The sequence below is a fragment of the Synchiropus splendidus genome, chromosome 1 (assembly GCF_027744825.2).
Source record: "Synchiropus splendidus isolate RoL2022-P1 chromosome 1, RoL_Sspl_1.0, whole genome shotgun sequence".
Classification (NCBI taxonomy): domain Eukaryota; kingdom Metazoa; phylum Chordata; class Actinopteri; order Syngnathiformes; family Callionymidae; genus Synchiropus; species Synchiropus splendidus.
In genome coordinates, this window is record NC_071334.1 from 6,201,208 (window position 1) to 6,273,296 (window position 72,089).

The 72,089-nt window shown below is 44.9% G+C and overlaps 2 protein-coding genes across 2 annotated transcripts; one reads left to right on the plus strand and one right to left on the minus strand.

Moving 5' to 3' along the window:
* The first annotated feature begins 25,378 nt into the window (after positions 1-25,378).
* On the plus strand, positions 25,379-30,152 carry lto1 (LTO1 maturation factor of ABCE1). The gene is made up of 5 exons (XM_053884490.1): positions 25,379-25,511; positions 27,367-27,472; positions 28,839-28,909; positions 28,996-29,113; positions 29,257-30,152. The coding sequence occupies exons 1-5, from the start codon at positions 25,459-25,461 to the stop codon at positions 29,326-29,328; spliced, it is 420 nt and encodes a 139-aa protein (XP_053740465.1). The 5' UTR covers positions 25,379-25,458; the 3' UTR covers positions 29,329-30,152.
* A 5,472-nt stretch (positions 30,153-35,624) lies between these two features.
* On the minus strand, positions 35,625-40,894 carry ccnd1 (cyclin D1). Its single transcript, XM_053872678.1, has 5 exons — positions 40,508-40,894; positions 39,285-39,500; positions 38,598-38,757; positions 38,037-38,185; positions 35,625-37,957 (listed from the first exon to the last, which is right to left on the minus strand). Exons 1-5 carry the CDS (start codon positions 40,703-40,705, stop codon positions 37,802-37,804), a joined length of 879 nt encoding a protein of 292 aa, XP_053728653.1. The 5' UTR covers positions 40,706-40,894; the 3' UTR covers positions 35,625-37,801.
* Between the last annotated feature and the right edge of the window lie 31,195 nt (positions 40,895-72,089).

Genomic DNA, 72,089 nt, shown 5'->3' on the forward strand with positions numbered 1-72,089 from the left:
ATTAGCCAGGTCCTTTTCTGAGCCCTTCTTTTAGTGAAGGAAAAAGGAGGTACCAGTAATCCAGAGCAAATCAAAATGACCTTTGAACCCTTTCTGCTGTACTTTTTCTCATGGGCAGATTTCTTTGGTGAGGCAGTGATCAGAGGGCTGGACCCGGTTGCTGCCTCTCGTCTCCTGACAAATCGCTGCTGAGCCTCTTTTGTGTGTCAGTCTTTGATCTCACCTGCTTGTCAGATGCTCAGAAAGACTCTTGTACAGTTCCAGCGCACAGCAAACAAATTGGCAACTATTTTATTCCGACCCGGCTCCTTCCCTCTCACTCTCTCGCTCTCACCCTTCTGGCGAGACCCGTTTCACTTCATAGGAAAGTCACTGTTTGTTTGGCTGCCACGACCGACTGAAAAGCAAAACAGGGGCCGTCTCTGACAACAAGTCCTGCTAGAAGGTCGGCGTGATACTACTACTACCTATACTGCACTGAGCAGCTTCGCCGAGGTTCCTGAAGGGCCTCTCCATTCCATAGCTTTGAAGAGCAATGGTCACCCTGAACCCAAACAGACTGTGAAACCCTGTTTGTGGCACCGAGAAGAGTCTAATAACTTGCAACAGGGTGAAAGTGTAAAAGCATTCAATATACGTTGTTTTTGTTCCCTATTGTTCTTTTGCCAACTGGCATCTCCAAATGATGAAGATCAAAAACTATCAATAAAGTGAAATTCTGAAGTACCAGTGATGGGCTGATGAAGCCTCATGAAACAGTGTGGTGATGCTGTTGGCATAAACGCTATGTGAAAAAGACTGAGCGCCACACAAGGTCCTTTCTTCCTGTGGCAATAAAAACCTACAAATCATCTCTGAAAAAATTACAATGAAGGATTCTTCTTGAACAGCATTTTCTTGCACATTGTTCACATGGTTTCTAAGCTCTTTAGTATAGCTTTCTACACATTATAATATTATTTCTTTTTAATTTATTGTGATATGTTGCGTACAGAGCATGTCACGAACACAATTTCCCTTGGGTTTAATAAAGTTTTTCTGATTCTGATTCTGATGTGGGGTTTATGGAGAGTGCCACCTGGTGGCCACTGAATATGAAGACACTGTTTCATGAGGTCTCTTCAGTTTTTTTTAATTTAATTTAATTTTTTTTTTTATGATGGTAACTGGGTGATGTGACATCATCACCACCAACTGGAAGAGGTGAGCTGTCTTTTTTATTTCCTGAAGCACCCCTGCACATTTAGCCCATTGACACTTGCCACATCAACAACAACTCACCAGCAAAGTGCGGACCATTTTCCAGAAAGCAAGCAAAACATCATTCCTTCTTCAACTTCCTTCTTCGGATAGTTCTTTGTGATCATGCATGTGATCAACTGTATTTTGTATTTTGGTACACTTGAGGTGGAACAGCGATGATGACGCGTCTGAGATGCAAAGGTCATGGATGGTTGTGTGTTGGAAGGGTTGATGAAGCTTCATGAAGCAGCGTCCTGATTTGCAATGACCTTTAGACGGCACACAACCCTTGTCTTTCAACAACTATTCTAACATCACCACACATTGTTTCCATGCTGAGAGCGCCACCTATGAAGCCCTGAAAATGGGAACACGCTTTTATTCCTCTTGAGGGAGAAAAAACAGTTTCGCTCTTAAGGCATGGTGAGCGATCCACCTGAGACAGATATTTTAGTTACATTGTTGTTGTTGTTGATTTTTTTCGTTGCAAGTGTGGGGTTGAGGAGTGTAAAACATTTACAAATTTTAGACATGAATTTACAAACTATTGGAACAACTTTTCATATCAAACAAGTTTATGAACTTTCTGAGATGGTGTTTTTTCCAGGTTTGTGTTTTCAGAGTTTGTAAATTTGTTTTAACATCTTGCATTTAGTGGACTCCCAATGGCGACCTCCCCGCGATTGGCACAAGTGAAACATTCCAGCAAACACTTTGGAAACATGTCAGTAACCTGGTCCGCCTTTATAAATGCGTTTCATACTTATTTGCTCTGTTCTGGCACATCACATGACATGACTCGATCACACAAAACTACAAGTCAAATTTACCATAGCATTCAGAGCATCTACATATTCAAAAGTATCAACTTTGAGTCGGAACTACGTGTAACACCTCATTAAATGGCGGTGTCATTAAAACAGTGTGCTGTAGTAGTACCAGTATCCAGGTAGAAATTTGGTAGTACCTTATTCGGGCATTGGCCAATCGACCGAGCTGGCAGCAGATCAGCTTCCACAGCATGACGCCTGGTGAGTACAAGTATAAGACTGACCCAAGATAAGTCTCGAACTCTCAGTTGGGTCGTCTGAAGAGACGTTTTTGAATGGCACCAAGTATTGAAGCGTCACTTAAACCAACAGCCAGAATCTGGATGCAAATGGGTCATCAAACATTTTAAAATTCAGGTGGCACTCAGGGACCTCAGACAGGGAAGCTGAATCTATCCTAATGTCAGACACTGAGAAGAGGAAGGCCGTGAGTCTTATATCGTGTAGCACTGCACTACAAATCCCACCCGCTGGGATCGTGTGTGGGCGGAGGAAGAGGATGCTTCCCCTCTGTCAGAGGGATCATACGGTCCTGCTGGACTTCTGTGCGTTTGGTGACCTTCACTAAGCGCCGTGACACGTGTTGCAGACCAGCACTTGCCCTGTCAGAGATCTGGGACATGAGGTCCCCTCAGCAAATGCTTTCTAGATCATCAACTTCCTAAAGGCAAGTTGCCTGTCGCTCCCCTCACCTGAAGAGGCGACCATCTCGCACCTGATTCCAACATTGTAAACCAAGGCACCTCATGCAGGGGGAAGGCCTATAGGGACCCTCCTGAGGCATCAGACCTCCGCGTCACTGGCAGGCTTGGCCAAGCATTAGGCGAAAAGAAAGCAGTTTTCAATGAGAGGGCCATCAGGTCTGCTGCCTCTGGGGGCCTCCTATGGGGCCCTCGTTAGCGAATGTAAAAACAATGGGCAAGTCCCCTGGGGTGAGCTACATGGCTGGTCCCCTCTGGGAAATGGCCGACTCCAGTATCCCCAGCCGCTTTGAAACACAACACATGGTATAAGGAGCAGTGTTCCCGATGAATAGAGACGCCTTTCCAAGTCCAGGGAGGTGACCAGTTACGCACTTGACCCCTTCGCATATCTAAGTCAGCAGGTTTGCCTACAGGTGTCACTGCCTCATCTGGTTCGCAGGAAATTCGGTGCTGGAACTGGAAATTGCGCATTTTTTTACCAACTGACTGGTAAGCACATGGTAAAACACTGGTAAACTTACTGGTAAAACATGCACAATTCCCGGAACAACATGGTTACATAGCAGGAAGTCATGAGTTTGAAACCCAGTGCTGGTACCTTCCTCTTTGTTCTACCTCTTGTTCTATCTGCCAAGTGTTCTGGTTCCCTCCAAAATGTGTGCCCATCCTCAACTGCAGCGACAGCTTGCGTGCTCCAGCGCCATGCGACCGTCTTGTACGGTGCCTTCACTCCTTTGGCCCTTCGTTTCTTTGGTGTTTGGTCAACTGGTGGAACCATTTCTCTGGTGAGGGATCATTGCATGTTCATGTCTTGGGCTTGACTTGTATCCGTGCACCAGAGGTTCTTCGGGCCTCAGACACATTCAGGAACTGCTTGAGATGTGACTGTCTAAAGTGCAATCCCTTTGACCTGAGTTCATGAGGCACATCTCAGAGATCATGCTGCCATAAGACTTACTGGGCTCTCAGTCAAACTCTGGGCAAAGCTGGAGGACTGCCAGCAGCAGAGAGCCGCAGGAGCAGTGCCATCTCCAGCACCGACTGAAATATGGAGCAATACATCCATGAGAATAGCAGGTACCTTTTCTCTGCCTGCCTCGGTCTCTCCGGTTGCGGTGAGTGTCACTGTTTGTCTCTCATTTACTGGCTCTCTCTCTCTCTCTCTGTAACCAGATAGTCTTGTCCTGTGCTCCTGCAGCTCCTTTGATTGTTCGCTGCAGGTTTCAGATGGAGTATAGCTGCTGCACCTTCCAACAGGCCCGTGATTGTGGAGGGATGAAACTTTAGAGGCCATCAATGGCGGCGACAAGTCACACACACACACACACAAGTGACACACGGGACGCACATGTGAAACGTTTGGATGTAAAGTAAATGAAAAATAACAGCCGTCTTGATTCATTTAGATAGAGTCAAGAAGATCATAGAAATTATCAATAAATCTCGACACTTGACAGTTGAACCCCTTCACCACCACAGAGTTTTTGTCGATGTGTCGATGAAAAATAGACGTGTGAATGTAATTGGATCTTTCGACTTCATCACATGGTAAGAAGTATATACTGACACGAAGGAGTAAACTGAGATGGTAAAATAGAACCTTTACATGTTTACAACTAGGAACTCCAGGCTTCAGATGCTTCATTCTTGAAACACATCCGACTATTCCTGGCCCTTTTCTATGACTGTTCAATATTACTGCAGCCCGGTCGTCTGTGCAGTCACTCTCAGTTCCGGCGGTTCTGAAAGTGTTGCGTCCTTCTTTAATAGATTTGACTCCAGTTTCACCTTGAAGAAAATGTCACCTCACCAACAGTCCATGTCACTTCCGCGGAGTACACACAGATATAAAATCCAGGATTTGTGTACAGTTATTACAGTTATTTATATTCAGTTATTTCAAAATATTTGGATTTGTGGCCAATATTTCAACATTTGGCAACACAAACCGTTTGTTGTAAATAAACAGACACATAAATGCAGCACAAAATACACCACAAAGCTTAGGGATACACCAAATGGAGCAGTACCACTGGAAACCATGGGGGGCAGTGTTGATGTAACTACCTGATATGTAGCTCCAATGAGACACGAAGAAGACATAACAATGGTGGAAACTCTCCGTCCTCCAGTGGCGATATATTTAACAGCTTCACCCACCACCTCTCTGTCCTCTCTGTCTCTGCGATTGAACATTGCGAACACTAGCGGGTGGATCATCATGATCTAGCAAACATCTCTCTGTGTCTTCCGTATTTACTACTTTAGCTTTCATCTGTTGAATCAGTTCAACTGGTTGGACCCTCAAACTGGTGGAGCTTCCCTCAGTTCACCCGCGGAAGAACTGTTTAAAATACAGAGAAAAGTTGTCGGAAAAGCTCTGTGTCAGACAAAGTGCTGTCCCACCATTCATTCACTCTGCAGCTCTTTTCTCAAATGTCAAAGGTCAAGTCTTTTAATGGAGGCAAATCAGCAGGAAGATAAACACCAGCCTGAAATTCTTAACATCCTGACAAGGCCTGAATACTTGAAATAATCTCTAGTGACATCAATCCAGCAGCAATTGTCCCAGCCTTTATAAACAGGTCTGTGTTTCCGAGGCGAGTGGTGTGTCCCAGACTGAGGTTCCACTGGTTACTAATACACTGGTGTGGAGCGGAGAGTCTTGGGAACCCAACTGTGGGAGGAGCCAGATGTCAGGAAGGAGTATCAGCAAATGGATCCAGTTTTTGGATATAAGTTTATTTCAATTTTTTGTGGAAATAAAATAAATAAATACGTTTTTTTCTTGAATTTTTTTAGTCAGAAGTGAAGCCCTACTTGTAGGTGTGGCTCTCCCTGTAGAAGGGATGACGGTGTGTGTGTGTGTGTGTGTGTGTGTGTGTGCGCCGTGGGTTCACGTAATGGTGGTGATTTGTTTCTAGACAGAAGCCGCACTCTTGATAATGATGTCTGCATGTACAGTGCAACATGGTGGGCCGTCTAATCAGGAGCAGACCCGCGTCTGAGTGACTCGTGTGCAGTGGTGTCTTTATGTGTGTGGGAAAGCAAAAGTGTGTGCGTCTGAGGCGGCGCATACTGAGCTGCATACCTCAGCACGGAGGTGTGACTCTTCCATTTGTATGGTTTCCCAGTAAAGCTCAAGCCCTTCCTGAATCGTGGGTCCAACCGACAGGAAACTGACCTCTGCTCATGGTGTTGCTTTTAATGTGGATTATTTGTTTATTCATGATCGTGTCCTTGGACGCAACTCTCCATTGCCATATGCGTTAAATATATACTAAAGAAAATATATCCATCTCTCAGTTTGTTTGTTTTTACATTCAATATTATTCTAATGTATTGTGTCACTGTTTTTCTGAATTGAAGTTGTTTGATTAAAACACATACACTTCACTTATTTAACGTTTATTTTTAAATGCCTTAAAATATTTTGTCTATATTTTTTTTATTTACCATAAGAATAAAAATAATAGAAATAATAAGCAGAAATCAGAATGAGAAATAAAATAAGAAATAAAAGCAGTTTGAGTCCAAATAAGTTAAAAAAAATCCTATTAATTAAGGATAGTAATGTTATTTATACTTATTTTTTTTAACTAGTTTTATTTTTCACTTATGTATTTATTTAATCCACACATTTATCGTTTAAATTGACTTCAATAATTACCTCAGTTGCTGAAATAATATACAGACTATGCAGGAAATGTCAAAGGTTTACGACAACAACAAACTCCCAAACCAACATGGCGACTGTGGAAGAGTATTGATCATGTAGCTCTTGCACTAAAGAGAAAACAGAGGCAGCGTTGTAGGAGGTGGTGGTTGGTGAGGCTGTTAAATATATCGCCACTGGTGGACGGAGAATTTCCACCGTTGTTATGTCTTCTTCGTGTCTCATTAGAGCTACGTATCAGGGAGTAACAGCAACACTGCCCCCCATGGTTCCCAGTGGTACTGCTCTGTTTGGTCCGTATCTGTGAGCTTTGTGGAAACGTGCAGAAATACACAGGACATGAAGGCAGAGCACGGACAGACAGATCCGTCCATATCAGGATCCCGACATAACGCTGAGCATGTGAAACAAGTAGTAGCGCATAGTACCGAAATGACAGTATTTTAGATTTCTATGATAAAGGTTGATCTGCATAGCGTTGCCAGCAGTGAATGATGGATAAATAAACAAACGTTCTCAAGACAGGCCACACTGTCGCCTCAGCAGTGAGCCAATCCCACGTTTTCATCACTGGTGAACCAAACTGTTGAGAGCGTGTGAGTCAAAGTTAGTTTGAGACATCTGAGTGAAACAAAGCCGAGTCATGCACGACTGATGGATGACCACGACCAATTGGAGTCTCTCACAGTCTCACACTAGTGTTTCCCCCTGAACTGAATCTGAAATTCAACAGTATAAAAGCCTCAGGTGGAGATGAGCGTGTGCATCCTTGAGGGTCATTTCACGTACTTAACACCCGTAGAGACTGGTTCAGTTCTTTGGCAATGTGGTGAGGGAGAACAAGCTGGTGTTTCTTCATGAACTTCTGCGTCCTGTGAGACCTGCTCCGAATAGTGAGTGACGCAGCAGAGTGGGAACCCGTGTGGGATCTCTCCCCCGCCCTCCGCCTGCCTCCATCTTTCTCTCTGAATTTTAAAGGGCAGCTTTCTCCTCCTGGAGAAATGTCAATCAGCCCAACCTGTGAACACACAGCGGAACCATTCTTCAAACGAGTCGGAGGGAAATGGCAAGTCAGTGAAAACCGCTGCTGTCTCATCAATAAAGAGCTGGGAGCATTGTTGTTTTACAGTTAGCAGGGGGCCGCAGACAGGCCCTCGGGGACCGGTGCGTGTGAGAGTGTGTGTGTGTGGGTTCAGGCAGGATGTCAGTGGGGGACCTCTCCATCAAGCCTGAAGACAGTCATTTGCCACCTCATTACGAACACTCGGTCCAGACCTGTGAGAGAGACCCGACACAGCGAGGCCACCAGCTCTCACAGGTTGAGATACTGACGGCTCAACAACATTAGACACGTTACTGCCTCGCACCTTCACACGGAAGCCTTTGCTCGGAAGCTTTTTATGAGCTACGACAAAGGAAAAGAAACTGCTACGTCACAGTTTGGTCACTGCTGAGAGACCGCACAGGTCAGCGCTACTGGGAGTGGACGGGCTGAGGCATGAACCTCCACTTGTGTGGGTCTCAATGAGAACGGCCAGTTTTAAGATTGTCCACATTCACATTTTCTGGACTATATAAGCTGCACCCAAGAAATTTAAGAAGGAAAATAGATTTTTCATACATAGGCCGGACCGGTCCATAAGTCAGGCTTAAAAATGCGCGAGGATCACTTCCAAACTAGTTTGGAAAACGGGCTCCAGCATGGAGACTGACTCATGAAACAAACTGGCCAATGTTCTGAATGAGGCCAGAGAACGCTGCATCTGACACACATAAACAACAGCGGATTCGGCCGCAGTCGATTCCGTTTTAATATATATAGTGTTGAAACTCGAGAAAGGCTGATCTGGTGAAATGTATGATGATTCTTTGGGAAATATGCTTAGCGTTCCGAATGTCACGCTCAGACCTGTGAGTGACCGATGGTTCCTGCACCTTCATGAGCACGGAAAACTCTCTTTGCTCCGTCAAGTGCTGGTGTTTTAAATATTGCATTTCATTTGTGGCACTGATGCCTTTTAACGTGCACGTGCTGCAGGACGCAAACTTCACATGACAGGCTGAAAGACACCTCCACAGTAGACATGCTGTTGCCAAGCAAGCGGTGAGTTGCAGGGAGGGAAGGACGCATCACAAACCGCAGGTGGGGCTTCATCAGATGTGATCAGAAATGACAGGCAGTGAACGGCATTGAATGAAGAATTACAGGAGGCAGACAGTGGGTCAAATACAGTCAGTTAATTTCACAAAAACTCAACAAAAGGCTTCACTGAACAGGCAGAATGAAAGGAACAAAGTCTGTAAGCAGAGAAGACAAACACAATGAACAATAAAACACAAATAAACTATCGAGGTCGTCAAAACAAACGCACAAGCTATGAAGAAACAATAACAAGGAGAAAACCAGGAAGAGTTTTACAGAGTTACATGCAACAGTTAGTTGGTTCAGTGCTGCTCATGTGCGGAAACAGCACTCAGAAAGTGAATGAGTTGGGTTAAACCTGCGTGTAACCTCTGAGGCTCAGACCTCAGCCAGAGATGAGCGCGTCCTCTCTGTCTTTAAATGAAGAGTGGCCTGTTTTATGATGGCTTGGTTGTGATACACTGTACGCTGGTCCTAACACTCTGACTGTGTGTGAGTCAGAGAGAGGGAGCGAGGGGACAAAAGGTAGAAACCTTGCATTCAGTTACAGGTGATGGCACCTCAATGGGTCCTGAGAGGAAAGAGCCGCTTCTGCCTGCCACATGAAAGGCAGGGATGAGATATCGGCAGATACCTTCATCGTGCGTCCGGCCAGCGAGCCATGTCAGGAATCTCCCTCCCTTCCCTCACGTGGGCCTCGCTCCTTCTCCCTCCCTCTCAAGTCTTTGTGTCAGTCTCTCTGTCCCAGTGAAGCGGGAGACCGGGATTTGATGTGTTCACTCTCCCATGCCACAGGGTGTCTTGAAGTCTTGTAGGACAAGAGTGATGACACCACAGGGCCACTCTGTGTGTGTGTGTGTGTGTGTTTAAGAGAGGAGGGGGTCTACCATGTCCAACCTATTCATCATTTGTCAATGCCATCTGCTGATCAATTAGGGGGGAACAAGAGAGTCACTGACTCGATGCTCCTGGATGACTCGGCCACACACAAACACACTCATGCATGAACACATACAGATGCTCAGCCTCTCGAAAACACTGGGTTTTGAAGGTGACCAAAGTACTTTGGAAAATGTACACAAAATTTCCAAAAGTGCAAAATAAAACAAAAACATTTTTTTCTAAAACAAGCAACTGAGAATAACGTCAGTCACACCTGTTCTCTTCATGTCCTCCTCTAACCGGATTCTCAATGCTTCATCTTCTTCCATCACAGAGCAGCCATGGCAGCCCCCCCACACCCTACCGCCTGCACTCTCTTCTTCGCTTCTCTGTATATCTGAGTGACTTAGTTTCCTCTATAATCCCTCATCCTCACTGGTCCTCCTGCCTTCTGCTCCGATTCACACACATGAATTCTGACTGGGTTCTACTGACCTTCATTCCCCTTCTCTCCAGCTCATACCTCTGAGTACCACTTACCATTTTGATAGTTCTTGTAAACGAGGTATCACAGGCCTCAACCTGGGGGTAAAGTAACCAATGGATACGTGAAATGTGGGGTGAGTCCTCCGGGAATTTCCACCTTGCTCCCCGGAGAGTCGCCCATCCCTGAGCTTGTACATTGAGGGGTAGCACTCTGATGGGGTCACACTTGCACTCCTACCTGGTATCAAAGCGTTGCATGATGGTCAACTGCTGCAGAGTAAGCCCTGGTTTCCACTGTCAGCACTCTGTAACTACACATGGCGTAGGTGAGAGGATGGTTCCATGAGGAGCAACCAGAAAGATGATGTTGTCTGTGGAGTTGTGTTACAAGTGAGATGGTCTTGGTGGCTTCGCTGTCATGATGCCGCTTCACTGTGAAAGGTACCGTAATTTTTGGATAATAGAGAGCAGCAGAATATTAGCTCCACCCACTGAATGTAAGAAGGTAAACAGGTCTTGTTCCTACATGAGCCGCAGTGGTCTATAAGGTGCGGGGGCAGTGGTGCTGTCTTGCGCCGTAGAAAGGCTTAAAAATGCATGAGGATCACTTCTAAAGTAGTTTGGAAAACGGGCTCCAGCATGGAGACTGACTCATGAAACAAACTCGACAAAGCGCTCAAAATGTGTCCCAAGTTCCGACACCACAGCCGGTCTCAGCTGCTGCTTCTCGTCTCCGCTCCTCCAGGAGATCGGCTCTGTGGGCAGAGCTGCGGACACGCGGGTGAAAACAGCGCATTTTGAGCACTTTAAGAGCAATAATACTCCTGTGATGTCATGGGTTTGATGTGAGGAGGCTCAATATTTTGGCAACATGACACTCTTTAGCCTGGAAAAATCCAGATATTAGCCGCGTCGCTGTATAAGCTGCAGGGTTCTGACCACGAGAAAAAAGTAGCAGCTTATAGTCTGGAAATTACGGTAAATAAAATCAGACCAGCTCCACCATGTTTTTCACCCACACATTTCCTGCCCGAACAACCCTCTGTACTCTGAATCGACGAGGACATGAAGAGGAGTGGCTATACTTCGGGGACCCTCCACAGCGTGGCACGGCGAGACACAGCTCTCCTGCTGGAAACTGGCTTATTGACAGCAACTGAATCTTTACAGATTTTGTGGCACCGCGCTGCTGCTTTCAGCCACACACTGAAGGAGTGTCAAGTTCTCTGTCCTGTTCCTGGATTATCAATTGGATATGGCCAACTCACATCAAGGATGAGGAAGATCAAGAGAAACAGTCTCCATATCTATTTACAGGCAATAAGTGTATATTTAATTTGGTTCAGAGAAATTAAACCTTATTTAGTGACATTATTGAAGACATTCATGTGATGAGGGGGAGCTGTGCAGGTGAGTAGGGGATCCACCTGCCGGAGGATGGCCAACCCTAAACCTCACTCTAAGTCTGGCTCAGCATTATGACACTTGAAAACAGCCTCCCTTTATTTTGACTGTGCAGGAGGAGGAGCACAAAATGATAACAGCCTCGAGAAGCATCAATTGAATATGATGAGAAAGAAATTAATTCACTTAATAAAAAGTAAATGTTATGATAAGAGCATACAAATGTGTCTCCATGTTATTTATTTTAATGGTTATCAGTATGTGAATTATTATTTCAGTTTAAAGACTAGACTGTGACACCGTCACTGAAGTAAATACACTTGAATCTCTGTATATCTCTATGGATTTGAGAGAGACCTTTGTCTCTCTCTCTGCTGTGGCCCTTGATATCAACCCTGATAATACCACCACCTCAGCGACCTGTCTTTGGCAGCAGTGTGTTTAAGTGTGTATGTCCACAGCATAGAAGCGTCACCATCAAAGCTGCGTCAGCCCCAAACATATCCCACGCCCTCCTGTGGTTTGGAATCAAGCCCGACCCTCCAATTTCCTTGTAGTGGGATCACAAGCAGGTGGAGGAGCTTTGAACTGTGCTGCAGGTGGAACATCTTTGAACTGTGGCACCTACTGAACGAGACATTTGTTTATATACGTCCCGAAAAGTCAGTTAAGAGCGCTGTGATTTTAACTAATGGTGGTCGCAAATGGTCGTGAAAGACTCCCCCCGGAGTCATAAATTTACTTCTCCCTGGTCGGTGCTCACAGACAGCTGGAGTGGACCGATGACCCAGTTTATCCTCATGACTGGCGCAGGACACAGAACCACCTGATGCTCAAGCTTGTGCAGCCAATTCCACTAACATCTGCGTCAACAGCTCCAGCTTGGCAGTGTGAAAACAGTCACCATGCTTTACATGCAGCTAGACTCAGGCCTTGTGTCTGACTCCCTTACTCCAGCAGACAGAGAGTGGGAGAGTGATGTTAAGGGGGTCGCACTCATACTTGGGTCCTGATGATGGTGAACCTATGATAGCCGATAATCGGCTCTGAAAACGGTCGGGCCGACATTCGTATCTTCAGTCAGTCGACAATCTTCAATGTTTACGACCTAAGATCTTTATGTGTGGAACTGTGATGTGGGACAAAAAACATAAACCCCCATCATCTGACTCACTTCCATGTCTCAAGTTCTGTTTTCGACTTGCGATGTTGTCTCCAGGCTACAGGCAGAGAGTTGCCCGACTGAGCTCGATTAAGGTGTAGAGTGCGATCGTGTCATGTTCTTCCAGTTCACATGCAGTGGAGAGAAAATCCAACTATGAGTGGTGAACCTCCGTGACAAGAGGTGGCGCTGTGAGCTCTTCAGTCAATTCCTATGACAGTAGAGGAAGAGCAATCAAAGCTGACAGGTAGCAAGGAGTTGTTTTTTATATTGACAGCGATCGTGCTAACTAGTTTAACTTGGCACAATTATCAATGGCTGATTTCTTTGCTTACTTCATATGTGTGGTCTCTGACTGACAAAATCATTGCTGAAGATTTAAAAAATCCTGGTGTGTGTGCCCTCCTTTGATGTCGTATCTGCATTGAAAGAAAGTGGACATTGTTATACCAAGTGTTTGGCTACTCTTGGTGAAAGCCCTCGATAGTGACCACTTCCTCTTCACTCTGAATTAACCTGACGGGATTTTATTTTTGCTACTATCCAACTTTGGGGTCCAAAATTGTTTTGAAAATCCCCTTAATGTGCAGGATATGTCCCTCAAAACCTGCAACATCATGACTTCCAACCAAAAAGAAATGTGAGGTGGTGTTATGGTTTTTATTTTTGACAAAATGAGCAGCTTGTTTTTTGTCCAGTCAAAATGGTGGTGAAATGGTTCTTAGTGGTGGAGGGAAAGAGAGGTATTTAGTTTTATTTGACTGTAAAATGATGCAGACAACAAGGTTGGCGATGACCCTGGGAAGCTGGGATTGTCCCTTAAAGGATCCAACAAGGACCTTCTCTGTTGAAGAAGATTTTGTGGCCGACATGAAGTGGTACAAGCATCTCTCCTAGTGTTGAGCCAGAGGATTAGGTCTTGTTCGTGTGCAGCGAAAGAAGAAATACTTCACACGAGGGTCGTGTGCCAGATCAAAGGCGACAGATAACCGTGGTGCAGAAGTGACAGGAATTAATCAATGGATTATAGCGTGCGCACGAGCAATCTGAGGCCAATCAAAGTTCAGCGCAGCACTAGTCAAAACTAAGCAAAGAGAGGCCAGTGTCAAAAGCGAGACATTAGAGGGCTTGTCTGTCTCTCCCTCAGATGAAAGGGCACGAGCCGAGAAGTCTTTTCTTCTGCCGATGAAAACAAGAATCAGCTGGCTAAAAGGTAAAGAGCAGCGGGCTGCATTCAAAGGACACACCTGTTGTTTGGCCTGTCTCAGTCTATCCGTCCATCCCGTCTGACTGTCTGTCTGTCTGCCTGTCTATCAGTCTCACCGCACGCAGACGCAACAAGCGTCAAGTTCAAACAGGCCACCACACCCACAAACACACCATGAAACACACACGCACGCACGCACGCACACTTCTGAATGGACGGATGGAGAGACAGCAGCAAGCGGATGCATTTGTGATGCAGTCTGTTGGACATCCCTTTTCTCTAGAACTGAGCCAAATATCAGGCTGAACCTTCAGGACTCCTTCACCTGATGCGACCGCGTGTTGTGAGATGAAGCTTCTGATGGAACACGCGTGCATGTGTGAGGCATATACTGTTGTAACCATTGATACATACACCAAACACAAATGTGCCACCCAGATGAGGAGGAAGGTCATGTTGCTTCCAGACTTCTAATAGAGCTGGAGTTTCCACAGCATCGGCCTGATGATAGGCTATTACACGCACCCACACGCACACACTCACTCACAGGTTAGTCACATCATCTTAGTGGGGGCCGCTCTTTCCCATAACCCTTTCTCCAGCCGCTCGACCTAAACCTAACCAAAACACATGGCTAACCTGAACCAGGACTCTGAACCAAAGTCACACTCCATTCTCAAGGCAGAGTCACTTTGAAGTCTTCAGCCTCAAATTGAGGCTTGTGGGGTCCTGCAGAAGGGCCCACAAACTGGACTTCACTAGGATAGATATGCTTAAACACACACACAAATAGACACACATTTGTTTTTTGTTTTTTTTGGAGGACCTCTCATTGCCATAGCCCTTTCCCCAGCCTCTCACCCTCGACGTATCCAAAACACTTGGCCCACCTTTACCAAGACTCTGGGCCCAACTTAAGTTAAATTTTAATGACCCAGTTATTTTGAGGTTTTCACCCTCAAATTGATGCTTAACCTTTTGGACCGGCTATATGAACCCACAAAGTCATATGGTCCTCACAAGGATAGTGTTTTATATATATATATATATATATATATATATATATATATATATATATATATATATATATATATATATCATAAGGTTTTTTTTTGTTTTTTTGTTTTTTTTGGGTCGTTTATACCAAGAACATATTCACTTGTTACTAAAATAACTTCATTTGTGTTGTTAGAATATATGTATAAGTTCTTATATTGCAGTCAAACGTGACTTATTTCCGCCCCACAGTTTCACCACCACACGATTGTGCTACATGAAGTGTCTATTACAAAGACACTGTATCTGACAGGTGACGTCAAAGAAAGCAGATGACATCACTCGAAGAGTCACCACCCCATAACATGTAATAATCCATCTGGCTGAGTGAGTGGCGAACAGTGAGTTGAAATTAAGGCCTGATTCTTCTCCTCCAGCAGTTTTGCGAGGCAGGGAGGTGACCCAGTGCTCAGATGGATTGGGAGGGAGGGGCTAAGTGGTAGATCTGAGGAGGTCGAGAAGTAAGCGAGTCATTGCTATAAAAAGGACAATCTGGAGACATTTTTAACTTAACAAAAAGAGTTGTTTTGATTTTGTTCCATACGACAGAAAAATGGCCGACCTGGACTTCCAGCTTGTCAGGTTTCTGCAGCTACTACACGGCAACACATGGTTTCTGAATGTCAGTTTATGACAATTTAGTTAAGTTTGCATTTGTATCACCAGTGTACAAGAAAAACCTACTGAGGATTGTTGTTCAAATAACACTGTATCTTCTTCTTCGTTGGGCTTCTCCCTTCAGTGGTGGTCACAGTGGATCATCTTCCTCCATCTCCCCCTGTCCTCTGCTTCCTCTTCTCTCAAACCTACAGACCTCATGTCCTCCTTCACCACCTCCATCAATCTCCTCTTTGGCCTTCCTCTCCACCTTCTGCCTGGCAGTTCCAACCTCAACATCTTCATCTACCAATGTCCTGGCTCTCTCTCTCTCCTCTGTACATGTCCAAACCATCTCCATCTAGCCTCTCTGACTTGGTCTCCTAAACACCTGAGCACATGTGCTGTCCCTCTGATCCTATCATCATCCTGCTCACTCCCAGAGAGAAGCTCAGCATCTTCATCTCTGCTACCTCCAGCTCTGCCTCCTGTCTTTTCCTCAGTGCCACTGTTTCCAAACCATCCAACATTGCTGGCCTCACAGGCCTTTTGGACACTTTCCCTTTCATCCTTGCCGACACCCTTTTGTCACACATCACACCTGACACTTTTCTCCAATGATTCCATCCTGCCTGCACCCGCTTCTTCACCTCTTTCTCACACTCTCCATGGTCCTTGACAGTTGAGCCTCAGTACTTGAAATCCCCCACCTTCTTCTTCTACCTCTGCATCCTGTAACTTCACCTGTCCACTTGGCTCCCTCTCATTCACACACATGGATTCCGTCTTACTGCAGCTAACCTTCATTCCTCTCCTTTCTAAGGCAAACCTCCACCTCTCTAGCTGATCTTCCACTGGCTCCCTGCTCTCACCACAGATCACAATGTCATCTGCAAACATCATCATCCAGTTCAAATAACAATATATACATGGAAAAAAAACTCAAATTAACTTTATGTGTGATGGCCTTAGTATTCAGTACTGAAATGCAAGTACCCGTACACTACTCATTTTGGAAAAACAACTGGTGTCAGTGCATCCCTAATGAGAAGTAAATCTCAGTCCAAGCTTCAGGTGTGTAGACGGCAGACTTTAGTTGCACACGCAGTGGATGTGTTCCTGTCATTTAGTCATGATGATGTGTTTTCCGGATTCTTCTGTGAAAAAAAACACATAGAACCTCCATCATCCAATGCACTTCCATGTTGTAAGCTTCCCACGTGATGTTTCCTCGTAGTTTATCATGTGTGATCTCGCAAGAGGATGAGCTTCTCGATCAGTGGTGAGGCAGAACCTTTATGTGGACCCAGTTGCAACCCATCCTCTCTCCCATGGCGTCATATATTGACGTTGGGAAGATGGACTTTTGAGTCCTATACTGACGACGAAGGCAGCCTTCAGCGTCGCATGTTGACGCACCTAGAACGCTGCATGGGAAGGAAAACGCTCTTTTAGTCCACAGAAACCTCAATGTGTCTCAAGCATTGTTCTGATTTCTGCATGTTTCTTGCCTGTTTTTTTCTGTTTCTAATTTTGTTGTTTCTGACCATCGTGTTTGTGTTTCTATTTTCAGATTCACCTTTGTTTATCTCCGGGCTTGATGGCGCTTTTTGTTTGGACTCATTCCGCTTTTTTTTAAAACATTTTTTATTGAACTATTGTCAAAATGAAGAACTTGCTCCTCTATCCCATCGTCTCCTTGTGAGTCTTACATCAAGCCTTTGGCTTCCGCTCCACTGGGCTCCATCACAGTCATGATGCCTCCAGCTCATTGGCTCTCCTGTCACCCTCTTCATCATAAGTGGACCAACACAAAGAATTGACAAACATAAAGTCATTTTTGTGACTCAGTCAAGCTGTAAAATGGTTGACTTGATCATCTATTTTGGCGAAGGGTACTGACCAACAATGCACACATTACCTGTGGACCAATTGGTCACACGCTAGCTTTGGTTGGTGATGTCATCCTGGGCCACTTGACATTGGTCGCCTGCTCATTTCACGCAAACTAGATCCTGCAGATTTTATTGGACATTTCTGTTCCATCTTCCATTACACATGCCTCAGTCACCCTTCCTGAGAAGACAGTATTCACCGACACACACACACATGAGCACACACCTAAATACAGCGGCTCTCAACAGGTGGCTCCAAAAGTGGGTCACCAAGCCACTTTCAATGAGTTGTGGGCCTTTTTCCTGTCAAAAAAACAGAATTTTCTTTTAGTTTTTCAGAACTTTGAGGCAATGTTCAGTCAGCATTTTCCCCTTTAGCATTTATTTTATTAGACAGCGCAGAATTTATTCCTTGATTTGGGTCACAGCTTGTAATTGCAGGTGTATTTATGGTGTGTCCCAGAGCCTGACACACACTTGCCTTTGACCTGCTTCTCCATGTTTGATTTGACTGTAGTTCTGATTTCCTCTGGCCCTTACTTCGCCAGCAGCACAATGAATGAATGACAGTATGAATGAAAGAATGAATGACATGCCAATGCGGGGCGGGGGTGAGCTGTGCGCCATTTACACCTCAAACTGGCGTTTCTCCATTTTCAGATGTGTCATTGAAGTGTCGGCCTCCTTTGATACTTTAAGTAGGTATCACAACAAAAGGAGCAACAAATGGCTGCAGTCGCACTGGCGGATTGTTGCTCTTCCCGAACAGCCAGTGAGCAGCACAGGGGAACAGGAGGAGGAGCGCCCCACCCTCTCTGGGGCAGGTAGGGTTACTTGAGAGAGGATTCTCTTCCCCCAGACTCAGTTTTGCCCCTGCTGGCCACCGAGGGAACTGCACTCTCCGTATCACAAGGTGCTATTAAATCAAAATTGGTGCTGTTTTGGAAAACATTTTCATTATTATTTTTTATTTTTTTTATTAATGCTAAAGTGCAAAAACACTTGCTTGTTTGTCTTTTCCATTCAAGAATTTACTTTTCACTTTTATGAAATTATTCTGATTTAAAAAATGTTCAGATTTGCTTTTAATTTCTGACATATTTAATTCCATATGTCAACAAATTAATTTTACACGGCTATTATAAGTTAAAATGAGTTGAGTCATGGAGGTGTCGAGGGCTCGTGCTGAGGCAGAAAGCTGAACTGAGTATCTGAGGTACTTCATTTCTTCCTCAGCTGTTTCTGGTCACTGTTATTTTGGGTGGTGTCAACAGGGTTGTGTGATGTAGAGCTGGCACTCACTCACCACGGCCCTCGCAGTGTAAACAAAGCGGTGGCCCCTCACATTGATGTTCACCTTTTCATGATCCATGGTGGTCTCTCGCACCTGTAGTTCCGAAACATGTTCCAGTGCAGGCCAGTTGGACGGATTCAACCCAGGATTATAAACACACGCAATATCAAAAATTACGAATCAAATATTGGGTAAAGAAATAATTAAAAATGCAAAGTGAACTAAGGGAGCTGATGCCGGTGCTGATCTAGTTATTTAGACTCCATTTTTGCTTCTGAATTGACAACCTCTTAAACATATTTTCAAATATTGACAATGTATCACACGCAACAAGTGATGTGGTGTGGCTGCTTTGTTAAAAAATAATGTCCTGTGGATCAACGTCATGTCACAATTCTCAGGCACCACAGCACAAACATGGCAAAACAGGAAGTAAAAATTGCGACAAAGCATAAACACTCAGACCGAGAGTCAAAAGAGTCGCCACGATGTAGGAAAATCCACCATCTGGCCCTGCATCAACCTCCAGCTTCTCCTTAAGAGGTGGAGGTTCGATACTATCTATATCTGCACTGATACTATCAAGGAAAACAAAATTTAAAAGCATGGCGACACCCCATGACATCAATGTAATGACGGCCCAGCAACCGATCGCTTCACTGTGTAGCTGAATAAAGGACACAAGTCAAGAAAAGACATGCAGACAGTACAATATCTTGATTTTTAATATTTTTAAATTGGAGATTCATTTTGTAATTTCCAAAACACAAAGAAAAGCACGACCACAGAGCCAGGAACACGTTTATGAAAACTGAATCAGACTTGTAGAAGCAGAAGTTAAACTCCAAAAACAAAAACAGAATCAAAAGAAAAGCAATGAAATGTCCACATGAAGCAGTTCCATTGTGCTGCTGGATCTTTCAAGATTGTGTTTAGGTCCAGATCTTAGTTTACAGCAGCAGAGCTGCCAAAGAAAGGGAACTTGGTGGGTCCTGTCTTAACTGCATGGACTAGAGGGTCCTGTCCAAAGCCTTCACTAACCCAGCTGAGCGAGGTGACGGAGGACATCATCTTACCAGGGCCGGACCCAGCAGCAGGGATGTTTTGGAGCCCACATCGGCCTCACGCAACATTGTTACGAACTCTTCTGTGAGAGCTCATGGCGTGAGGGGAAACCCAAAAGCAGGAAGTAGTGAGAGGCAGCCTCGAAAATTATGCAAAGAAGGTCTAGAATGGCAACACAAATGGGATGCAAGTCCAACAGGAATACCCAAGGAAGCATCCAACGGAGGGAGTACAGGTCCAGGGAGTTGTCAAAAAAGTCTGGTGAGACACGGGCACGAGTGACGACAAACTACAAAAGAAGATAACATAAATTATGATGGATTTTCTAAAATTCTCAGGTGCAGGAAGTCGCTGACAAAATCAAGAGCATGGCGACAGCCTCCGTGACAAGACTGAAAAACAAGTGGACCTGCGATCAAAAATCAAAGCATAAACTCTCATATTGTTCCTGCCTCATCTAAAGACAGATGTTGGCGGATGTAGAGTCCCATTCACACATCAATATCTGAAATCCATGTGGTGACTTGAGATGCATTCTACTGCCATGTGCATTCACACTTTCTCAACTGAATGTCTAAAAGGTTAAAGCCCTGTGCACAGGAAGACGGACTCTCCTCTCTCAAGTCTTTCACCCCTGAAGTCATCACTTCATCGGTGGGCATTCGGGGACAGATGGTGATTTCATTTGAATCAGTTGTGAATGACCATTGGCCCACTAGCTCATAAAAATGATTCATTTTTGGGGCGAAAATGTGTCACTCGAGATCAAAATAAAAAGAGAATTTAGCAAAGTTAAAGTGCGAATAACTCGCTTGCCAGGGCCAATGGAACGTGCAGAGCTCATGATCCCTGCCGTCCCTGTCCTCAGGTGTGACTTGTGATGACAGCTCAGCCTGGATCTCAGTCCAAACTAAAGTTTCTATTCTGCTCATTCCGTGGCGCAGCCGCCGACAGGACTGGTGTGGGCACCAAGGTGTTTGCACCGGTTTCTCGTGGATGTTGAGTCGTTGCAAAACACTTTTTGAAACCAGCAGCAAGAAAGATCAGACAGGAGAAGATGCGTCTTCATGTGTACAAGGCCTAAACCAACGTGAAAAGGGGGCCATTGTGTCACACCAGCGGTGAGAACCGTCTGCCCCCCAGAGAGCATTCTCATGGGAAAACTAACACCTCACTACTTCTCTCCCATCTTCTCCCCCTCTTCCCTCTACTCCCATAAAGACAAGAGACCTCTCAGGCCATAAGGGTGGCGAGGCAGCTCCGTTTGATCCCCACGCCATGTTATCTTCACTCTGCTCCATTCAGCCGCTGTGGACGGGGTTCAGTGGAGTGAACCGCTTGTCTGCCCACGGGGACAAAAGTCCGCCTGCTAATTGCTGCCACATCAGATGAAGAGTGGCATCCTAAATGCGAGCCAGATTGATGGAGAGGGTGAGCGGGCGGGGGGCAGTGTAGGGGGGGGTGTCCAGCTATTCTTCGTCGCTGTCCACTTGTTTACTCTGAGAAGACGGCGCCGCATCCTCTGACCAAGCGGCAACAGATTTTTGAATCCTCTGTGAAGAGAGGCCTGATGCCAGGCGTGCAATTCCAGAGCCTTATAGTTCCGGAGCGGCTCGCTCCTGGAAGCCTCTGCGCGAGAGTAGATTCTTCTCTGGAAAAACAACATGACTGAGTCACCATTTTCCTCTGCTGTGCGAGGACCGTCTCCCTGACATGTTGAGGGTGATTTGTCCTTTGTTTTATTTCTCATCTTAGATGTCGGAGAAGAGACATTCCAGGATTAGTTCTGCCCGTGCGACTGCCTGCTATGTTGTGGGGAAGCAGACGGGAGCTGACCGCCTGTGTGACTGGCTGCGCCCTCATTGTCCTCCAGCAACCTGGAAGATCAGTGGACCAGGACCCGATAACAAAGGCCTCAGAGCCACATCAGTGTGTGTGTGTGTGTGTGTCAGTCACGGCCCAGTGATGTAAGCGTATTGGGGCCTTGCCCAGGTCCCTGCCACATACAAGGACGGCGAGAGAACAAGCCGTCACATCGGTTTTCCAACTTCTGCATCACTTCAGAGCGAGGGTCACAGTGCACCCGTCGCTCCGAGCGGTCAAGTGGCTTCAGCATCCCTTGATTTGTTTCTTCACACTCCTCGCCGCAGCGCCCCGTCACCCTCCCGCAGCCTCCCATTCGCAGGTCATGCATTCCTGTTTTCCAATTGTGTAGCCTTTTTGACTCACCGAGTCTTTGTTGGGGCCACAGATGGTTGTCCAGGGCTTTCAAAGAGTTTATTGATGTGCAGACACCAAATGATGTGGGATCTTGTTGTCAGGGGTCACAACACGCCGCTGTGTGTTCCGGTGTGGCCGCGGCAAGGATCACGTCTTGATCCGCGGTCACGGCAAATCTTTAAAAGCAACAAGACAAACAGATCTCCGGGACGTGGGGCTCATCAATCAGGCCTTCCTTAGCAGTGTTTCGGCCAAGCATGGAGGCCTGTCACTCACAGGTAAGTAAGCTCTTAGTGGCAGGAAGTCCAGGTCAGAGCCTGTGGACCTGCATGGCACTTCACTCTGACAAAGGTGACTCACACATGAAGACTCCAGATGGGAACAGATTTTCACACTTTCTACTCTTAAATGTTTCTTTTACCCGTGAATAAGTTGTAATACAAGGACATGACAAAACTGCCGGATAAATGCTAGCTAATGTTAGCCGCGGACGTTAGCTGCTAGTGGACGTTTTGCCAGCTATATCTACAATATACTTTAACTAGCGGATACTGTTTGTTAGCATCTCAATGATAACACACCAAAGACCCACGGGAAACATATAGAATGACTACAAACCCTGTTACGTGAATATGAAAAATCTTATCGTAGAAAATGTAAAAATATTATGTCGACTTCCTCATCCATCTGTCAGTGATGATGCGTTTCCTTCGTGGCTCAGTTGAACCACCAGCCCTTAGAAATGAAACCCAACAGAGTTCATCTCTTCAAGGGAAGGTTCCAGTCTCGGTTTCCTCTTCCACTCAGGGCCGGCTCTTGGCATAGGTGTCACATGCGGCAGGCAGAGGGATCAGAGGCTGTAGCTACTCACATGACAGACCTACAGGTGATTTTTAATATTATTCATTTCTTATTCGTATTGAGGGATAACTTTATGTCATGAACCAATATTCATCTTTAAATGGGTCTCCCACCTTCTCCTCAGGACCTGGCCATCTGAGACACTCATTTTTAAACTTGTCCTTTCAAGTCAGCCCCCAGTGTTCGCCCCAGTATTGCCCTCTCATCCACCCTTTACTCAGGTCTCCTGCTTCCTCTCATGCATTCTGTCCAGCTGCAACTGACCATCATTCCTCCATCTTAACTCTCACGACAGCCATGGTTCTCACAGATGAAGTCCTACTCTCACCTTCAAGCTCTTGTCACTCCTGCTGCACCCAGTTCTCGTGCATGTTCTGCACCACCCTCACAGACCTCTCGGATCCTCCTGACTTCCTCACACAGCACCAACCTTCTCTCTTTCAGAAACTTTCCACAGATCCACCAAGCAACTCCTTCTGACCTTCTCTGTACTTGCTCTTTCTGCATATGAACCCATCCTGCTGCTCACTGATGCTGACCTCTCCTTTCAGAGTGGGCACAGCTGCTGAGTCACACATCTTCACCGTGGGACTTGATCTTTCTATCGTTGGTAGATCGCTCTTTAATTTGAAACTTCTTCTCACCTCATCCTCGCAGTCTTCACTGCTCTCCTAATCTCTTCCACTCTTCGTTCTCTTCCGAGCCGCCGTCACTTCCTGGTGTTTCCACCTTCCTCTCTTACTCTACGACACATCCCTGACCTCGATCTCTGACCGAACCTGTTAGTGCTGCGAATGTTCCTGAACTCAGCTTTGTTGTCTTTGTTGCCCTCCCTGGCCTTTGCTACTGCTGTCTTTTGCTAGGTAAACATGACAGAGGAGGCTGGGACTTTGATGTGCGGAGCGGATGACGTCACGTGCCACCGTCGGGTCAGCAGCTGGGGGAAGTGGACAGAAAGCACGGGTGTGGAAGTGAAGTCCATCAGCACATGATAAGCTCACGTTCCCGCAGGGAGCCTCGGGCGTTAGCTAGCGCTGCTCGTCTCCTTCGCATCTGACCGCTTCCATCAGCGTCCTTTGTCACTGACTCAGGAGTTGGATCCAATGAGGGTCACTCTCTCATTACTGCCGATCTCAACTGACCCATGACCTCTGGTCTTCCCTCCGTTTTAAGTGTTTTAGTCAGTCTGCAAATCATCTCAAATGAGGCTGATGTGTGAGCTGATGAGGCCGAGGAGGAGGAGGAGGAGCGGCGTGGTGTCTTCTTGGAAGAAACTGAGATCATTCATTCTGTTCAAGGATTCTGAGAGGAAAGAAGAAAGTGAAATAACATTTGCGTTTTAAGCTGAAGGTTGTCGGATGGGGGATGCAGCGGTGGTGGTGGTGGATTGGGGGGGTCATAATAAAAGTAGAGCCGAGGATTAAGGGACAACAATGAGTTAAATGTTGCCCCTCTAGACGGCATGGAGGCCAAAAGTATCGCCCCATAATTTGTTGAGAATAGTAAGTGTGTGTGTGCCAGTGTGTGATGCTGAAGGGTCTCTCCAGTGGGAATGGAGGGCCCTCACTGTCAGACTGGAATCTGAAGAGACCTCCCAGAAAACCGTCTCACTGTTGGTCACACTGGGTCTCACACAGAGACAGGTTGGTATCGCTAGCCTTGTGGGGACCTCACATTGCCACAACACGTCCCCCAGGCTCTCACTCTAAACCAAGCCACACCAAAACACATGGCGAACCTCAAGCAGGACTCAGTTATAATAACGCAGATATGTTGACGCCCTCGTCCTCAAATTGGAGCTCAACCTTTTGGGTCCAGCAAAAACACTCAACACATTTGAGTGTTCTCCCCTAAATTGGACCTCACGATGATAGATATAATCGATCGCTCATTCTTGGTTGAATCGAAAATATGACCTAAATTGACCTGAGGGCGGTGATGCCATCTAGTGGCTGAAACCACCGGCAGGGACTCGGTTCAACAGGACGGTTTGCGACCCTGGAGCGCAGCCATCTGCTCGTCTCTGCCGACTGAAAGTTCACTTCAGCCATTTTTGTCTGCACACTGCCATCTAGTGGGCAAAATGGAAACACTCCAACTACCTCGTGTGTTGAGCGTGGCTTCTGGGAGATGAAAAGGATCAGAAAATGTGGATATTTGGAGAATCAAAGCGGAGATTATTTCCTATATAACATGCATGAAGAAAACAAAAACAGAGCTAAACTGCTCGGAGTATATCCACTTAAGATTAGAGCCTGCTGCTAGACCCAGATGTATATCCGTCTTTAGGACGTTTTTTCTCATGCAACTGAGAGAAAACCAGTAAATAATAGGCGCATTACGTCAGATTTCCTCACATGACAATCATGGCGGATGCAGCAGTAACGTCCGACCTGCAGCATTTATCTCAAGTCTACAACCGGCTCGGAAAATGTTTCTGATGCATTATCTTTCTCTCTGACGCTCCGACCCCCTTCTTTCATATTGTACCACGCGTGCATGCATAATAATCAATAATCCATGATGATAATAATAATGGTAATGATGAATCTGACCGGGCCACGATGTTATGCCAGACACATCAGTACAGCCAGGCCGATAGATGGCGCCACTGTCTGAATAATCGAGGAAGTTCGTCTCACGTCCGGCGGAAGAGACGTCACAGTATTTCTGAAGCTGGTCGCTACGAAGCTTCTCAGGCTGTCAGTGGCGAGATTACTCCGTTATTTTCAGGATGTTTGGCGAAGAAAACGACCTATTTGATAATATTTTGCTGGCAGATGAAAGGTGAGTTGACCGGTTCTGTTTATCATTAAACGTTAATTGGAACGTCGCGACAAGCTGGATGAAAAGTGGAGAAACATCTGTTAGGAGTGTGGAAACATCGAGAAAGACAAAGATTTTGGGGATACTGACGAAAAGTCGTGGTACTAACTGTCATACTTTATTTTAGTCATGACCCCAGAATTGATTAATTCTATCTTTTTCCTTACATTTGTGTTAAAGTTCAAATAAATAGCCGTCTACAGTGGTTGGCTTGTTTGCTTTGACTCTACAATGGCTCACACAAATGTACTTTCTGGAGCAAACACCATGCACACAACATGCACGAACACACAGAGGTCCTCAGAGTGACAAGCACACGCTCACACAAAAGAAGAACCTGAATTTGCAACCTCAGAGAACATATCTGAAGGTTTAGAAGAAAGCAAGTGATGAGGAGACGGCTGAAATTATATAAACAGTGGTGCCTCGGTCTTCGAACGTCCCGGAATTCGAACAAATCGGCGTTCGAACAGGGTGTCACATGGGAGGTGCTCACTCTCCACACCTCCGAGGCTGGAGCGCACACTCCAGGGTTTGATGTCCTGTTGTGGGCTGGAGCTGGGACAGGGATGAGGCGAGTCTGGGACAGAGCGTGACTTGGTTTATGACTTTGTCACAGCCAAACTGCACAGAAGCGCACATTCAGAGCTGGACACGCACCGGGCACCTCTTCACTTCTGGAGAGACGTCACTCACTCGGCAACCCCTCCCACATGCAGCGGCCACACACATAGAGGAACAGCGCACCTGCAGCAGACACTCTACATTCACTCCTACAAAAGACTATTTTAAGGCTTGGAACGCATTATTTCTTTTTCCATTCATTGTAATGGGAAAAATCCATTCAGATTTTGAACAAATCACTTCTCGAACGGCTGTCTGGAATGGATTGTGGTCGAGAACCAAGGTACCACTGTGTGTGTGTGTGCGTGTGTGTTTATACATATATGTGTATATATGAATGTATATGTATATATATGTGTGTATGTATATATATGTATATTTATGTGTGTGTATGTATGTATATGTATGTATGTATATATATATATATGTATATATGTATATGTGTGTATATATATATGTGTGTGTATTTATATATATATATATATATATATATATATATATATGTGAATTAATGAGATGCAAAACCAGCTGTGTCTTCTCATTATTGTGTAGTGTGTGATTGTAGTGTCTAGTGATGGGCAAATAAGACCTCATAAAGCGTTTGGACACAATGTTACAACACTGTGTCACTGAATACTGCCACCTGCAGGACAGTCAAAATCCCTGCAGACCACTGACGACCTACTGTATACAATGAAATCATTTATAAGTCTGTTATTATAAGTCATTGTATTCATATTGTGTTATTCCATATCTGTAAATAATCTGAACGTGTATTATAATGTGAAAATGCTGTGAATGAGGCGGCTTGTGGGCTTTTTTCTTTTATTTTTTTTACAAATTTGTATTTACAAAAATGTGTTTTTCCAACATTTTAGAATTTTCGAAATTAAGTCTGTTGCGTTTCTTGCAAAAAGGTTAGAGTTACCTTTAAATTAATTTGAATTAGAATGGAACATGACAAGTCGAAAACCTGAGACAAACTGGATAAAACAAGAGGGTTGAAAGAAATACATTATTCTCCGATAGGAAATGTGATTGTCTTAAAGCTGTACGTACACCAGTGCTCTGTGAGCTTGGTTCATATCACAGAGTCACGTCACTCTTTGAGGGATGACTTGACAACACGCGAAAGTTGCTTTACACTTGAAAGCTTGCTTTACGGGGACTGACTGGTGTCATGCGCGTGCAGGTTTCGTGGTCAGGGCTTCCAGGAGGGCTATGAGATCGGTCACTGCCGAGGCCTGAAGAATGGCTACAAGCATGGAACATCCCATGGGGCCAAGCTGTCCACTGAGGTGAGTCCTCCTTGCATCAAGTCAGGTTGGTAAAGCATTGCCACATTCCTTCTGAACATTTTCCTCCTTTAAAATGGACATGCAACTTCTACAGAGCAAATCCAATGTGAGGCGCATTTTTCAGGACCGACAGTTGATGATCAAAGTTTGTGATATTGCAGTTTATTAAAGGGACCCATCCTTTTCCAACGTCTTTGACTCGTGCAGACTCACCATGGACTGGAGTCAATGCTGACGTGCTGCTCACATTGGAGCAATACAATGTGCTGCTATGAGATCTGGCAAACTTGAGTTCATTTTCATATTTTAAAGGAGACTATACCGTAATTTACGGACTATAAGTCGCTACTTTTTTTTTTCGCGGTCTGAGCCCTGCAGCTGATACTAACCGCTTGGATACTTTATGGATTTTTACAGGCTGAAATCAGATGAAAACAGAGGCTTTTTATTGACCTTAAAGCGCTCAAAATGCGCTGTTTTCACCCATGTGTCCACAGCTCCGTCAACAGAGTCGATCAGTGTTGATCGAAGAAGCAACTGAGACCGGCTGTGGTGTCGGAACTTCGGGCATTATTTCCGCTATTTCCTCACTCTTGATGCTGGACCCTGTTTTCAAAACTAGTCTTGAAAAGCATTTTTAAGCCGCTGCAGCTTATGTAGGAACAAGATCTGTTTTCCTTCTTAACTTTAGTGGGCGGGTCTAATATTCCGGCGCATTCTATAGTCCAGAAATTACGGTATGTCATATCGTGTAGAGCTGTGTACTTGCAGGTATCTTGCGATACGATGCGTATCCCGATACAGTGAGATGATACGGTACATTGCCATACTTTAAGTTCAGCTATACATTGCAATAACCATCATTTTATGGTGGAAAATCAGATAATGTGGTTCAAAATCATGTGCATGAAAAGAAGTTAATACACGTCACAAATGCAGCAGCACATGCAAGTGTTTATGTATTAAATATTGATGTAGACGAGTTAAAATGTCAAGACAATATCACACCATCAAATATTGTAGCAATGTTTCATCAACAATATGGATACAATATGGCAGAATCAAGTATTGCGATATTTGATCACTGTTTTCTTGCTCCCCTTATACTGTATTGTCTGTGGTATTTGCACCTCACATGACTGGAGACGAGCTGTGTATCACAATAGCATTGTACATGTTTGTACTGCCAGTTATTAAAGTGAAAATAGCAAACATGGCTCCTCACTGACCAGTGCAGCCTCAGGTCCGTAAACAGTCCCTGAACATGTGAGACTTGCTTGGCTCTTCTGACCAATCAGAGAAGAGCGAGCCAGAGGCCAGAACCGAGTCTTGTCTTCTTCGCTCCAAATCTTCTCCTGTCTGGCAGATTTCCTTCTACTATGGCTTTGCTTTCACGTGGAAGTGTCTCCTTCAGGACAGTCCAGATCCAAAGTCCAGGTGCGAGACAGTCTTGTCCATCACACACGTCTCGCTTTTCAATGACTCACTTGTAGCTGACTCCTGCTGTGACCTTCTGCTGCCAGGAAGCGCTTGAAAACACTGGAAGCCCTCTTGGCTTTGATCCAGAACGTAGCACTGGACGACCCACAGTCGGAGAAACTCCAGGAAGACATGGAGAAGCTGAGGTCCAAGTTCAGGCAGGTGTGTCACCATGTGTTTTTTTCCTCTAGATTCAGTTTCATAAGAAGACTCCAGAGATCAATACTGGAATCCCAGTCTTTTATATATGGATTCAGGAAAGTGTGTTTTCAACCATCTGTATCCTCCATTGTCTCTTACTGCAGGTGTGTTCGCTGCTCAACGTGCCTGCCGACTTCAAGGACTACGTCCTGACCCCTGAGTCCAAGTCTTTCTGATCACCAAGAGACGCTCACTGGGACTGAGCTGGCCACAGAACCAGGACACACCTCACGCTGGAGTCAACTCTCCGCTCCTGACCTTCTCTCCCTGAGGACTGACGTGTTCTGTAGAAGAGCCAGGCTTCTGCTGGCTGTGGGCCTTGCAGACCTTCAAGTTGTGTGACATGACTTTAATAAAGTCGCTATATGTGAGCTGGATTAATACTCCAGAAAGAGTCTTGAGAAAATGCTGTGCTCAAGACTAGTGTTGGGTGGATGAGGCTTCACGAAACAGTGCCCTAACTTTCAGAGGCCACTAGATGGCGCTCTTGCTTGACAAATGGTGAGGTTTCATTGAATTAGTTGTTCATGTCCAAAAATTTTACACCAGACAGCGCCATCTGGTGGCCTCTGAAAATCAGGACACTGTTTCATGAAACCCAATTGACCCTTCAATACTGTGTCATTAAGCTTCATTGACCCATCACTTCTCAAGACACTGAATTTCAGTCCCTCCATTTGGAGATAGTTGGATTCCGAGCATGTATGTATGCATGAGCGGGTTTGTTTTCCTCCACCACAACCAGACACCTGTCACCTCTTTTGTGTCCTTCTTCAGGAAAGGAAAATAAACCCAACTTTTATTATGTCTGTCGTGACTATTGAGCCATTATTCACCTCATCTAAAGCCTTTTGAGGACCCACTTTTCGGTTAATATGATGGCTTTCAACCTCCTCATCTGACAGGTTCACGGTCAAATTCCAGTTCACATTAGAGGAAAGTGGCACCAAGTCAGATGCACTGGCTGCATGTGCAGTAGTGTGTGTGCTGTGTGTGAACAGTCACTCTGAAGGCTTTGGAAAGAGGAGGGCCGACTGAGGCCCCACCAGAGACCCTGGGCTCCGACAGTATTCCAGAGTCCTTTACTAAGCAACTGCAGAGGGAAGGGAGACGGCAGTGGTCAGGGGCGCGGAGAGAAACAACAGTCCTGGAATGCCGCCGGGGAGGAGAGCGAGGCGGAGGGCGCCGTGCGTGGATTGTGAGGAGCAGGTGGTGAGGGCTGACATGAAAAGCAATGGTGACAAACGCAGCAGCTCTGCCGGCCGGCCGGCTGGCCGCCAGCAGAAAGGCTGAATGGGACGCCGGAGTTGGAATGCACCACAAGCACACGAGCAGGAGGAGGAGGAGGAGGAAGAGTTGGCAGGCCTTGCTCCGCTAGAGCCGCTCTTTTCTGATTCAACTGTTGAGCAACGGGCAGCATGAGGGTCACCTGGCCACATTTGTCCCCCCGCTGCGGTGACTTGGAGAGTACATGTATTTATTTATTGGCCCAGACAAGAGTGTCTGTGTTTTTTAACCTCAACATGTCATTACAAATAGAAGGAAATACTTGCACCCTTTAAGGACAGGGTTGTGAAATGCCACGTGTGGGTTTGTATGTGCTGTGTAGGGGCCGGAAGGCAAAAGAGCCCACAGTCTATGAGCAGAGTGGACAGGGCCCAGACCCCTGTGGGACTCCTCACTGAGAGGCGTCCCTGTGGACCCACCGGTCGGTGGCCTGCCCACCAGCGCCCAGCTGCCCGGGGAGTCTGCTGAAGATAGCTGGTCTCAGGCCCAGGTCTCGCGGCAGACCTGGGCAAGGTGAGGCGCAAGGGCCATATGCGGCCCGATACCTGTATTTTATGTTATGTTATGTTGTCATTTTCTGCCTTTTTTGTTTGCGCTTTCTTTTTTAGTCTCCACATCAGCAGTAAATATAGAATGTTTTTGTTTTAAGACTGAAATTGTCCTCTTTTCATTGGCCATTGTTGAGTGTTTTTTTTGTTCCTCAAGATACATTTGAAGGAATATTGGAAATATATTTTGAAATAAATTTTATTTGGAACGTCTGGTCCATACTTATGTTGCTGTATATTCAAAATAAATGCGTATGAAATGAAATATATCACTAGGTCTATATTTACACTTCTTAACATCCTTGCCTGCATTTAATCTTTCTTTCTAGGTCCTCGTTACTTAAGTACGGAAGCTCTGAACTCTCATGGTAAGTTATTTTTATTTGTGTATTATCTCATTCATACAAGAAGCTCCAGGACGACATTTCAGACTTTGTCGTCCTGGAGCTTCTTAACATGGTCTTCTGAAAGTCTGCAGCTTCTCAAGGAGCTGTGCAGAGTACCATCATGTCCATCCACTGTGAACCAGGTGCTGTCTCCCATCATCCCACATCTGACGTACGAACGTGTTTTTTCTCGCACGAACGTGATAATTATCTCGTACGAATGTGTTTGTTCTCATACAAATGTAATAATTTTCTCATACGAACGTGTTTTTTTTTCTCGTACGAACGTGATCATTTTCTCGTACAACATGTATTTTCTCGTACGAATGTGTTTTTTTCCTATGAACATGATAATTTTCTCATACGAACGTGTTTTTCTGATATGAACGTGATCATTTTCTCGTACTGTTTTTTTTTCTCGTACGAACGTTTTTTTTTCTCGTACGAATGTGATAACTATCTTGTACGAACATGATAATATTCTCCTGCAAATGTGTTTTTTCTTATATGAATGGAATAATTATCTTGTACGAACGTGTTTTTTTTCTCATACGAAAGTGATCATTTTCTCGTGCGAACACGTTTTTTCTCGTACGAACGTGTTTTTTTCATACGAACATGATAATTATCTTGTACGAATGTCTTTTTTCTCGTACGAACGTGATAATTATCTCTTACGAACATGGTAATTTTTTCGTACGAACGTAATAATTATCTCGTATGAAAGTGTTTTTTCTCATAAAAACGTAACAATCATCTTGTTCCAACGTCTTTTTTGCTCAAAGGAACGTGATAATTTTCTCGTTTTTTCTCGCACCAACGTGTTTTTCCCCCCTACGAATGTAATATTTATCTTGTACAAGTGTTTTTTTTTCTCGTACAAAAGTAATAATACATAGATAAGAATAACTGACCATGGCAGTTCAGTGCTTATGTGCTTCAGTATATATTTGGGATATTTTTCCATCATGTTTTGTCGTCATCGCTGTCTTTCTTTTGATGACGGCCCCTCACAACAGTTTCTAACGTGGCCTTTTAGGCTACTGTCCAGCTGTGGTCTGGCAGAACCCAGGAAGGTCAAGGTTGTAGGTTGTAACCTATTTAGCCAAAGTGTGTTTGCTTGTTTGTGTGTGTCCGGACTCTCTGATGTGTTACGCAAGAACGTCTTTGATGGCGCCTCAGTGTGAAAGTCTGATCCTTTCCCACTGAGCTGCCAGCACCACCTGGACCTGCTGCCCACAGAGAGCCTCAGCTAACTCCTAGCACTAGCAAGCAGCCGCCCCACACAGCCTTGTCCCGACCTCTGAACCTTCACTGGACTCCTGGCGCTTTTACAAACACTGCAGGTGTCCAACGAAACTTCGGAGAGAAATCACTGTTGTCATGGCTCCACCTCTTTGATGGTGCTTATTTTCAATTCTTACTCATCTGAAGAGCTCAACCTCATTGTCGGTTTTCATGAAATGCACCATCAATTTTGGGAGCACATTGCCACCTGCAGGCCTGGCATGTGTACTACATCATTTCCACTGGTGTGGTCATGTGACACAGCTCCATATTTAGGGAGCACGTGTCTTAAATGGACAAGAGCTGGGTATACTTATATATATATAGTTATAAAAATCAAAATAATATTCCAAATGTATAAAAATGACTCCGCCCACCCCATCCCACTAACAGGGAGCCTTTCGTTGCTTTGACAGGTCAATAGTGTGTTGTAAAAAAATAATTAAATAAAACTAAATCGGTCAGGATCTGAGCAAGAATCGCTTCACAGGTTGCAACATCCTCTGAAAATGTTCAGATTCATTCTTAACGTTGCATGTCGACTTCTCAAGAGGAAAAACAGACTGAATTTGCGAGGCTCACCTGTCAACCACGGCAGCAAGACACGCTTGTTATCCAACAACCAACAATAACTCCACGCCTGCATCAAAGAAAACATACAGCCAAGTAAATAAAAAGTATCTTCCCAAATTCTTTGAATACACATCTGCACAAGCAAAAACAGTGGATTTATCTCCCCATATGCGTGTTGCATTTAAGGCATAGGTCTGAGTCGTCACAGTGGTGCTTTCAAAGAGCTTTTTTTTCTTTTTCTTCCTGGATTTTCAAACAAATCTGGAATTGGTTCTCACACTATGCTCCACGCAGTCCAACATCAGACCCGTTCATGGGTTTATTTTTGTCTATTTCTTTATTGTCAAGCCCCTAAAACAAGGTCAGAATAACTGGTTCTAGCTCCAGTCATTTAAAGGAGAATCGATTTATGTGTCTGAGGACCAGTTAATATAAGCCAAGGTTCGACCGCAGTCATTTGCTTGTCATTAGACCCTTGTAATAACTTCCACTGGGCTCCATTCAAACATGGGTTTTAAACGCTTACTGTCTCACACTAACTTGTGCTCAGTTAATCCGGTTAAAGTGTCTGTGGTGCCTAGCGAGTGGTGGGATGCCACCACATCCAACACCCCCTTGTCTGTTCCTATTGACAGTCCAGCCAAGCAACACATGCACGGACCACAACACTGGGCTCAACTCTGAAGCACCGAAGCAAAGCAGATGAAATCAATGGAGAGATTTTCTCCTGAACATTGATCATAATACAACAACATCACCAAGTGATGAGAGTTGACGTTCACCCACTTGATTCCACTACGTTGTAGCGTAACAAATACAGCATCGTGAGGGGCAAAGGAAGCCACTTCTGGGGGCAACACCTGAATCCAAATAATCTGAAGAACATCTCAGCCCACAAAAGTGGGGACAAAAGGTCTCGGCAGGAGCCGGGGACTATTGAGTTACATTTGTTTTTCCATGGATCGGAACCTGGCCCCCCTCCGAGCCCCTTCCCCCCGACTTCATCGTACCTCACCTCACCTCACCTCAGATAACACCCCCCCGCCCCCTGCACCACCCACTGCCCTGGACGACCTCACATATACCACCGACGTGACGCTCGTGATGGTTGCAGCACAAGCTAATCTGGCTTCCTCATAGTCGCGCTAAGCTACATAGTTAGCGAACATTGCTAACCGATTCAGTCGCGTGATTGTGCCAGCGGTGGCCTTCAAAGAAAAAAAGAACTTTGTTCATCCGTGTCTGAGTTATTCAGACTCAGAGAGCCTCAACCAGAACTCTTCATCATTGCCAAAAAAAAATCACGATTTTTGACACCATTTTGTTGTCGGCTTCAGGCTGCGTGGTTATTGTGTAAACAAACACCACAGAGTAAGGTTATTATAGTTTGGGATTTTTCATTAGTTTTAGTTTTTATCTAGTTTTGCATTTCTATCCTTAAAATTCAGTTAGTTTAAATTAGTTTTCAGAGTGGGTTGGATAGTTTTCACTAGTTTCAGTTTTTGAAAAATGCTTGGTCTCACTTTAGTTTTTATTTTTAGCTCTTTCTTCAATATGGGGAATTGGAACAAGATGGAAGATTGAAATAGGTCACAAAAATAGTCAGTAAAACTCAACAAAAGACACCATGTAAAAGTGTATTAAGTTTGGAAAGGTGACGTTTTGACCACGGTCGCGCTCGTCACGTCGTCAACACAAGTGACGTCACGGACGTTGACGTGCCGCACCTGGCCGGCAGCTGTCGTAAAACTAGCCGAGCCAAAATGGATAGATTTTCTCTTTGAAATAAACGCTATAATTTTAGTTCGTTTCGATTTGTCTTGTAAACAGACAATGCAGTTTCAGTCAGCTGTCGTTGTATGAAAAACATTCTTTTTTTTATTTTTATTTTATTTCATTTAACGAAAAAGATTTTCAAGTATATTTTTCAGTTTTTATTTTTTTCGTTAACTGTAATGACCTTGCAACACAGCGGCAGATTCCAGTTCCTTCTCCATGCAAACATGGCCTGAATCCACTGCCATTGATATGGGATGGAGACATAATGTCCCTCTCCCTTACGGACAAAAACACACTTCCTCATCGCTCAGGAAAACATTTAACCGCAGTGAAGAAGTCACTCCATGAAGCCCGTCGTGGTTAAGGTATTTGAACTGTTTGGTTTAACCCGATGAACTCCTGTTTCTTTCTTCCTCCTGCTGCTGTGTGAGTGTCTCTCCACCGTCATGGAACCAGCCTTGTCTTGAGGTTTCATCTTCTTCTTCTGAGATGCTTCAGCTCGTGTCAAAGATAAACCAGATAAAACCCCCAACCCTCCCCGGAAAAGAAGAGACTGTTTTCTAGTTCATGTTTTTATTGTGTAGCAGACACAAAGATGATTACACTGCTGGCTCCAGCTGCAGGGCAGCGGACATGAAGTTGACACAAGTGTGTGGAATGATTTGTAAAAAAAAAAAAAAAAAAAGTCTATGGCTTACAGATCATAACACTATTTACAAAACTCACTGACAGTTTGAAACATGGAGCAAAAAGCTTGTGTTTTATATATATATTTATAAATATATATAGGAGAAAGGAGGAAGGCCACCACGGGCCGAGAGGGGGATAAAAGTCTCTTTCACGGAGACAGCTTAACACTCAACAGAGTTATACATATCCCATTTCTGTTATGGCACCAGTATCACAGCATGCCTTGGACTTGCAGAACTTGCGGCCACTGACCCAAGAAGTTGAATAGAATAAGAGCAATACAAATACAAATGTAGAGATAGATGTTGACTGTCACATGAGGTATTGTGGATCAAAGAATTCAGTACATCGTCTCCATTTTTCCTTATTTTTTTGGAATAGTACAGAGAATGATCATCGTCAACAGAACTGATCACATAAAATCTACATCAAAATAACAAATGAGTTCATGTCAATAACAATTTTCTATGAGAAAATTCAAACCTAGATTGGCAGTACATTGACATTTATAATCATTAAAAATACAAAATGTAGCAGCAAATATCAGGAGAAAAGCATTGTTTTTAATCCTTTACGATTTTTGACATCCTATTTTCCTTTAAAAAAAAAAACCACATAGCTGGGATTCTTTTTTTTTTTCATAGCAGCGGAATTCAGGGAGTGTTTTCCTCTTCTCAGAAACCTAAATGGACAGGGTTCCAACACAGTGGACAATCGTCGACCAATCTTCATGTGTTAAAGTGAATAGAGAGTGAAATGGACAGCAGGTGCCTCTCCGTCCTGTGTAGGAACCCTGAACCGGACTCGAGTCCTCACCCTTTTTGCCACTAACACTGCCATCACAGGCATTCTACTCCTGCCAGCCGCCAAGCTTCCCCCAAGAAACGTCGCCCACATCTTTGTGCAAAATCTCTCATCTCAATGCTTCTCCTTTTTTGTTGAGCTCCATCGGCCCTTGCGAGTGGTGAAGCACCGGTCCTCAGAGGAAAGTTTTGCGTCGACACACAACAGAAATCTTCTCAACAGTTCAAAGATATTTGGAGTCTGTTAGTAGAAAAATATGTTTTTTTTTCTTTCTAAAAAATAAAAATACATCTGAACTATAATACCTTCAGAGCTCCAGATAATGAACTCAGATTATGTGATTACTGAAGAAAAAAAAATGTTTGTCCAAAATCTGAGGCTTATAGCAGCTAAGTTGAAGCCACCATGAGACTTACAACAGTGTGGAGCAGCATTCAGTCTTAAATATTTCTCCCGAACTGGTCATTTACTGTCCCACCTGGTGCACCTACTTGCTCACCCTCCTCCTGCCCAACGCCCCGCTCATATGTTGCTATCACTGTGGTCTATTCAGAGAAGTCAGCAGCGCTGACCAAAAGTGCTTTTTTCAGACAACATAGTTGGAATGGCAAACGGTAAAAACTAGTAGCTGTGCGTCAACTCAAGCTAAAGATCGATAGTGGACATGGCTTAAGCGAATGCTTTAACACTATTTTTTTTTTCAATTTTAAAGTTTCACACGGACAAAAAGGGAGGAAACTAAGAGACTGAAGATGAAAGATAACAAAGTGACTAAACATAAGCGTGTAGGGATATATGACAGCGCCACAGCACGAACGCAGGATCTAAAATATTCTACATACAAAAGATGAGAAATTCAACAAAAAGCCGCTCGACCCACTAGCATGCTGTGTAAGCAAGCTGAGTCCGAGTAATTTTAAGATTCCTACTTGGATTTTTGAAGAGGGAGTTGTTAAAGAAAGTACGATTTGAAGAGTCCATTTTGCGGCCTCAATCCAGCTGTCAATATTCAGCCTCTTTCTTACATTCTGTCATGTTAACCTCCCGTGATGGGGGCGGAGCCAGAGGCAGGACATGTGATTGGGGTTGGTGGTGGGCGGGCGGTCAGGCGCTATGTCCCGTCTTGGCAGCTGTAGCAACCAGCAGGCATGGGAGTGGCGTGTCGGCCATGACAGAGGCCCGTGTGGGAGGAGGGGCCAGCACACCGTCCCTGATCCTCCTTTAAAAGTACTCCATCCAAGACTTGCGATCAGTCAGTCAGGACACTGTGCAATTACGATGAGATGTCAAACATCTCAGATGTTGATGTCTCTGACGTCTGTCGGCGTGCAGGACAGATCCACGTCCTCGTCCACGCGCTTGGTTTCCAGGGAGCTGCTGTGCTGCTGAGCCTGCCGCAGACTAGACTCCAGCAGTGACTCGATCTGCTCCTGACATGACCTCAAACAGTCCTGAGGGAAAGAGAGAGAGAGAGAGAGAGTGAGGAACACGCCACGACCAAAGGTGGAGCTGAGGAGGCCGGGGACATACCGGGTCACTCCGGATGACCTGCGACAGGAAGTTTGTGAGATTCTGGGAGGACAAGGAGGGATCTTGGCTCTTCAAGTAAAGACCCTGGACAGCGGCCACCACGCTACCCGCTGCCACCATGGACGGAGGACTGGCAATGAAGTTGACATCTGCGACAATGACGGACAGCAGTGAACATGACAGCTGCAGATGACTTCACTCATAACTATAATCGACTCCTCTCGAGCTATAAGAGCGAGAGAGAGCGCGCAAGCCACCACCAAAAGCACCGCTTCTCCACCCACAATGTGATTTTCACATTTGACTGTCCGACATTTAAAGCTAATTCGTGACTGGCTCTGGCAACACTGCTGCATTCAAGTGGTCTCAAAACATCCGAGTTGCCCAGGCAGCAGTTATGAGTACAGTTTGCTGAGCTCCCAGTAACAACTGTTATTATCTACCTTGGTCTTCCCACGGAATGCACAAACAACTTGATACATTTGCATGTTGACAAGTGGAAAACAGAGTTTATATTATCTCATTCTACTGAATAACTGAGTAATAAAAGCTGCGTCTTACCTGTGGCACAAAGGGCCACAAAGGTCTGTGCGTGCTTTCGAAGGATCTGCTTGGTCGACGGGTGGATGGTGAGCTTGGATAGGAAGTGTTCAATGAAGTCGTGTGGAGTGACCGAAGCCAGATCCCACTTCAGCTTGCTGAGAACGAGCAGCTCCATTTGCTGTGAATGGACCACACCAGAGGAATTCACTTCAACTGCCCTGCTCATCCTTCGTCGCCTGCTTGTTTCCCTTTGCATTTCTTGAAGACTTTAACACGTGCCTGCCTAAGTAGCCAGATGCTGAGTATTTTAGTTTTAAATATAACTCGATTAACAGGTAAAAACAGATTAGCAATAACCGTCAACTACTTCTGTCCGAGTACAATTCGCGTAACATGCTGCAATTCGCTCTAGCAGCCACTAGCTGCTGCTGTTGTCTCGCCTTGTCATGAGCTCACTCCTAAAATCAGAGAGGCCTTCACTGAACATGGGAAAGCCAGGCTGCCTTGGTCACAGTGCCGCTGCACGCCAACTTTTTTTAATGACGTCATGTCATCGTCAAACGTGTCGCATTATCCTGAATACTACTGTGGTGACCCTGCTACACCAGAGGCACAGAGAAGCCTCTGCGTTTCTGGTCTTGTGCTTTCCGCTGCTCAATGTAGGCTGTGTGTTATGCAACATCCAAGGCTGTAGAACTCAATTACCAGCAATTCTCCAGGCTGGACCGAGTTGTCAGTGTAGATACAAAGTTTCTCCGCCGTCAACGGGACAGTCTCCTTCATCTTAGATGCTAGAAACATGCATGTGGCTCCCAGCAACTGCAGTCTTGTTTTCCTGGTGGCCTCCACGGATAGAAATCTGTCCAAATAATTCATTGCCAGTGGAAAAACCTCCTCCTCACATTTCTGCTCCTCACAGACCTGTGGGGGTGAATCAAAACACAAAAGTAAATACTTTTCAACATGGAATGACGAAGAGATCTCATTTCACGATTTATCTAAAACGCTGCAAGACTGTTAAATAATCTAAAATATTCTAAAACGTCCACCGCCACTTCAGAAAGAGCGAGAGAGAGAGACCCGAGGGTGGCGTCAATGAAAAGCCAACTCCAATTTCAACATCGTCATCTTTTCAAAAAATATTTATAAATACCAAAAAAATATTATCACGAGTTACATTGCTATGTAAACGTTCCTCGTTCAATGCGGGATCGAACTAAAGCGACATGTGTCGAATTAAGTGACTCGGTGAATTTATATGAAATTAATTTGGAAGGGAGAGTTTTTCACGTGTTGCACGCTGCTGCCCATGCGCCCTCTCCACTTTGAAAAATATTTAAAAATAGAAAACGTCGCCCAATGTTGGCGAAAACAGTATGTAAATCTGGCAGGAAGCCCCATCTACCAAAGCCGACTGTTTCCATAGATGGATTCGGGTGCTGCTATTTTAAAATGTTATTTTTTCGCTCGTCCACCTTCGCAGACCCGCCGAAGCAAAACAAAACTTTCCCCCGTCGGTTATTCGTGGAAACTGCAGCGGAAGTACACCGATCTTTCTGTGTGTTTCCAGACATATAACGCTAGTATTCCAGCGACTGTCGTTAGGGTTGTCATCAAAGAATTCCACTGTTATTATAATCCCGCTCGTGTATGACAACAAAGATGGCGCTTTATACTGCGGCTCCAACTCGACTGCATACGTGTACGTTCCTTAAAATATGAACCTTTGACTTTCTTTGAACGACATTCAGCAATATTTGGGGATCTAAAAAGCCACGTGTATAGCACTTTCTGACGCGCCGAGCAAACGTACAGGGAATAAGGAGCACAGGTAATTTAAAGCGCCTTATATAACAGGCGGGCGGATTTGCCCTTTAAAAGTGAGAGAAGCGTTAAAAAACACACACACAACGTGAGGCAAAACCAACCTCTAACATCCAGGTGGCAACTATTTTCCTCATTTTGGGCACAATTTCTTTCTGAACACACTTGAAGTAGTTCGGCGACGGCAGGTAGTTTTCCTCCGCCTTCAACATGGTGTGCAGGACGCGGTCGTTGAGCAGGTTGATGTCCTGGTAGGCTCTCCTGATGGACTCCACCTCGCAACACAGCAGCTGCTCCTCCATGCTTTTCGTGTGCTCGAATGCTGAAGCGTCGGCTCGGATTGGGAGAGGCGTCGGGGAGCGAGCCGCGGTCTGACGGCGAGAAAAGCCGGCGGCAGACGCAAATGTTCAAGCTAAAAGTTTGAGTGTTGCTTCTCCGTCCCAGCCGTCTCCTCTGCCTGCTGCTGCTCCTCCGGTGTGCGCGAGCCTTCTGAGGAGCAGACCGCAGCTCGCGGCCAGACAAAAAACCCCGGCTCGCGCCTGCGAGCGGCGCGCACGCACGGGCACGCACAAAGACACTGGCGGCGAGGCGCGCGCGTCGAGAGCGCGAGGGAAGGAGGGGATCAAAGAGACTGGGAGCTACCAGGGGGAAGGAGGGGGGCTGTGCTCGAGACGTGCGTGTGTGTGCGCGCGCGCGCGAGAGAGAGAGAGAGAGCGTGGGTGTGTGTGTGTGTGTGTGAGGTGGGGAGTTCCGGAGCAGCGCCTGTAGGGAGCGATAGCGACCACGCGCCTCCTAGGTCTCAAGCTGAATGAAAAGAACAGAAAATGAGGTGAGCACATGGAACAATAGTCTGACACACACTGCTTTATTCATTCACTGCTAGCTTCCCCTCTACTTACAGGGTTCTTACCTCGCTTGCGTGTGGTTGGACCATTCGGCCATGAGCAGTGATTCAAACAAACAAAACATCGAAGTTGTCTACTTGTCTCACTCATTGTTAAACTATGTGACCTGAGACGAACAGCAACTCTTTCCACAGTCAGAACTAGACTGTAAATGTCCCAAATAGCACCAACATGAAGCCTCTAAAAACTGCCCCAAACTTTTCCTTCCTTCACAGGTAGTGTTCATTCTGACAGAAATGATTGATTTCAGACAAGCCGGTGGTTTTCAAAGCACAGCAGAGTAAAGAAACACGCCGTTTCACAATTTGTAAGCTTTCTGACACCAACACAGGGACGGGAGGAGATTCCTGTTGCACCAATGGGAAGCACTGCTGTTACTAGGCAGATGTCGGCAAATCTTTTCATGTGGTTAAAAAAAAAAAAAAGTTCATTGCACTGTAAAGGTTCACATTGTTATTGATAACACTATCACAGTCATGGCGGACCGGTCTTTGAAAAGAATCCATGCCCGTTTTATATTAACAGTTTGGCCTGAAAAGCAAGTTGGATCTGCTGAAATGTGAGTTGGGGGGTGAATCAACAGGAACAGCTGACAGTTTCTTCAAATATTGTCAACTCTTTCATTTGCATAGCAGTCAGCGAGCACTCCGCCGGTGTGAAATTAAACATATTTAATCTAGTTTCAGTCTGAATTGGAGCTTCTCACATTCCAGAGATTCCTCCCAGCACTACCGTAATGTCTGGAGAAGGTGGGAAACTTCTGGGTTCACTTTAACACACTGCTACTCTTCTGAAATTGTTGTTGATCTAAAGTTCCTCTTTAGAAATAAGAAGTGTCAAAGGGAGTAAACGTTTGAGAAATTAGAGCAGACATTTCTGCTCAGCTCAATTTTGTTGATGAAGGAAAGACAATACCATCGGAAGTTGGATAGATTTTAAACAGCTCAGGGCAATGCTGAAGTGCGTTGTGTTATGATAAATTAAGCCACTAAATCTGTAAATTCTTAAAAATGATGCTCAATATCTAATATAAGTTTAATAAAATTCATTTATAAACTTGTTTCACCGGCACCTAAACAATCCATAAAGCTGCACAGATAAAGGAAACGCACTGATCTAATAATCTGGATTTTATTGAGGCTCATTCCAACATGTAGTTGAACAAAAACCTGCTCTTCAACTTCAACTCACAATCAGGGGTTTCACTGGGGAAACAAAGGGAGCTGGAGCATGTGACTTTTGCAGTGAGGATCTTCTAGTAGCATTATGGTAACAGGGAAGTGGGTGTTTAAAGGGATAGCTGAGAAGCCGTGAAGTTGGAGTGGGACTCATTCACATTTCATGGGCTCCTGAGATCATGAAATGTGGCTGCTGCTGATGTTTGTATTGCATTGCCTGCTTTAGATCTACTCTCTGTGAAGAAATGTGGAATCCATCCCATAATAGACTGTCCTGCAAAATGCATTGAAAAATAGAACCTGAAATAAAGCGTCGTTGTAAGATACTTACTTGTTTCATCCTTAGTTCTTTCATGATTTGTACTATCTTATACTTGTTTATTATGTAAATGTATATTGAATTAAATCAGTTCTGCCCTTTTCTAAAGTGAGAACCCAGTTACGATCTGCACGGTTGGGTGGAGATTTCGTTTGGATAAACTCATCAGGCAAATGATACGTAGTATTAAATAGCATATTTGCTCATTTCTGTTTGAATATCTGTACCTTTTCTGTCGCTAGATTCCATTTTCAGTTCACAAATAAGTGCACAAACATATTTCTTCCACAACACACTTCACCGCCTCAAGATAGACCCTAATCTCAGTGTCGTGGTTTTCTGTTTGATGTGACTTCTGTATTTTGTACAACCAGAATTATGTCAAGGGACACACAGCATCCACTGTGGTGGGAAGCGTGCAACATGCCTGTCTTTTCAAGGAAGTGAGAAAACAGAGCTTCATGGAGATTATTTTCACATGCAAAACCATGCAAATATGGTGTAGGGAGATTTCTCCTGGCTCATGAATGAGTGCGGGGCATGTTCAGAGCTGCCGGAGGGAAATGTTTCTGGGAATGAGTGACACCATGTCGTTCCGTAGAAAAACACAAATCACATGCCCGGCAGTGAGGAGCATCATAGTGCGATACAGTAATATAGAATAAATACTCAATAGTTCCTGAACTATTTTTGTTTTTGCTCACACGTTATCGCATCATCAGCAAACTCACAACACATCTGCAAAAGCCGCAACAAATTCAGACGCTAGAACACAACATTAAGCCCAACATTGCTGTTTTGTTGTGGCGTTTTGCATTTGCTGTGAGCTTTCCAGGCCACCATAGTTGACTCCGACTACAGCACAGTGACAAAATTGTCACCACATCTTCAAGAACCACAGGAAAGCCCAGTGTTGATGAGACTTGCTTGATGACGCGTAGAATCGCTTTGATTTGTGTGACATTAATAATTTATGGTAGTCATTGCATTGAGAAAATAATTCAACTAAACATTAAATATTGAATAAAAGGACCCAAAGTCAAACCATAGAGAGTGAAACAGAATCAGTTGAGCATTAAAAGTGAAAAACTGAATAATATGGCATAATAAATCACTGAAAAATGGGTGTATATTGTTATTATTATTTAAATTTCTCCTGGGAATAGCATCACACACCTTAAACATCCAGAATAATTGAACTTCATTGTATTTTATTCTTCAATATAAAGACTTTGCAGCATGTTAGGGCCGTCACTGACCCCCCGGGCAGAATAGTTTTCCCTGCTCCACATGGCAGGCACATCATCACATATTTCTGGAACACAATTATACATCAATAGTATCAAAATAATGTTTCACCGCTACTGCAGTTGTGTTGACTGAGAAATGAAGGGAGGAAAACATGCATCAGAGAGGTATTTCTCTCCATAATATAGATGACTCAGCTGCATTGGATGGAAGCCTGGGCGGGAAGCGCAAACTGTAGTGCAACAAATCATCACTGGATCTTTGTTAAATCCGCCCAAGTGACTGACTAGTTAGCGGGTTCATTTGATTTAACATGTATTGATGTTTGGTGACACATTAAGAAAGGGAGTTGAGCAGCGCTGAAGTGAGACTCGGGAGTCACAGCTGTCGATTTTAGGTGAGGCAGTTAATAAGTCAATCTGGTGTGTACAACTCAAGTACATGGAAGGGAGTCACCAGTGGAAAATCCCCAACGCTGTAGATCAAAAGCAGCTCTTGCTAATGGCTGCTGGGGATTGAAACCTGACGTGAATGTTCATGCTGACCCGCTAATTGCCATGTTTACATTCAAATCAGGTTGGTGCTGTGTCTGGGCCTCCGCCATTGTTTTCTTTAGGAGCTGAGAATCGCCATACCTGTATGCGCAAGTGGCCGGCCCTTCTTTGCATTTCATGCATCAGCCCTGCTGTCGGACCTTTGAGCCTGCGGGTGACTCAGCGAGATAAAGAGCGGCAGGACCCAAAAAAATATCCAGAGAAACCCGCGCAAACATATTTGGCAACGTTTTATTTTGCAACACTCATTCACAAAATGAAGGCCAGAAAACAGGAGCGGGATGTAGTCAAAATGCAGTGGGGTCCGCTAGGTTCGTATTTCACACACTGGCTTGCACATGGAATGCCGTGGGTTAAGTTGCTGCTGAGAAAGTGCCACAGTTTCTCTTGACCATAAAGTTTGTAAAACTGAGCAATAATTTTTGGATATTTTGAAAGAACACACAAGCAGAAAAGAAACAACATTTTGGTGTTGTTCCATGTCCTAATAGTAGTTGACCCTTGTTGTTCCCTTGAGCAAGACGCCCTATTAATGAACCTACTTTCCAAGCTAGATTAAGGGTCAGTGGATAAAAATGAAATAAAATGTCGCGTCCTGGCATAAAACTTGAGGAGCAAACCATCCACCCTGCAAACACCTAGCTAGCGGCGCGCTACAGGACAAACAAGAGCTGGCGCGAGCCTGGCTATGGTTAGCTCAGACCTCATTCACAGATACTTGTAAAAGCAACCCCCCTAAAATCAGGTTGTGCGTGTGTGATATGGCATGCATGCAATTCCTATTCACTGGCAACCCCCTCCCAAGCTCCCACTGACCCTTTGTGCCTTTTTTCCCTCTTATCCTTGCCCTTGGCCCTACATGGCGTCCGAGCACCCACCCTTCTAGCCAGAACAGAGGTGATGTTAGGTCAGTCGGCGTGTAGCACGCACACAAACTCACACACACACACACACACACACGGCCAAATTGACCCCTGCCTAGCTGTGTTCGCGGATCACTTCACAGGACAATCTCCCTATCCATCTTTGCTGGGGCATTGTGGATCTGCTCTCAGCTGAGAAAAGAGCTTCATTCAGAAGGAAAACTCCTCTTTCTCTACCTTCTCTCTTTCACCCTTCTGGGTGCGGGTCGGAGGAAGCCCTCACACACATTCAGTCAGTGTGTGTGTGTGCAGTTGGAGGTCATTTTTTAGACTAGCAAGAGACTTCTGTACTTCAAAGATAGGCAGAGAATTGGGGTGATACAAATGTCACCGTGCTCCCGCTCTGCCAAATCCACAGCCGTGATCAGAAACTAGGAGGAAGGAAGATAAGAACTCCTGTCGGAGGTTATTGCTAATGCATACAAACCCATCTAGTAGGAAAAGCAGTTGTGCCTAAGCTGTCCAAAAGAAAAGTGTAATTAACGGTGGGGGTTGTGAGTGGGGCTGGGTCTGGAAAAGACATGACAGAAAGCAAAAGACACCTAAGCTTTAAATGATTGAGAACATGCCTAACTATTGTAGCGATGCCAAATGTAGGTTAGCTGAGCAACAGCTGTTCACAAAAACAAAACAACAGAAACAAAAGTTTCTGTCTCAGCCGTCACCCTTAAAGTCACAACCTAAGTATCTGAATTGGTCTCAATGACTTTGTCAACTGCAACTGTTAACATAAAAATGCTTCATACACCGATAGCTTTTTTTCTGCCTCCTGCTTTTTACACACCTTGCAGCTCAGACGTCCACGAGAGAGTTTACAGCTGTTTTGCTAGCTTCTGATTATACGTTTTGCGCTTGGTTTTGGGCACACGCCGCCTCTCATGATGGGTTATCGTCAATTTTCCCCCTCCGCGGTGATTGCTAGCCCCGCTCCACAATTGCAGTCAGACTAGGACAGTGCTGTTAGTGACTGAGCAGCCCTTTCACCCCCGTATTTATTCGCCCCAGGTCGAACGGGAAGTGTGGGCGGGCTGGCTCCTGTCCCTGTCAGAATATGATCCAAATTGGAAGCATCTGAGTGTGTCCATGTCCGCCTGAACACTCAGGTGAGGCTATGCCTCGCAGATCAGTCAAGTGCGTTTGTTGGACGAGCGCCTGTTTTGAAAGAGCTGGTGTTTGACAGGGAGACAGTGGATGGATTCCCTGTACTCTGGTATCCAAGAAGACAGGAGGTTGAAGACTGCTATCAGATCGCTTCGTCGTGATTCAGCCTGGAAGTTGGCCATCTATCTGCTCCTGGAATCTGCCCCCTGACTTCAGTAGACTTGACCAGCTCCTATTGTCAAGCGCCCAACCTGGTTGCCTCAGGCAGTTCCTGAGGTCCCCAATGCGCGGGAAGGCTGCCTTGGGGCGGTTGAAAGGACAGGGCTCCAGACTTTCCGCAACAACAGGTTGATCAGCAGGAGATGATTGTTCTACCCATCCTCACTCCCTCAATACATTGACGTTGGGAAAGTGGACTTTTGCGTCCTATACTGACCACAAAGGCAGCTTTCAGCGCTGCATGTTGACACCTTCCGCCGCATATCCTGATGCCGTGAGCCCCGCGTCTTGTAATAAAAAAAGACAGCGCTTGGGGTTAGGTAAGCCACGCTTGAGCTACACTTTCACTCAAATTGGTGACTTTCCGGTCACGGTTGCGAACGCTTCCCCTCCCCCTCCACGAGCACCAGCCGCCACACCCCCTCGGAAACTTTTTTCCTACATTGAAACACCTATGCGCCAACATGCAGTGTTGAGAGGGGCTTTGTCGTCATTGTAGGACTCTGGTTTGCGGCTTGTCTACCTTGGTCTGCCGCCTGATATATGTTGCATGTCTCTCAGACCTCTGTCAAGCCTGTTCTCCAACAGACGACAGGGATCCAGGAGGCCGCACCTGTGTGAGCTCTGGAAGACAGCGCTTTCCTCTCTTAAGAAACATGTTGAACAAAAGATCCGGTACAGAACTCGAGCAGGTACGACCGACCCTGATGGTTGTGACAGTCGCAGGAACTTGCTCTCCAATTTCCAATATTTCAAAAACAAAAATCCTTTTTAAGTCAAGTTTTCTGCTAGTCAGACAACTTTGTGAAGCGTTGTTGAAGGATGAAGCTTATTTGCGTCTGACCCGAGACAAAAATGAATGTCTGACATTCTCAGCATACGACAGGCTCACGGCTGTTTCAGGATTCTGTCACATTCCTGAGCGACACGACAACACAATTTATGCCCATTTGCATGCATAAACGTAGTCATTTTCTTCTGCTCTTCGCTGACGATACTCCGCTCTCTCTGTCCCACTTCTTTTCCTGTCGCTCTCAGCAATGCAGCTGCTGTCAGCAGAAAAACCTGATGCTTGTGACATATAGGACGCGTTGCACAACCATTTCAGTGTATTCAAAATAACGAAATGAGAATGGCAATGCTTATAAGAGCAAACATCACTTTTAAATACTGATATCATATCATTTCTGAAACTATTACAATGAACAAGTATATCTTTCAATGTTCCCTCTAATTTGTCTGAAGCAGACACACAGTGTCTGAGCAGTTCTTGGACCACTGTGGCCACACCAGTATCTAACCCTGACTTAGATGGCTTATGAAAAGAGTCAAATAATAATGGGAAAATGATCAAGTGTGTAGTGATTAGTGTCAAATATTAATTTAATAATAATGACTCATCATTAACGCTGACTTCTAACTTTATTTTGAAGTTTATTTTCATGCAGAACTCACAACACATGTTGTCCTGAGTTTCAACGTCTGAGTCAGAGCTACAACTACAACCAGGAATCTCAAACGAGTCCTCAAAGGGCAGGAGTTTGTTCGAACCAATTAATCACACACAGTTTAACCAATGAGATTTTGGCTGAAACAAGCAGCACCAGACTGAATACACATTGCTCCTTGAAGATGCTCACGATTTCTGTGACTAGGGAGGACCAGATTACAAATGAGTAGACTGTTCAAGAGTAGGAGTTTGGAAGCAAAGTTAGGGAGGCCCCATGGACACATGAGGAGGAGTGTGTTGTGGAGCTTAAGGAAGAAGAGGTAGACAACCACTGGTGTTTATTGGTTGATAAAGAAGGACATGAAGACAATGGGTCTGAGTGGGGAGGACATACTAGAATAGTGGAGGCAGAGCAAACCCTGATGGGAAATGCTGAAAGACAAAAAATAAAGAAGTAAATCATATTAATCACTTGTTTGTAGATCAAATCAAAAACAATAAATACACTCAAATTCCATCATTTCGGACAGTGAACGTGCATATAAACGTAGTTCTCAAACTATCCTGAACTGATCAAACAAACAAACACACAAATTCATTGCTGAGCATTAAATCCAGGGAAACTGTCAAGTTCAAAATGAATCACAAAGACCAAGTTGAAAACAGCGTGTCAAACGTGTTGGCCGGATGAGAGGGTGACCTTGTGAATTTGGGAGCCCCTATTGATCACAGCAGCTGTTCTCTCATCAGCTTCTCCGCTGATCTCCTCATCAGAAACATGGTAATATCGCCGTATTGATTGCAGCCAAATTATCAGTCTAGAACACAGTGACACGAGGACATGGTCTGTCTGACACAAACATGGCAGCGACCATTGATCTGTTGTGTATTCCGCGCCGTATGCTCTTTAATTGCGCTCACATTGACCGCTCCTTTTTTTTAAGGTTAAAATCTGGACATCTGGAGGTTTTCTGATGTGAAAATGAGTCTTTTATTAATTAAATTATTCAGGGTTCTGCATAGACACGTCGTAGAAAATTCAATATTGAACATTTTGACTTTCAGTCCATCAATACGTTCATTCGTGCAACACCAAAATGACTGTAGCCAGTGACATTGTGATTCTTAACTAGTCTGTAACTCACACTTCGCACTTCATTTCTGTTTTTTTTTTTTTTTAAAGATCTACATCTTGGACTGGCCTTGCTCAGAAAGTGGACAAAGTGGTGAGGAAGGCAGAGAAGAGGAGGAGTGGAAGCTTCCAAAAGGTCAGGGGCACTTTGGTTCCATCAGCCATCACAACTCAGACACAGGCCCACAACTAAATCTGGCTCATGAAAGTCTCTGCATCGGAGTCAGACTGCACATTATATATTGGTATTTGTGAGGTGTAAGTCATGTTACGTCAACATAAGATGCCATTAATTCTCTGTGGTGTTCGGTAGTTCCTTAAGAAGGTTTTGAAGGCTTCCTCACGCTCTTGTATGGCGTCTCACGTCACTTCAGTTGTCTTTACAAAATGCACAAAACAGTACCATAAAAACATCACAGAAACAAGATTTCCAAGTCTAGAAAATGTTTGAATCGAAGTTGGATAGTTTTGTTGAAACCCGACTTTCAACAAAAAACAGCGTCACAACACTGGACCTCCCTCTCTCAGCCCGACTCTCCCCAGAGTCTCCTCACGGTGGGGCATGTCTGGAGTACTTCATCCACGATGGAAGCTTGAACCGCTGCAGATGGTTCTCATTAATGTGACGAAGCAAAGCGCTACTGAGGTGAAGAAGCTTCTCTTTCTCTCTGAAGAGGAAATGTACTTCATATATCAGGACATATTCAAAATGCCAGCTAAAGGTTGTGAAATAATACTAATAATAACATGCATCTCCCTCTCACCTTCGACACCAGTGGGTGCAAAATACAGAGAATAATCTTGTTGTTTGCGCTGCTCCGCCGTGGCTCAGACACTTGGGGTGTTATCGATTCATTATTCTGTGTCTAAACCTCTGGCCTCATCCCGAAGGACAAAGACACTGATATGAACAACAGTTTAGAATTAGCAATATGCCACATCTCCACGCAGCATATGTGATGGTTAATGAGTGTTCTGGTCAGGTGGCCCAACGGAGGCAGGTCCTCTTCTGTCAATCTGATGTCCGTCTCCTCGTTGCGCGGCTAATAGGATCAAATACAGGAAGGTCAAAGCCGGGGGAACCAGCGGGGCGTGGGGTAATGCTGAGCGCGCGCCACCCTCACCCATCTGCCCCAGATGGACGGCCGAACCCATCCCTAGGGATTAGGACATGACTCACCGCGAGATGTGTGTTAGTCGGGTGCTGGTTCGGATCGTGAGTAATTATCAGTTTAAGTTTTCCATTGTTTGCTCTCGACTTTCAAGATGACACATTTATGTGGATTACTTCCCCCAAAACCCCCCTCCCTCGGCCCCCGGGTCACTAATCTGGAAAATGATCAATGTCGGCTGAGGCTGCCAGTCATCCGTCAATCTACTCCTGTTCACACTGCGGGATTAAGTCTTAAATTCTTCATCTGAAACCACGTTATTGTGGTTTGAAAACACTAGTGTTCTCAGTGCACTCAAGTATTACAGGACGGAAGAGACAAACATTTAATGGTTACTTATTAGACATTCCACACCTTCAATTCAGGCCCCGCCCACACTGAGACTTGCATCTGTGCACGTTCAGGAACATTTTTGATCGATTTGAAAACAATAGTTTCCATCTGAATGACCAACCTTTTGAAAATAAAGATGTCGTAGTCAGTATTCCTGAGAGTTCCCACCTCACGGCAACTGCACTCTGCACAGTAATGCTCATCCAGCAACCGCTGTTAAGCTTGTCGGAAATATTCACGCAAAATCTACTGAAAGCTCTATAACAAGAAACGACATGCTCTTGGACGTATATTGTCGAAATATTAAGGAGACTATTGTCTATGTATCACAAGGATGATAGATGTGGAGTAACTAAAACACAGAGTCACGCTTTTGACCACCGGCGTGAGGCTCGACTATCTCAGCAACCATGCTAACGGTCGCTAACATGGTCGTCTCCTTAAACCAACAAATCACGTCCTCTAATCTTCTTGTGAGCACGGAAGACAAATCTACACGTGAAGATAAAACAGCCGATATCAGGTTTGTTATGTGTTCACCGCAGACATCGGCTAAAAACAAAGAAAGTTAACCACAGTTACACTTCTCAATCATATATAATGTTATTAGACAGCTTCCGTTGCGTAGCTGAAGCTGGTGCAACAGCACATCACTCCAGCTACTGGCTGCATGCTAGCTCAGTCCAGCTACTGGCTACATGCTAGCTTAGTTCAGCTACTGGCTACATGTTAGCTCAGTCCAGCTACTGGCTGCATGCTAGCTCAGTCCAGCTACTGGCTGCATGCTAGCTCAGTCCAGCTACTGGCTACATGCTAGCTCAGTCCAGCTACTGGCTACATGCTAGCTTAGTTCAGCTACTGGCTACATGTTAGCTCAGTCCAGCTACTGGCTACATGCTAGCTCAGTCCAGCTACTGGCTACATGCTAGCTTAGTTCAGCTACTGGCTACATGTTAGCTTAGTCCAGCTACTGGCTACATGCTAGCTTAGTTCAGCTACTGGCTACATGTTAGCTTAGTCCAGCTACTGGCTACATGCTAGCTCAGTCCAACTACTGGCTACATGTTAGCTCAGTCCAGCTACTGGCTACATGTTAGCTTACTCCAGCTACTGGGCTACATGTTAGTTTAGTCCAGCTACTGGCTACATGCTAGCTCAGTCCAGCTACTGGCTACATGTTAGCTTAGTCCAGCTACTGGGCTACATGTTAGTTTAGTCCAGCTACTGGCTACATGCTAGCTTATTCCAGCTACTGGCTACATGCTAGCTTAGTCCAGCTACTGGCTACATGCTAGTTTAGTCCAGCTACTGGCTATATGCTAGCTCAGTCCAGCTACCGGCTACATGCTAGCTTAGTCCAGCTACTAGCTGCATCCTATCTTAGTCCAGCTACCGGCTACATGCTAGCTTAGTCCAGCTACTGGCTACATGCTAGCTTAGTCCAGCTACTGGCTACATGCTAGCTTAGTCCAGCTACTGGCTACATGCTAGCTTAGTTCAGCTACTGGCTACATGCTAGCTTAGTCCAGCTATTAACCCCATTATCCAGGTCGTGTGGTCCAACTAAGAGAAATTCCAATTCCTCTCCAGTAGTCGGACTAGACTGTTTACATGCATTTTAAAAGTCCGAACTCAGCTGGACTAACCCAATAATTCGGGTTTCTGAGGTGTCACGTAAACGTGCTCAGTGACCTAAGAACCAATACTGTCTACTTAACTCTCATTGTTCCTCTTTTATTTATAAACCCCTAATGCTTGTTGAATGTCTCATCCGGAGTGCGCAAGGTCCAGATCTGCTATCACTATCAGCGAGACAATAGCTGGAGGAAACAGTGTCTGCTATGTTTGGGGACCACTCCTATAATAACAAGGCCATATTGTGATGAAACAACCTCCAGTGGAATGGTTGTGCTCTACATACGTCTGTCCAGTCAATAAAAGACAAGCAATTCAACAGAGACCCCTCCCTCTGTGGGTGTTATGTGCTGCTGTGTCCTCTTCATCAGCGGCACTGAAGTTCCTCGCTCAAGAAAAAAAAAAAGTTGGTCATTGGCTTTGCACACTTGAGTCAGACCTGAATCTGATGAAGATGATTCTTATCTGACTGCAAAGAATTTAATGAAGAGGCCATATGTATACAGTGCCAAAAATACCTTACCAAACTGAAGTTCAACTGTTGGATTCCAGTGAATTTAATTTCAATGAAGCTCTGGAGTAACATATGAAACCATAACCTTTTGAGGGATTCAACACTCAGTCAGACTGTGTGTGTGATGCGAGCGAGTCACAGAACGCTACCATGCTGTGATGTTCCATTGAGCTCATTACGATCAATGGATTTCGCCCACGATCCAGACCAATATCTAAAGTTATGGCGATAGCAAAAGTAGCGTCTTCTCAAATTTTGGAATTTATTCATCAAAATTCCTGTTGAAAAACTCTGGTCTGGTTTTAGATACCAAAACTTCTTGGCAGACAAAAATGACAGCTCCATATTCATTTTTTTAGATCTCATTGCAGCTATCGACGCTGCTCTCTTCTGGGTGGGAATCAAAGACGCTGCTCTTAGTTGGTGTCATCTCTCCGCAAAATCCACTGCAAAATCTGTGTGTGGTGCGCTGCACGGTTCCCTTTTAGGTCCCATTCTATTTTCTATTTATTATTTTTATTATTTTTTATTTTCTATTTTTCTACTGCTGCCTCTCAGCATTAAGGTTCAGGGTTCAAATTCAGCTCTGGACCTTTCTGCATGGAGTTTGCATGTTCTATCTGTGCTTGTGTGTGTTTTCTCTTGGTACTCCAGTTTCCTCCCACCGTGTAAAGACATGCTCACTAGGTTAATTGGACACTCTAAAATTTCCCAAAGGTGTGTGTGCGCCCTGCGATGGATCTGACCAGGGTGTATTCCTGCCGCTCGCTGTTGACTGCCGGGATAGGTGCCAGCACTCCCTGAACTGGACTAAGCGCTTGTTACCAAAAGATAGACGTTTTAATGTAATGTAATGTTTAATGTGGTCAACTGATCCAGCGTCACCATGTGTCCTGCCACTGCTATTTTTATACTATAAGCCGCTACTTTTTTCTCACGGTCTGAACCCTGCGGCTTATACAACGGTGCGGCTATTATATGGATGTTTAGTAGAGATGCTCCAATGGATCGGCCACCGATTATGAAAGGCTGATCTATGCGTGATTGGTGAATGCCGATCACTGCCTGTCATTGCCCATTGCAAAATCCGATCACATGTGACAGCCGGCACGCTAATGCACCACCTGCGGTTTGTGATGTGTCCTTCCCTCCCTGCAACTCGCCGCTCACTTGGCAACAGCATGTCTACTGTGGAGGTTTTTTCAGTCTGTCATGTCAAGTTTGCATCCTGCAGCACATTAGAAGACACATTAAAAGACGTCAACACCATGAATTAAATACAATATTTAAAACACTAGCACTTGACGGCGCACAGAGAGTTTTCCATGCTCATGAAGGTGCAGGAGCCGGCGGTCACTCGCAGACACTCGCCGTTCTGAGCATGACATTCGCAATGCTAAGCATATTGCCCAAGAAATAATCATTCATCTCACCAAGCCAGATGACCAGCCTTTCTGTTCGAGCGAATCCGCTATTTTGTGTGTGTCAGATGCAGCACTCTATGGCCTCCTGGATCTGAAACTTTTGCAAATGTCCAGAGTGGGAACTTTCATAAAAGAGGTTGAAGACAGCTGCTTCCACTGAGTGCTCTCCCTGTCTCTCGGAGCATCCCGAGTTTTTACGGTCTAAAGAGCGTCATGCTGGCAACAATGTTGAGCCTCATCACATGAAACCCAAGCCATGACTGGCGTTTTTTCTTTTTTTTTTTTTTACCTTTAAATTTGCCCGCGTGTCCACAGCACTGTCAACAGAGACAATCTACTGGAGGGTGAAAACAGTGCATTTTGAACACTTTGAAGTTTATGATTCCAGTTCGGAACATTGCTGAGATTGTTTCATGAGTCAGTCTCCATTCTGGAGTCCTTTTTCAAAACTAGGACTTGATGATCACTAGAAGCGATCCTCATGCATTTTCTGCGGCGCAGACAGAACCACTGCACTCGCAGCTTATAGACCGGTGCGGCTTCTGTACGAAAAAATCTATTTTCCTTCTTAAATTTCTCTATGGTCCGAAAAATCCAGTATTTTTATTTCGCTTAGACATTAGCCGACCACATAGAGACGCCGTTCCTAGCATGTCGTTGTCTAAATTGAAAGCACTTTATGAACAGCGGTCTGATAAGTGCGATGTCAATATAGCGCTGTAATCTTTTATTATTGTATAGATAAAAATGTAGGGCAATATGTGTTTGAGGGTGGAAATGTACAGTTTATTGTCTTGCTTGTTGCTTGTCCGACAAGCTGCGGAGGAAATCAATATTTCTAATTCATTCATTTGATCTTGTGCGGTGCTAAGGAGCCGGGGATCCAGTGTCCTCATGAAAAGCGACTTATGAAGATGACGCCTCGCTTCCGATCCAGCCCATCATCAGCAACCACACAGATATTTCCCACAGAGTTGATGGCACACACTGCTCTCAGCAGGACACACACTTGAAGCGCCGCAAACACCAGGCTCAGATCACCTTAATCTCTTAACCCTGGCACATTACAGCCGCCGATCTTAAGTCTAAATTAAATTGCCTTTGGATCGGTGCGCTGGTTTAGCCGGGGGATGTCCTTATGATCCAACCCGGCTGCAGATGCAGGGTGTCTCACACACAGCTATCAATTCAAGACAATAAGGAAGTTACCTCCGTGGATTCGAACGGAAACAACCCGTCGTCTTGTGAGTGTGAATGACTGTCAACATCCCCAGCGTTCATCTCTGACCTGCCATTAACCCCCACACCGAGCGTGGAGCACACATTCTCAGATTACCTCTTAATCAGCAGACACAAGAACATTGCATAATAGCTCAGATGTGCTATTGTGCTCCTATATTCCGGCCCCATATGGTGGCAGAAGCCAGGAAACAGAGCCGCGGGATTAACTCAGCCCCGCGAATAATACATAGTTAATGAACCCACAAGGCTGTGATTATGGTTTTAGTTAAGTGAGACGCAAAGAAGGGAGAGAGCTAATTCTGGTCCAGCCGGTCCGGCCCCGGCGAGGGAGTCTGTAGGCTGACTGGCGGTGGCCCTCAGCTTCCCGGCTACTTATGGAGCGCTGAGCTGTGCCATTGTTTCACAGAGCCAGCTCAGTTGTCTCACTGAAACCAGGTCACCAGAGACTCTCATGATATGAAGGGTCTGAACTACATCTAAACTTTGAGGGTTGTTTTCAGTCGGCACCGAATAATGGAGCGGGAGGAAGACACATGGGCTGCTTAAACACTAGCCAATTCAATACTACAGAACACAACAGTGACATGCAAGTGCAGCAGAGTTTACTGGCGTTTCTGACTTGGTTTCTCCAGTTTAATTTGATTTGAACGTGAGTGATGTCACGGCTGGCTTCAGATTTTCTGCAATTGGAACAATATGTTTTAGATTTTTAGTGTTGTCGTTGCTGCATATCATTTTATATAGTCATTTGATGCTTTGATTTATTTGAGAGCATAGGCTGTAGGCTTAAAGTCAGTAAGTGTGGGAGGTGCGTGAGAGATATTTGATACGACTATGTGTCTGTTTTGTCATTGGATGCCACCACTGAGGAAAGAATGAAGGCGATCAAACGTAATCTTTTATTTATTTACCGATCTCATGACATAGAGAATGAGTGACCACACATATTTGTTGAATAAATGTTTGTCAGAGAGTCAGTTAGCAGGGTGTGTGTGTGTGTGTGTGTTTTAGCGTATCGATCCTATCCTATTCTGAGGAACGATTTTGGGGCCCCTATGCCGGACCCCACAAGGAAAGCCTCAATTTGAGGATTAAAACTTCAAAATAACTGGGTCATTACAACTGGGTTTCAGTTTGATTCAGAGTCCTGGTTCAGGTGAGTCATATGCTTTGGATGGTTTGGTTTAGGGTGAGAGGCTGGGGAAAGGGTGATGGCAATGAGAGGTCCCCACAAAGATAGAGCTAGAAAAGTGCGTGGGTTTGTGTTTTTGTGTGTGTGCTTATTTATCATACCTTGTGGGGACCAACTTTTTCCAAAACACCTCGATTGGGACTTTATGCCTTCTTGGGGACCATTTGCCCGGACCCCACAAGCCTCAATTTGAGGATTAAAACTTCAGTGTGGCTCGATCGAATAAAGCCCAACTGAAATCAGAGCGTCTGTAACTGCTCCTTCGTACAGAGATTCCATTGACCTCGGCAGTCAGAATGTTTGGGTGCCTTTGCTCACAGACCAATGTGACCATGTGTAAACTAGCAACGCACTGACTCACACTTTTGCACTTCCAATGTGGTACTTGAATTTGAATATATTGAATATAATATATTATAGAGAGCATAAGACCAGAAAAAGTCATAAAAACAGCAGAAAAATATTATCCTGAAACCACATTGAAAACGTTGAAACTTCATATTTATTAAATCCAAGACAGATATGAGTGAATAGAATACAAGATGCTGCTTGGTATTGTTGCTCCTGTAATGCTAGGAATTCCTGACTTGTCCTGGGAAAAGATGGTGTGAGTGATCAACCTTGCTAACACCTTTTACTACCTGAACGATCCTGACGTCCCAGTCTGTCCCTCTCTCTGCGACTCTTCTCCTGGTCCTTGAGCAACTCTCACTGTCTGCCCTCACCTTGTCACTAACCTCATCCATTCCCAGCTGCCTCTTTCAGATTCACCCCTCTTCGCAGGACGTAATCGACCTGTGAACTCCTCCCTGTTCACACAAACATGTTCACACCACCATCTCCATCCTTTCAGGGGAATCTACCACCGTCTGCATTTCTTTTCATGACTCCATCCCCACCCTCCTCATCTGCTTGTCTGTCAGGTGCAGCTTGTTTCAGCTGAGACCTGATTGGTTCACCCGTGTGCGCAGGATGGGTCGGGATAAAAACCGGGACCACCCCGGCACTTTGAGAGCAGAGTTGTAGGTCCCTGATGTTTGGTATTTCTGTTCCACCGGATGAATCCCCTCGTTCTCCGCTGACACCATCCTTGTGGGGTGCAGGCACCAACTCCATCCATCATGGCTTTATCAAGCCCATGATACCTTCTGACTCCCTCTTCACCAACACAACATTCCTCACATACTTCCCCTTCGCCTACAAGGTTTCCTGCCCTGCTGTCACCTGATCTGGTCTGAGGCTCATATATCTCACGTGCTTGTTTAAAGTTGACTCATTCTCTCCATTTTATTGGAGTTGGTACCAGCATGTGTCCACTGGGCCTGGATCCTTTACTGGAACAGGTTGGCCAGTTCAGACCCTGTAAGTGCCACAGTGCCTGTGGCAACACAACTCCCAAAAGGATTTCTTTGCTCAAACCCCTTGAAAGAAAAGTACGGGAAGGAAAACAGAGTTTTCTGTCTCAGCTCTTTTCTTGAATGAGAGACTTATATGACATATGTTTTCCAGAAAAGTGTCCGATATCAGGTATCTACACCTCGGTCCTCGGGTCGGGGTGGTACAGGTTTTTGCTCCCACCCATCAAGCACACACAGTTTAACCAAACTGTCAATCAACAGGTGACTGTCTTCAGACACCTGGTTGGCTGAGCTATGAGCACTTGACTGGCCAACTTCAGGTTGGCAGACACACACCTCTCTCTGCCTGAGACTCATCGCCTGTAAACACATAAGGCTCTACCTTGCCAAGCAAAGTTGTAAATGAAAGATTTATCCATCATTTTTTTCAATATTTGTGTCTTTCTACTTCTACTACTCATCTTAGAAATGTTAAGTACTGCGTTCACCAAAACTAAAAAAAGGTTGTTAATACATATAAATAAATACAGTATTTTACAATCTGTTTTTCTTCTATATTATATTATATTATATTATATTATATTATTAATCTTGCAATTCTGGTTTATATTCTGAGTCTTTGTCCAATTCTATTTATTTCCTGATTGTGATTTATTCATTTAAGAATAACTACGAACTAACTAACTTCCCACTGACATTTGGTCAAAGTGGTCTGTATTTGTGTATTTATAAAGAGTATTTTATCCTCTCCTTATCAATATAGAAACGCAAATGTGCAAAACACGGAGCCAGAACAGGTTCTGACAGTAATATTTTGGGGGCTAAATAGTTTCAGCGATTGAGAGCTTGTGTTATCGCAGACCAATGCACAGATGCAGCAGGAGAGAGACGTCGTGGCAGCTGGATTAAATCACCAATATCTAAACTACTTTCCCTGCAGTTTCACAGCCCAGGACAACCATCCATGGCATAGATGGTGTTATTCCAGTAGCTACCATCCTCCAGAGCTATACTGAGCAGCGGTTAGCAGAGAGCGCTAACATGTTAGCACAGGGCTAACCTGCGTAAAACTCTGGCAAAAGAGGCTTTTGTCAGGCCACACTTCCCATGTGTCTTCATCATCACTTCATCGTCGCGTCTTGCCGCCATCGGAATGCGGGGAATATTACTGGGAGAAATATATATATATTTCAGAAATATGGATATTTAATATTGTCACGAATATTCGATGCAAGATATATTTGAGAATCATTTTCTCCCACCAGCCCTGGTTGGCGACAGCCCCAGAGCAAACAGGTGTAACATGAATGTGGCCATACATAATGCAATTGTTAGTTTATCAATGCCTCCGTTGACAGTCCCAACTTTTGTCTGGAGTCTAAATAGACTCCGTCGTGTAGCGAGAGCTAATAACTCCTGAATAGTTTTGAAGTACAGCTGACTACAGTATTAGCAACAAAGACACTGGAAAACGTGGTATGCGAATAGATTCTGTCCCGTCTCCGAGCCGAATCGCACGCCGCTGTCTGTATGATGCAAATGAAACATCAGCATAACAGGCCGAGTGGCTGTCGTCTATGAATACAGTGATAGTTGCATTGTTCAGGGAGTGAAAGGAAGAGGCCAGCACCAGCCGCGCATTGTTCTCCATGAGACAGAGAATGAAAATCTTCACTATGACACAGCTAAAAGCTTTAGATCTGCTGCTGCTAAAAGAACCATGGCGCCTGATTTGCATGATCTTGGATGGAGGCTGAGTGCAGCTGCTGCGGGTTATGTAATATGATGCTCCATATGTCCCACATGACTAATTACACTATACAATAGGTGGAGGGAGGAGGAAGCATACGGGCCGGAGAAAGGGGAGGAGACGCAGGAGGAAGAACAATGATCCGGAGGAGCAGGGGACTGGAGCAGTTCGGGGAGACGGGATGAGAAAGAATACTGTCATTAGTTCCTGTAGCTTCAGCTTATATCAACAAGTGTGATCAGCCTTGCAGCTCCTGTCTGCCCGTCTCCATCCCCACTGTTCTCAAATCAGTCCAAATTGATTGTGATAGCTGCAGGCTTTGACCTACTTTATGGAACAATGGCCCCCCACGGCTGCTTGGGACATTCTGATGGTTTGGTTTGGAGGTCACAGGCTTGGTCAGTGCCGAGCCGCCTGGGAGAAGAGTGGGGAGTAGCATCAACCCCTTCATCCTTTTCAGAGGCACCCTACCATCTACTTTGACCCCAAGCAGCCAAGACTGGAAAGGGTCACAACAAGCCCGTCCCAGGAGGGTCCAGACTCCGTCCGCTTCCAGCAGCTGCCTCGTCGCGAGGGCGAACGGAATCTGGCATGTCTTGGCTGCTCTTCGCTCACTCATTGTCTTCGGAATGTCACCGACAGATTACTGGTGTTTTTCATGCTACAGCACAGAACAGAGTGAAGGAGAATTTTATGTTAAGAACGAAGAGCACGTAGATGTTTTTTGATTTCAATCAAACTATCGTCGCGATGCCACACGCTGGAACGGAAATTCACCTGGGTCATTCCAAGAAACCATTCCAGTCCAATTTCTGAGCCTTCAGAAATGTAAATACCTGTTTCACTGTCCTTATAATAACAAATACAAGGGACTGGGTTTTTTTTGGCATTTTTTCCAAAGAAATTGATGGAGGTGCTAACTGGAATTAGCATCTAACACGATGAATGAATTTATAGGACAGTCTTGGAAACTATAAATGTCTTTCAACATTTTCCTTGTTTGTCTTTTCCTTTGGGGCATTTCTTAAGACACTTGGAGAGTCTTTAAATGCTATGTGTTTTAATTTCTTTTTTTTTTTCTTGTCACCGCCACTCTTTGATGGCCCCCGGACAACATTCACAGTGTATAATGTGGCCCCTGTGGAAATTTAATTGCCCACTCCTGATAAGTTCATCAAAATAAATGAATACATAAATACATTTAAAACCTAGTTATATTTACCATAAATTCCAGATTATTGAGCGCACTGAAATATTAGCCTCACCCACAAATTTTAAGAAGGAAAATAGATGTTGTTCATACCTAAGCCTCAGGTGCAGTGGTGCTGTCTGCACCATAGAAAGGCTTAAAAATGCATGAGGATCACTTCTAAACTAGTTTGGAAAACGGGCTCCAGCATGGAGACTGACTCAGGAAACAATGTTCTGAACTGGAATCATCAGCTCCTCATATCTTTTATTGACATCAAAGCGCTCAAAATGTGTCCCAAGTTCCGACACCACAGCCGGTCTCAGCTGCTGCTTCTCATTTCTGCTCCTCCAGGAGATCGGCTCTGTAGGCGGAGCTGCGGGCGTAAACGGCGCATTTTGAGCGCTTCAAGGTCAATAAAACACCTGTGATGTCATGGGTTTGATGAGGCTTAGTATTTTGGCAGCATGAGGCTCTTTAGTCTGTAAAAATCCATATATAAGCTGCAGGGTTCAGACGCGACAAAAAAGTAGCGGTTTATAGTCGGGATATTACGGTCCATACGCCACAGTCTTACACAACACTTGTTCTGACCATGACACAGACACTCTTTCCTTAAGTGACGTCTCAGAACGCAGCTGACATCCCTCAAACTCTTGTAGGAACCAAGGTCCGCTGGCAGGTCCCCTCAAAACTGGATTGGATTTATTTTGCTGTGAACTGGGAAACAAACAGAGGCCACATGCAGGTGTGAGCTGGAGAGACAATAAGTACGATAATACAGCAGAAGGAAACAAAGTCGACAGAAAGCACGTGTCTGTACAGAGACACCAGGATCGGCAACAATAGAGATTAATAGACATCTACATGGATGGATGGTCAGACAGATAGGAGGAGAGCACCAAAACAAAAGTAACCAAAATAACTCAACCTCAGCACCCTGTTACACATAATAGGTAGGGAAACTGTGATGTCAAATCCTAACTGTATCATGTGGTCTTTTATGATCAGACACATTCAATGTTTTGACACATACACCAATAAATCCCAAAGCTGATGAAGTCATAAAAATGTGTAGATAAGTAAATAAATCGCAAAGCAAAACAAAAATGATCCACCAAAAGGGAATACAAAAACACCCACAGTTACAAATGCTTTACTTCTTTACTGTCAACCTTTGCCATCATAAAAGGAAAAAAGAAAGTTATTCAATAGGTTTTATATTATGGTAATACAGGGCCTTGTGATGACACTGTTGTAGCGTCTTTTAATGATTGACTCCCAGAAGCTTGGAATATGGGCTGTGCAGTTTGGACACAGGTCAGTGTGACTGACGGGAGCGTGGCTGCTAACACTTGCTCAATGGCCTCATGGACCTCCTTCTCCATCATTCATGCACCCTCATGCTACAACTGCGTCAGGGATATTAAACACTATGGCAGGGGTGGCCAACCAGACAGAGGCCAAGAGCCACATTGTTTTACTGTGCTGCTGAACTGAGCCACATCCTGCAAACATGTCAGGCTGTGAGGCTTCACCTGAGCAGCTGGTCACGTGACTGAGCGACAGTATAGCGGTTAAAGCGAATCTCCCTGGTGTCACAAGGTTGCTGGTTCACGTTCGGCGTAGGTCTCTTGCGCATGTGTTTTTAAAATTGTGGTGAAGAGCCGCATGAAACTGGGGAAAGAGCCACATGCGGCTCGGGAGCTGGGGGTTGGCCAGGCCTACACTATAGCATTGGGCGACAAGCTCAACCACCAGAGGCGCTGCAGCGCTCACGCTCTTCTAGTGCGACTCAGCACCATAAGTATTGCATGTTGTTTTACAAAAGCTTAAATAGCAATAAACCTCACACTTGAGTGAAGTAGGTCAGCAGAGTCCTGGTGGTGAGAGCAGCCACCAAGCTGAATTGTCTTTCAAGAGCATTCTTGAATGGCATTCTCTTCCTGGGAAAGTTCATCTTTGCTTCACGTGCTCCTATCACTCACCCTGTCAACATCTGATTTCATCAAAACATCTCCTAACCTTTCCTCACACTTCCGTGGTTCAGCCTGCTGCGGAAAGTTCCATGCTATTTACTACATGTAGTCGGGATCTTAGTCCACAACTTTGCTTTTCGATTTGTCATACTAAGTGTATTCAATCCTAATGTCGATTTCACACGTCGTGGACCCAAACGAGCAGCTCGAGTGGCGCGGCCGACACTGGCTCCATTGTTGTTGAGTGATATGTGAATCAAAATTGGAAAATGCTGTTAACTGTTTAGTGCAGATATGGCTGGAGGGGAAAACCTGGGTAACAGTCTATTGGCTTTGGCTGCTCTCAGGAAGATGACAAGAGAAGAGGCAGTGTGCTGAGAGAGAGAGAGAGACAGAGAGAGTCGTGTTGCCTGTGTGTCCATGTGCACTTCCGGAGCAGAGGGCAGGTTAGTTCACATTCGGTTCTTCTCCTGTCTGACGTGGATGGAGGTGCAGAGCCAGCAGCTCCTGGGGACGTATCAAAGTAGATCTGGTGAGCTACACCTGCAGTTGTGGGGAGAGGTGCTTGCTCACATACATTCAGTCCTAGTGTGTGTGTGGGCCATAAAGCAGAGGCCTTTGTTTGAATGAGGGTGAAATGAGGAAGTCTGCTGAAACACACACACACATGCACGCACACACACACATGTCTGAGCACCTCCTCCATTCACTCTTGCGCTGCGCTGCCTTGTCATGAATGGAATGAGTGAGTGGTAGAGTCGCCTTGGCTGGAAGCTGCACCAATCAGAGCAGGGCAAGTCGACTGGTTTCAGGCGATTCATAAAAATGTCTCCCTCGTGTTCTCGCTGGGCCATTGTCATTCATCAAAGCAGGCGCCCATTTTTACCTCCAGCGATGCGGCGGTTATGCTGTTGACGCCAGCGCTTGTCTGTCTTTGTTAGCAACATAGCTTGGAAAGCTATGGACAGAGTTTGATTAAAAAATAAATAAAAATAAAAAAATAAAAATAAAAATCAGGACATGTGAGATGTTAGATTAGATTGTGATCCGAATCAAGGATTCTTTTTTGGGAGCTAAGCAAACTCAACAAATAATGACCAAAATTATATTAAATAAATAAATAAATCAAAAAAACTTTGACTCAAAAGTGGAGACAGCTCATTGAGTACAGTTACATGCAGAGAGCAGCCCAACTAAGGCAACGGCTTATTGAGCTGCCGAGTCCGAGTGTGTCTCTTCTTCATCAGTGGAGATGAGTCGGATTACTGGGTCATGCACCTCAGTGACATGGTGTGGCGCTGTGAGATCTACAGTCCTTTTGGTTCTGATGTCAGCAGATGAAGAACAGTTGGCAGGTAGCAAGGAGCCATTTCAGACTGTTTTGTTGTCTGTACACAGCGATCTGATTGAACTTCACCCAGTCCTAGCTTAGTCCAGCTACTGGCTACATGCTAGCTTAATCCAGCTACTGGCTACATGCTAGCTTAGCCCAGCTACTGACTACATGCTAGCTTAGTCCAGCTACTGACTACATGCTAGCTTAGTCCAGCTACTGGCTACATGCTAGCTTAGTCCAGCTACTGACTACATGCTATCTTAGTACAACTACTGGGCTACATGCTAGCTTAGTCCAGCTACTGGCTACATGTTAGCTTAGTCCAGCTACTGGCTATACACTAGCTTAGTCCAGCTACTGGCTACATGCTAGCTTAGTCCAGCTACTGACTACATGCTAGCTTAGTACAACTACTGGGCTACATGCTAGCTTAGTCCAGCTACTGGCTACATGTTAGCTTAGTCCAGCTACTGACTACATGCTAGCTTAGTTCAGCTAGTGACTACATGCTATCTTAGTACAACTACTGGGCTACATGCTAGCTTAGTCCAGCTACTGGGCTACATGCTAGTTTAGTCCAGCTACTGACTACATGTTAGCTTAGTCCAGCTATTAACCGCATTATCCAGGTCCTGTAGTCCGACGAAGAAGAATTCCAATTTCTCTCCAGTCGTTGGAATAAGCTGTTTACATGCATTTTAAAAGTCTGTACTAACGCAATAATTCAGCTCTCTGAGGCGTCACATAACTGTGCTCAGTAACATTCCTTTTTTTTATTCTTTTTTTATTCACAGTGACGTCAGAATGGCTGTTGAATGGCAAGAATGGAATGGTGATGCAGCACATCAGCCAATGACAAGCCCTTCAACGTATTTCTGACATAACTTCTTTGCAGGTTTCTAAACATCTGGCCATTGTAACTCAAGTTCCTTGTGTTTGAGCTACTTCCCATCTCTGCCCTATTGCCTACCAGAACCGTTCTGCCACACACGCGCACCAGACCATATGCACTGTACTAGTCCTTCATTAGACTTCGACTTCGACTTCCTTTATTGTCATTGCACGAAGAAAACACAGCAGGCCTTGGCAACGAAATGTCGTTGCTTGGCTTCCGGTTAGATAATACTTGCATAATAATAATAACTTTCAACAGTATAATCAATACTAAATAAATACTAATGAGTGCAAAGCTAATACAACTAAGTGCAAGTAAGTAAAGTAAGGTAAAGTGCAAAACAGAAAACTGCATGACCTCAATGTAAACTGAACAAACCAAAACAGAAAACATTGCAGCAGTTGGGGAGGTTATAGCATGAATAGGAGGTAGTTACATATAGATGTTGGCTTGAAGCTGTGCACCCCACCTCAATCTTTTTTTTTTTTTTTTTTTTATCAACGACTTATCCAGCTGGGAGGGAGCGTGAGTGCCAGCTGATAAGTGTTACAGTTGAAGGTGTGGCCATCAAAGAGAACACCGTACCATCATCTCTCAGCGCTGATATGCACGTGGGTCTTAGATAAGAAGGTGATTACATGGCAACATTAAACTCAAATGTAAATATTATTAGTATGAGAAAATCACACACAAATATTTGTTTATTTTATATGTTTATTTTATATATTTTTTATAGATGATGAAAAGGTGCGTTATTGTGATTTATTTTTCTCAGTTATAACAGTCTTGACAATTCTAGTTGAATTATATATTAATAACCATATCAACACTGCACAAAACTTGATATGATAAAATCAATATACTGAGAGGGAATTTCCTGGTGACGGCGACGGGTTGGAGGTGTCGGCAGTGAAGCAGCTGAAAGATTTTGGAGCAATCGGGGGTACAAGCTGGACGCAGAGTGTGTCAGAGGTGAAAGGGGATTTGGATGGTGGAACTTTCATAGAGAGGGATGAAGTGGTCATCAAAGAATAAAGCAGAGGAGATCCACTGGGTTACTCTTCGCCGAGCGCCAGTTATGAATATGTTTCCGGTAAGTTCTGCTCTAAGCCCTGAGGATACCCATGTCCTCATGCTCAACCTCTATCCTCAGTGGAGTCAAATCACAGCCACATGGTGAGCTCCAAAAACACCCATCTCCCAACCCCTGCTGTTCGCTCCCCATCCTCATTGGCTGTCACTTGTTTTGCATCTCTAAACTCTTTTGTCTGGGTCCCCAGATTGTGCCCGTCCCTGGCTTTTATCGTACCTTTAAACACCCAACTGCAAAGCTGCCTTTTTTTGTGAATTCATCCCAAACCAGGCCCTTTCAAGCTCTCAGAGATAATCCTCAAGATGTTCCACCATCTTTCTTACTGAGACTTGGAGGTGCTGATCCTCATCCCAGCCCGTTCTATTTCCACTACATCCCGGCTGAGGGAGAAGTATCGGCCACAGTACGGGGGAGTGAAGATTCTCCTACAGTGAGAATCTTCACTGAGTCAGTGAATCTTAAAATCTTGCATCTTGAAACGGCTCCCCGCTTTGCCTCGCCTTCGAACCGTAATGCCGGCTCTGCTGTCAGCTCTCAGCTGCCTCAGGAATCCAGACTTCCAGCAAAAGTGAAAATCCATCCTCATTCATTTATGAATTGAGCCCATGATGAATCACTTCCTTATACCAACAGCTTGATCCAGCCACTAGCATTAGCTTGTCTCAGAGGTCAAGTCGTGCAAGTCTAACTAAACTGTGCTTGGCTATCAACAAATGAAATCCTGCACTCTAGACAAAATATCCCTGGTAACTACATTGGAAAAATCTCCCATCTGGAGTGGGATTACTGTATTTTGGTCCTGGTTGCTTCTTCTTCTACACGGTAATAAACACATAATTACATTTCATTTTGGTGAGCAAGTCTTTAGCACGTGAAAATGCAGCAAACTAGTGCGCTATTTTAACTAGCCACTATTCACTGACATTTACTTAAATCCGAATCCTTCTTGCTCACTATCTGTGTATAAGAAAGAAAGACAAGACTCTTCAACAGTACATTGACTACAGGGGGCAGAATGAAATGACCATTACAACCTGCTCCCAAAGTAGATCCAACTTTTGAGTCCCTTTACCAGGCCACTATCTTCACCAAGTTGGATCTCAGTGTTGTCCATCATTTGATGTGAGTAAGGGAGAGGGATGAATGCAAGACTGCTGCGGTTCAAGTGTGTATTTCGTGTCACGATCAACCAATTGCCGACATGGTACCTCGTCTGACAAGGTGCATGTGCCCTCTTCTTGAAAGCTGACACCAGCGGAGAGCAACTTCGACATTGGAAATCGTGAGATGCTGGCTGCCCTGCCTAACCCGAGCCTGTGTTTCTTATGTGTCGCGCTGCTGTGGAAGGCAGAAAACCTAAGGTGTCAACATGCGACGCTGAAGGCTGCCTTTGTCGTCAGTATAGGACGCAAAAGTCCACTTTCCCAACGTCAATATATGAAGCCGTGGGATGGAGGATGGGTTGAACTCAGACACATATCCATGCAGCTTCTCTTTCTGCTTCTCATCCTCACCGGATCCCTCACCGTATCCGACCCTTTACAGAAACAGGTGCTAGAGGGAATGAATCGATAGTAGCCACAAGTCACTGCCCTGTCGATCTCAGCTCCACTGGGCAACTGCTGATCTGCATATGGTAAATATTAGCACAAAATCTTCGTCTACTCATTATAATGAGCAGCAACTGATCGTTGTGAACACAGATGTGATGCAGACGGTTGAAATGTACCCACTCTACTGAGAAGCCTGTCACAAGCACAAGTTTAATCCTTTAATCCTAATATATTAATTTGAGGATGAAAAGGCTCATTAATTGGCATGACGTTGTGCTACGTCGTATGTAGGTATCTACATTACACAATGTCAGATGGTGTATATGGTGATGGTTGCTGGTTCCAGGTTGTCAGCAGGTCCAGAGGTTGTTAACTACACTGTAGAACTGACAACAGTGGGGATGAAGGACCTGCGGTAGCGCTCCTTCCTGCACTGAGGGTGTCTCAGTCGTCCACCGAAGGAGCTGCTCAGCTCCTCTACGGTCTGGTGCAGTGGGTGAGAGCTGGCCCTCCAAACCAGCTTGTTAAGTCTCTTCCTGTCCTGCTCTGTGCTGCCCGGGGCCCAGCAGACAGAGGCATTGAAGAACACTGAGGCCACCACAGAGTCATAAAAGCTCCTGAGTCTCCTCATAAGGTGGTGGCGACTCCGGGCCCTCTTATAATTGGGTTCAAGTTTGGTTCACAGTCCTGGTTAAGTTTAGGGGGAGAGGCTGGTGAAAGGGTTATAGCAATAAAAAACCTCACAGAAATAGAGATACAAACGTGAGTGTGTGTGTCTGGGGTTGTTTATCCTACTTGGAGGGACCAATTCTTTACAAAACACTATCCTGTATGACTTTGTGGGGACATTTGGCTGGACCCCACCAGGTTAAGCCTCAATTTCAGGATGAAAACTTCAAAATAAGTGGCTCGTTGTAACTGGGTTTCAGTTTGGTTCAGAGTCCTGGTTCAGGTGAGCCATGTGTTTTGGATGGTTAGGTTGAGGGTGAGAGGCTGGGGAAAGGGTTATGGCAATGAGAGGTCCTCACAAAAATAGCGAAACAGATGTATGGTGTGTGTGGTTGCTGTCTAGCTATACCTCTGGATAGGGTAAAGTTGTATCCACTGAATAAAGAAAAAGTTGATTCTGATTATAATAAAGGCAAAATACAGCTCTATAAGAAACAGAATGTAGATGATGAAGATCAGTTGGTCGGCTGCTCACTTATCATGTAAATAATCTGGAGTTATATCACGGCATGAGAGCAGCAGGAATGTTCGGTCTATTTATGAAGCAAAAACACAGATGGATTTTCTTTTTTAAAGTCCAGGGATCATCTCCAGACTTGGCATGTGGTGGGGCCATGGTCCTGGGTGCTGCGAGGGCTTGCAGCGTTTTGATCCAAACTGACTGTTGTTTTGCTTATGTGCCCACCTTCTCTGACAGAAGCAACTTGCTAGCGGTTAGGTAGGAGGCGTTGCCACCCAGGACGACTTGTGTGTGCGTGTGTTTACTGCAAAATGTGTGAGTCTGTTATCCATCTAAGAGGAGATAATACAGGCCGTGGGTGGAGAACACCATCGGTCTGGGAGTGATGTGGCCAATAAGGAGAGACACCCTGATCGCAGCAGATACTGCGTACGGAATCATATGTGAAGTACCACTGACTCGTGTGACGTGAGAAACCAACACCGACAAATAAACAAATCTGAGGCTTAGAAAAGAGCAATGAAAGAACGTGACAATATTGGGAAGCGATGGCAAGGCCACCCAGCAGAAGGTTCCAGCATCTAACAGCAGGGGCGACGGCACAGGAAGAGCTCGGTAGAATAGGTTCTTTGGGTCAAAAAATAAACGCAGGGAATATGCATGTGGGGTTTAATGCACTCATCCGTTTTATGTAGCATTGGACATTGTAAAAGCCACGTAAACATCATTCATTCTGTACATTTGTAACCAATATGTAAGTCAAGGTCGATTTAAGAAGAAGTGCTCAGTAAGTGACTGTCCTTCCCAAATTCTCTCCACATGTCTAACAGGTGGTCAGGACATTTTTGAGGTCAACTGCTGCAAAACTATGACACGTTTCCAGAGATGTTCACTCATCTTGGTCCACCAGCATCGCCGGTCCTCTTTGTCACTGTCTGATCTGGTCCTCCTGCCCAATGTGGTCCGGATACTCCAGTGCTGGAACTGGAGGTTAGTAACACGCATGTTCAAGTTCCACCAACTGATGTTTACTGGTGAGCGCAAGTGTTGCTCAACTTAGATTGAGCCTGATGTGGATCGGAAGATCACTGTTCAGTGTGACGTTGTCTTGTGCGCTGTGTGTCTGCATAATGACGTTGTCACAGTCGAGTCTGTCGCTGTCTGATCTGGTCCCTCACTGCATAAACCTTCTTCAGTGACAGTCTATGAAGGGGCAGAAGAGCTCACTCCTGCTCCTTTTAAATCTATGTGTAGCAAAAATGTAAGGAGACATGTTTCCCATTCACTCCGTAATGTATTGGTAGCAATGCAATGTACAGGTCAAATGTATTGGAGAAGCACAAAATAATTATTGATTCAGTAAGGCTGGATTTTAAAAAAAATAGAATATCAGATAAAAAACATGCAGTTTACAGATTAAAATGTTAAATTTTAACAATATTTTATTAATAATAATGATAATAAAAAAAACTCAAACACAACTCATAAACGTGTGAGGTGTGCATGTTACCAACATTTGGTTCCAGCAGTGGAATTCCCGCACCACATTGGGCAGCAGGACCAGATCAGGCGGTGACACCCTTCATGTCCTCCTTGCACTCGTCTACCCCGTTTCATTTGTAATGTTCTTGCTCCTCCTGACTACGTTGTCTCCATACTCCTCCACATGCACAGTCCCTTTCACATCTCTTATCTTTTCATGACCAAGTCGCAGCGTGCACCATACACGTGGGTCAGCTGTAAAATCCTTACCTATTTTGGAGTCTCCACAGATCACCACGCAGAAAAACGTCTGTTTTTAGGTGAAGATTTATCTGTGAAAACATGTTTATGTGTAATTGCCATATTGTTAGCCTAATAGATTAGCCGTTTTTGGGCCAATATCATTTCGGCAATTTTGCCATTAGGCTAATGACATGAAAGTGCGGCCGCAAATTTGATCCCAACAGCCACCGAAACTGCAAGCCAAACCATTGAGTCTGTTGACAATAAAACAATCAAAAGTTGCTACCTTAAACACCAGCGCGGGGCTTTATCAGATGGACGGAGCAGCTGTGTGCAGGGTGTGGATGGGGACTATTTATTTTAGCCGACATGTCAGTTAGAAGTGGAGAGCGTTACACCTTCCAGCCAAACACTTCCCCAAATGCAAATGAGCATCAGGCCTCCACAGAGCCTGTGTTTGCTCACTGGTTTTGTGTGTGCTGTCATTCATTAAACAGGATTTTGACTGATCAAAATCTGATCAAAATCTTTTTGTCCTTCAAAAGGTGTTTCGTGGAATTAGTGGGTGCAGTAGGTGAATTGGTGCGTTGCCAAAAGGGTCCAGACTCTCCAAGTTTAGTTTCAAAGCAACCGTTTTCCAACAATGACATTGACATCAGAAATAACATATCGATCCATCAGGTCTTCAGGAGTTTAAACTAGGGCGCGAACATTTACCTAACATACAAGAGCCATGTTGAGGCTGTACATTGGCACTAGCATGCTAAACACCGTCCAGGGACGCAGCACCTCAGGACTGGTCGGCTGAAGGTTTCAATGCAAGCCAGCTATTCTCTCTCATGCGTTACGAGTTCACTGTGTTAGTTTATGCAGCAGACTTGAAACATGTTTACGTCGTCCAGGAGGAAGAACCTAAGTTTTGATCCAGCTCCAGTTGAAAGTCAGTTACAATTCTGGTTCTATTCGGTTAAACGCAAACCATCCCTGTTTGTTTGAGATGTGCTATACAGCAGTCACGCTGGGTGAACCTTTTTTTTTTGATGGGATATTCTACTCGGATACTTGGTATTTCAAAAAG

Bases quoted from the DNA above. Each gene is read 5' to 3' on its own strand.
- ccnd1 (XM_053872678.1), bottom strand. From the start codon at position 40,705: ATGGAGGAGCAGCTGCTGTGTTGCGAGGTGGAGTCCATCAGGAGAGCC. The intron at 38,758-39,284 runs GTAATTGAGTTC...GTCCATTCACAG, and splicing joins TCCAGCCTGGAGAATTGCTG to CAAATGGAGCTGCTCGTTCT. The intron at 37,958-38,036 runs GTATGTCCCCGG...TCTTTCCCTCAG, and splicing joins AGGTCATCCGGAGTGACCCG to GACTGTTTGAGGTCATGTCA.
- lto1 (XM_053884490.1), top strand. From the start codon at position 25,459: ATGTTTGGCGAAGAAAACGACCTATTTGATAATATTTTGCTGGCAGAT. The intron at 25,512-27,366 runs GTGAGTTGACCG...ATGCGCGTGCAG, and splicing joins ATTTTGCTGGCAGATGAAAG to GTTTCGTGGTCAGGGCTTCC. The intron at 29,114-29,256 runs GTGTGTCACCAT...CTCTTACTGCAG, and splicing joins TGAGGTCCAAGTTCAGGCAG to GTGTGTTCGCTGCTCAACGT.